Raw genomic sequence first — 60,571 nt, forward strand, 5'->3', positions numbered from 1 at the left:
AGAAACAGAACACTAAGTGGTTCTATCTCCAGCGGCTTCAGTACTTGTGTCTGAAATAATGAGAGAATCATGACATCAGTTTCAACAATTCCACTATCTGCTAATGACAACTAAAAAAATTATCTAGACAACCCAAGCAAAACATCGTGTTCAAACTAATTGTGAGGGCACTGTCAAATAATCAGAAAAATCACAAAACTAAATGGATTCACGATGCCTGCAAAACAACAATGGTCCAAGAGACCTTGACCTTCTCCTTCCAGAGCAGCAATCTCAGAGTCACGTCCTGGACGGACTGGGAGCGGCCCGATAGAATCCTAGAGTAGCAGCAATGTTGCTTCAAGGGGATGGTCCGAGAACATCCCCAAGTCAACGGGTCCAGGAAAGAGGCCGCTCCGGCAAGCTAATCTGGGAGACATGACGCGGGCAGCCATGGGGAAAGGAGAGGCGCCACCGGCAGGCTGAAGGCAGGAGATGCGGCGCTACCTAACAGAAGGTGCGGGGGAGGCGGCTCTGCACAAAGATGAAATCGAGCCGGGGCCAGAAGCACTTGAGCCTATCGATAGGAAGCCATGGGTGAGCCTATGAGGTGGGAGCCGATGCCTATTGTGTAGGTCTGCACGTCGTGTTTCTGTGGGGCTGCAGCGGATGTGTTACATCCGGGCTCTAGTAAATTTTTTTCCCGGAAATATGTTTGGTTTGTGGGGATGGTCTTACATCCCTGCTCTGTCAGACGCTTGTTCAGTAGCAAGGTGGCAGTAGGCACCGTGCATGACAGCGGTAGCCTCACCTACAGCTACCAGAGCTCACCAGCCACGCACACACCGATCAGAGGCACGAGCGTATCCAGGAGGATTTTTGGACGGACGAGGACGACCCTTGTCCGTCCCCCTTTCTGCCGACTGTGCCTGGATTCCTGCGTGTTCATCGTACGTGCTCTTTGCCACGACAATGTTTGGATTCTAGGAGATAAGCCGAGCTAGGCACCGAAAGTGACATGACATGACACGCCCCACAGTGCTGGAGCGGGCCTACCGCCGTGTCTCGCTTCGTTTCTTCCATTCAGACATTTAGACATGGCGCGACTGTGGAGCAGACCGGGTGGACGGATAGGAACCCGATGCAATGGACGGCGGCGAGGGCCGCCGCCGCCAATTTCGGCCCAGTGGATGCGCGGTGCCTCTTGGATGGATGCGGCCGGAGCGGCGGCGGCGCCGCCGACCAGCCTCTGGCTGCAGAGCTGCACCGCACAAAACCAGCGCTTCGCTTTCTGAAACGATGGGTTACATGAACAGGGGCAGGTCGCGCAGGCAGAAACAGGTAGCCTGACAGCTCAGGATCCGTGGTAAGTTGCTCAGGATCGCACCGCCAGGCGATTGTGATCTGCACACAGGTCGCCTGAGTTACCTGGTCTCTGATGGTACATGTGCGGTGAGCTCGAGAGCCAGGACAACTTGCAGCCTGTAGCTGTAGCAGTCAGCATCCATCACGTTCTGTTCTTCCCAGCTCTGCATCGGCATGTTTGTTACCCAGTTACCATCTTACCGTCGTGATCCTGGCATCGCCGTACGTTCAGGACGATCCTGTCCGGCGCGGCGCCGGCTTTGGAGTTTGATCCGGAGATAATCTCGGGAGGATTCGCGCAAGATGAACGGATAAGATTGGGCGATCAAGATGGAGACGCGATGGATGGATTGGTTTCTGCCATGGCTGGCGTCGCGGATTCTCCCCTGCAGATTGAAGAGGACAGCGATCAGAATCCAGAAGTGGCCGGTGGGTGCAGAGGGGCAAGAAAAGAAAAGGATGCCGCTATGTCATCTTTATTAGAGCATCTTCGAAAAGTTTTTTTAAATTTCACTCTTTAAATTATCGTTCAGACAATCTTCTGCATAAAAATTATTTTGTATATATTTTCCCTCTCCAATAACTTTTCTATATTTTTTGTATACTCTAGAAAGCCATTTTCATTATCTATGTTTGGCTAGCGAGATATACGGAATGGAAGATAATTATATTTGGATAACCACTTAGAAAAGTTATTGAAGGGTATTTTTCTATTAAAATCTCTATTCCTAATAGTAAGAAAAGATATAGAGAGTCTCGTGGAGCTGGAGCCGCTCTAAGGTACTTGAGCTAATATAGCAGCTAATATAGCCTTTCTCAGAAGGCATGTGAGTGTGTACTACTATCTATAAAAATAGCATTTATGGGATCCCTGAAGTGGTTTTTACAAGCTCTGAGATCCCGGAAGAACCAGCCATCTCTTCAGTGATCTTATGGCATGCTTAGCCAGTTGTGCAGGATCCATAGCTGTGAACTCAGCATTCGGCCGGGGTTCAAAAGTGAAAACTAGAGCATCATGTTTATAAAAATATGCAATAACTACCCAGGGAAATCTTGAAATTTCATGGTTGCATTACATTCAGTATAATTAAGAACAGACATCAGGAATACTTACAAGATTAGCATCTAGATTTTTCAACTCAACCGGTTCCAGTTACAGTAATTTCATGAAACCACCTTTTTTTTTCTGTTCCAAACTTTATCTATATCCAAGATAAAAATGTTATGTGTCAGATGGAAAAGATAACATAAAGTATACCTTACTGTCACCAGTTGACAATGATATGCAAACCGAAACCATTCGATCAAAATGAAAGGTCCGAGCTTGCCTTATATCTTGTCTCTAGGATAGCTATACGACAAAGCTAAGTTAGGATAGCTATACGACAAAGCTAAGTTAGGATAGCTATAGGACGAAGCTAACACAGAGATGCACTTTATTATGGCACTTCACTCTTATAATACAGCTTCGGGTGAATGATAAGTAAATATACCAGAAAGCTGCATCTAATTTTAAATACTTCACAATTTTTCCATAGAAAAGCACAAAGGAAAAAAAACACAAACAACAAAAGAACCTGCCTCTGTTACTACTGAACAAACTGCTCTTTCATGGGGAACCACACAACTTTTATAGTCAATGAACTTTGAAAAGTAATATAGATAACACATCAGTAAATCACTAATTTTCTGGAATGAAGCCATGAGTAGGTCACTATTGTCGAGCGTAGTATGACTACACACAAAAATAAGCAATAACAACAGCGACAACCATAAATAAATAAATGTTCAAACTAGTATTTTATTGACAACACCTAATTTCAATATCAAACTAAAACTGACAGCTGGCATTTATTTGGTTGAATGTTTAAAAAGGTCCCAATGGTGATATTTTTGTTTAGAATTTCTCTTAGGCCCATGATAAGCAGCTAGAGTGCTCTTGAGTATTTCCTGATCTCATATGAAATTGAGGTGATGGAAACCAGATGTCTGTTTAAAGCTGATCCCGCTGGGATTTTTTTCACACATTCTGAGAGTCTGTTATAGTCATTAAGCAACTGAGCCATTGCTGCTTTTAGAATCGCCATCCCGGACAAGAGGTTACTGCAAGAAGTTACAACTTCATTGTGCATGATCTCTAGAGCACTTCTCCACTTCATGGCAAAGTTCTTCACAACTGGCTCAAGTTCATCAATATTTGCGTGCTCAGTGTAAAATAGCAGGTCTTCAGCTAAAAAGAGAATAAGAATAATCAGTTTTGCATAGCATTCACATTAACCGGGATTTAAGTTTTCTGGAACTTACAAACACGACTCCTCACAAATCGAAGTAAATCGCTGAAATGTTCCATGAGCAAATCATCCTGTACCCCAGAAAAAATGATAAGAAACACATAAAAAGCTTCCGATGAAAAGATTCAATAAATTAATTTCAGTTCAAAAAATGGACCCTAAGAATATTTATCTTGATATAAAACTGAAAATAGGCCAGCGGTCTAGTGGTGGGGAGGCTATTCAACCATTGTCACCTGGGTTTGATTACTGGGCACTTTGGTAAAAGAAAATGAAGAGCTTGAGAGAAACACACATCACTGGTACATCCAAATAATGATTGTACATATTCTATTCTAATCATATCTTAATGTTCACATCCATTTACCATATGGCATGTTGTCAACAAACGTTGATCAGAATAATTAAGATTTAAGAAATGATATTTTAATGTCATGTGTGCATATATTTACTCATTCCCAAAGTTTAATAAATGGGTGACTGTCTGCCTGATTGCATCAGGGGATTATGCAAGTAAATTTCAATAAAGATGGTGACTTAGTTCTGTGTACCAATTATTTTCAAATGATTATTTTTCTTGCTATCCGTAAATATATTGCGTTAACATATAAGAAATACAGTAAAGGGTCAAAATCACTCATTTGCTGTCTGAAACTTATTATTAGTCGCCCGTTGCAGTTTTTCCAGTGGAGACTGGAATTCAACCTAGCATAAAGTTAAAACAAAGCACTAGATCCCACCAGAAACAATCCAAAACCAGCACAACCCACAAGCTAGAACCAGTCTGTTAGTATGATACCATGGCTCAATAATTGTACATAGCCAGATTGATGAACAGTAATATTTTTATTAGCAAACCTTAGACAGGGTATATTAGTTATATACATGGGCCTCTATGGGCCTCTATACACATGGGCTCAATATACTCCAACACCCCCCCCAGTCTGAACTACCAGCGCAGCGGTGTTCAAGACTGGACAAGAAGAGAGTACAGATAGAGTACAAAGGGCAAATACCCCCTCGCAGCCACAACTAGCCACCGGCTACGTTGAGGCTGGATCGAAACTCCGAGAAGGTCGAGGAGGGCAGCCCCTTGGTGAAGATGTCAGCAAACTGGGAGGTAGTCGGGACACGGAGGACCCGAACATCGCCGATTGCGACTCTGTCGCGCACGAAGTGTAGGTCGATCTCCATGTGCTTCATCCGCTGATGCTGGACGGGGTTGGTGGAGAGATACACGGCGCTGACGTTGTCGCAGTAGACGAGCGTGCTCTTGGCGAGCGGGCTGTAGATCTCCGCCAAGAGCTGTCGTAGCAAGGACGCCTCCGCTACGCCGTTAGCGACAGCCCGATACTCCGCCTCGGCACTGGAGCGAGAGACAACCGGCTGCCGCTTGGACGACTAGGAGACCAGGTTGCCGCCCAGAAAGACGGTGTAGCCGGAAGTGGAGCGACGAGTGTCCGGGCAGCCAGCCCAGTCAGCGTTGGTGTAGACCACCAGCTCAACCGCGGGCACCGGGGCCGCGCTCGGCGCAGCAGGGATCACCGGAAACGGTGCCGGCGTGCCGGGGAAACCTGCAGGAAAAGAACAAACAGGTAACGGTGGCTGAACCATCGGGTCAGTCGGAAACAGAGTCTAGCTCAGGGTCAGGAGAAGGTGTAGAGGAGGTAGAGTAGGGAAAATCCGACTCGTCAAAGACTACGTGTCGAGAGATCAGAACGCGGCGAGAGGTGAGGTCAAGGCATCGGTACCCCTTGTGGTCAGGGGACCACCCGAGGAACACACAACGAGTCGAGCGGGGCGCCAGCTTGTGAGAAGCAGTGGCGGAGGTGTTAGGGTAACACGCACACCCGAAGACCCGAAGGTGGTCGTAGCGAGGAGGGGTACCGAAGAGAGCGTGGTGTGGAGTGGGAGCAGGAGAAGCAGTGGACGGGAGACGGTTGAGCAGGTAGGTGGCTGTGTGGAGGCTCTCAGCCCAGAAGCGCGGGGGCAGAGAGGCCTGGATCAGAAGGGTGCGCACGACGTCGTTCGTCGTGCGAATCATCCGCTCAGCCTTGCCGTTCTGAGGAGAGGTATACGGACAAGACATACGCAGCTGAGCACCCCGAGATAGGAAGAAGGACCGGGAGGTGGAGTTATCGAACTTCCGCCCGTTGTCACACTGGACGGCCTTAACTGTTAGGCCGAACTGAGTGGACACCCAGGCAAAGAAGTGGAGGAGGGTGGGGAAGGTCTCAGACTTGGTGCGCAAAGGAAAAGTCCAAGAGTAATGAGAAAAATCATCAACAATGACCAGATAATATTTATAACCAGACATGCTGAGTACAGGAGATGTCCACAGGTCACAGTGAATCAGATCAAAAGCATGCGCAACATGTGAAGAAGAAGAAAACAGAAGTCTAACATGACGACCTAACTGGCACGCATGACAGAGGTGCTCAGCAGGAGCCTTAGTACAAGCAGCATCGGTACTTCGGCTGAGCTGAGCCAAAACGTCGCGGCCGGGGTGACCAAGCCGGCGGTGCCAGGTGGTGGAAGAAGGTGTCACGGCAAAAGCAGCAGACAAAGAAGCCGAAGGCGAGGCAGCGGAAGCAGGAAGCCGAAGGGTGTAAAGGGGCCCCGGGCTGTCACATCGGAGGAGTGGACGCCGGGAAGCCGAATCCTTCGCAGTAAGACCAGAGGAGTCAAATTCGATAGAACAGGAGTTGTCAGCAGTAAAATGGCGAATAGAAAGAAGGTTGTGAACCATTCGAGGAGCAACAAGAACATTAGGAAGACGAGGAGCAGAACCCACGGCGGTGACAGGAAGGCAAGACCCATCACCAACCATGATAGAAGAAGGACAAGAGGGCTGTGGGGGTCGGACACAAGAGAGGATACCGGCATCCGGAGTGGTGTGGAATGAGGCACCCGAGTCGGCGATCCACTCGGTGTTGGCCGGCGGCGTCAGTCCCATGGTGCTAAAGGACTGCGCTAGAGCGGCCTGGTCCCACCCCCCAGGCCAGGTCGGCTGCTGGCTGGGCTGAGCGGGCGGGGTCCAGGACGGCGCGAAGAGTGGAGCAGCACCAGTGAACATGGCCGCCGGCTGAAGCTGAGGACGAAGCCCTCCCCCCCTCCCCCCCCCCCCGCCGGACCCTAGAACGGCCACATCGAGATGCGCCCTGACCATGGGTTGCTGAAGGATGGCCAGGGCGTACCTCCAGGGGCAGGGCGTACCTCCAGGGGCAGAGGCAGGAGCGGGAGCCGGGGTCGGCGCGCCCCGACGGCCCCCACTGGTACCGGTACCCCCAGTAGCAGGGCCACCAGTGCCACCACCACCACCCCGTCGCCGGAGACGTCCACGGCCCCCCCTCCTTCGGTCTGCCCAGCGGGAGCATCACCAAGGAGGGAGGTGGCAGGAGCAGCGGAGGAGGCCGGTGGAGCAGCAACGAGCGCGGCAGGGTTGGGCGAGGAGGATCCGGGCGCGAGACCCCTGGTGATCTCCTCAAGGGCGAGGTCGTCCCGGACCTGCAGGAAGGTGGGAAAGGGCCTCTGGCGGGCGATCCAGCTCTTCAGGTGGTCGTAGGTGCTGCTCAGGCCCCGTAGGACATTGAGCACCAAGACCCGATTGGACACCGGATCCCCGAGGTCGTGAAGAGCATCAGCCATGCTCTTCATCCGCCGGCAGTAATCACCGACGGAGAGGTCCACCTGGACGAAGGTGCGGAAAGTGGCGTCGAGCTGGAGGGCGCAGTACTCGGCGTTGCCAAGGAACTGCCCCTCGAGCGCCACCCAAGCCTGCCGCGCAGTGCCGCCGTGCAGTGCCGCCGTGGGTCCTGTCGAGGTCCTGAAGATCTAGGGAGATGGTCCCGAAGATCCATGACATGGCGACGCTGTCGAGGCGCAGCCACGCCACGTCCCGCGCCTCGATCGGCGAGTCGACGAGGACGTGGTCGTCGAGGGCGTAGCGGCGGAGGGTGAGGAGGACCTGGTCCCGCCAGCGGCCGTAGGAGGAGGACGCGGGGTCGAGGAGGACGGAGACCAGGGCCCTGATGTTCTGGACGCCGGCTGCCTGGAGGTGGAGCTGGGCGACCATGGGGTCGGTCGGGTCGTACCGGGCTCCAGATCCAGCGGGCGGGGCCTGGAAGGAGGAGGAGGCGCCGTGCTCAGGTTCGACGGGCTGGCTGGAGGAGATGCGGAGGTAGCGCTCCGCCTCGGCAACCCGGAGAGCGAGGGCGTCGGCCGTGGCGCGCTCGCGTTCCCAGGTGAGGGCTGCCACACGGACCCGCTCCTAGGCCGCCGAAGCCTCCGACTTGGCGGCGAGGAGGGCCGCGGCGAGAGCGGCGTCGGCCTGCTGCCTACGGAAGGCGGCGGCGGAGAGCGGCGCATCCTCGGGCGCCATCCCGAGGCCAGACCGTGCGACACCGGGCGCTGCATCGACGACGGGCTGCTTGCCCGCAGCGACAGGATCGGCGCCCGCGGCCTGCAGCAGCTGCGCAGCGGCCCGCAGGGTGGCCGGATCGGCGCCCACGGCCTACAGCAGCTGCGCAGCGGCCCGCAGGGCGGCCGGATCGACGGCGGCGCGCTGCTGGGGCCCCGCAGCCCTGGCGCCCGCGCCAGCAGCTGCGGCGGCACCGGCGGCGTCGGGCTGCAGGGGGCCCAGGGCGGCAGGTGGCTGCTGCCGCGGCCCCTGTGCAGGTGGTGGCCCCTGCGGCGCCTGGAGCAAAGGAGCCGCGGCGCCCGCGGCTGGCACCCCCTCGAGGACCAGCGCGGCGGCGGGAAAGCCGGGCGGCGGCGGCGGCCAGGCGCCGGCGGCCCAGGCGCCCAGATCGGCGGGAGCAGAGGAGGGAGAGGAAGAGGAGAGGGGAGGGGAGGAGGAGGAGGGGCCGGCGGAGGCGGCGGGCTGGAGGGTGGAGAGAGGAGAGAGAGCAAACCTAGGCTGATACCATGATGAACAGTAATCTTTTTATTAGCAAACCCTAAACAGGGTATATTAGTTATATACATGGGCCTCTATGGGCCTCTATACACATGGGCTCAATATACTCCAACACAGATACTGAAGACATGAGAGCATTGGTTTACCACAAAAGCCATCATGTTACTTTCTAGTTTGTCTTCAAAATATCTTTGCAGATTTTTGGCTTCATCACCAGCTTCCTGGGAAAAGGAAATTATGTCCAATAAACCTTCGTACAAATTGGAACGAATATAAGATGAAAAATTAAAATTGAGGCATGAACCTTCATGACAGAGATGGCCATGTCATAATTATTCAAAACAAAAAGGTGCTGCAGCTTGGGAGTCGTAAAATTTTGGGCAAGCCTAACAAGTAGACCATCAATAGCTGACCGCAAGCGTTCCAAGTTCATATCAAGCTGCATAAATATGAATCGTTACTATCATATAAGCTGGCAACCTAATTAGAGCATTCACAGAAGCAAGAATGCTTTTGAAAAAGCTTAATGGTGAAAACAATATCATATTTATGAATGAATCTGGGACTGGAATTTCTGAGTCATGCCCCACATTTTTTGAGAATAAAAACAGGCTAGCAGATAAGTGCTGTGGCACAGCGGCCAGACAATGGTTTCCCAATTGTGAAGGCATGTTTTTTTTTTCCTCTGAAACTTTTCAATTTCAATTCAAAATAAATGTCTGATCTTTTCCTAAATTTTTCAATAATCCTTGGATCACAGAAATTTTGGTGGAGCTCCTTTTCTCTTCTTAAAAAAAGAGATTTGTTTTTCTTACAACTGTTATTTTGCTTGATTTTTTGGTGAACTAATTAGCTCTTTGTCATTGCAAAGATGTATAAAATGAGAGTATGCATGTGATCCAGGAGCATCATGTATATGGCACATTGGATGGTATATATACCGACAAACTTCCATCATACAAATCTGATTTTGGGGGTAGCATCAGAGGTACTACAATGCTTATTCTTGAATAAAAGATTTCCATTAGTAGTCCATGAATTTTCTGGAAAACCTGTGTGGTTGCCTTAGCTCAAATCTGATGAGCAGATAGACAATATATTTGCATAACAATGATTAAATGAACAACTTCAGAAGTTAGATATATGTAAGTAGATCATCAAGGGTCATATTAAGCAGCTATATAAAAAAGTACGGTTTTATCAATGTGAGCTCAGAACATATACAGCAGATATTTGCAATATTAAAAAGATAATGGTATTATATAATTCAACAAACCTGACCGTCTCCACATTCAGCATTAAGTTGAACAAGGGATGCTGTGAACTCCACATAGCACCTTACAATATGGTGCGGATGGGTACCATCTATCCATAACGTTTTTGCATCGCACTGATATGAGCTTCTAAGGTACATGTCAAACACTAACTTGAATCGTGGCCAGAGATACATGACAGCCTAAAGCAGATAGGAGAGGGTCACGATCAAGATAAGAAACAGAAAAGGGACAAGAAGTGGAAGTTGAATAGAGTAACTGATTCGTCACTAGTACAAAGTTCTGGCTCATTATGGACCTTATCAAAGTAGTTCTCAAGACAAGGAAGCTGTCTGTTGGACATAACCAACTGAAACAAAAAAAAAAGTGATAAAGCTCATGTTATCTCAATTTTCAAAGTTCAAACGTTTGAAAGTAGTTTAACACAGTGAATGAAAAATTGAAATGTGTTATATTAGAATGGTAACAAATAATTCCCTGAGCAACTAGAATCTGCTGATCAGCAATAACACCTATTTTTTTGTTGATTATAAAAATTGATACATTGTGCTTATACCTTCCTACCTGGTGCTTCCTAGTTATGCAGATCATGAGCATCAGGCACACAGCATCATGACACTTTGGAAGAGTAAGATCCAAATGATGATCAATAACAGCAAAAGGTCCTGAAAATAATCAAGAGGATATGAGGTTTTGTCACAACATTTGAAGCTTTTGCAACACGATGCTTTGGGAACTATCATGATTTTCCCCTCCAAAGATTGCCCTTTCAGGATTTTCCACCCTGAATAATGAAACACATGATTTGACAATCTTGATTTGTGCACTGAGGATTGCCCCTCAAATATTTCAAAGTCAAATTAAAAGAGTGGAAACACACTTGTGCCAAGAACTCAACTACTCCTGCCATGCCCGTGTCGGGTCAGACCTGTAACACAAATTTTAATCACATTTGCTTAATCCAGACACATTCACCCCATTTTCTTATCATGTTTGTGTTTCACTCTATACATGGCCACGACTGGATGGTTATAGTTTGTCCAATCTATTCTTTCAAAAGGTAAAGGATGCATATTAAATGTTAAATATTTCCTGGAGACAGTGGAGAGAAGGCAAATGAATCATAAAACGACAGAAGAATGTACCTTCAAAAACTTGATAGAATAGTGACTCTTCTCCAAAGAATGCTTCAATGAAAAGATACCTGAAAAGTAAAACATGGAAAGTATTAGAAATATTAGCATACTCACTGATGGTACAGTAGTTTAGATAGAATCGATAGATACTCAGAGCTAGCAGTGTCCATCAGAAGCTTCTCAATGCTCCTGAAAATAACTTCATATGGATATTTGTGAGAGTTGACTTGAGGAACCAAGCCAGGTTGATCAATCTCCTGAAAAGTAAGGTAAACGAGATTATAGATAGAACAATCCTTACGAAAGCAGTCTTTGCCGAATGTTGGTGCAAAATTTTGCATTTGAAATCATTGTTGCCATGATGTTGCTCTGAACTCAATAATGTACCTTCAAAATATTTGCACGTTCACCCAATGAAAACATGAAACGGTGATCTCTCAAATGCTCCCTTCCCCTTGTTATAATATCAGTGATACTAGTATAATGTCCACTTAAATCACTGGATGCACCAATATCTAGCTTCAGCCTCTCTAGTGCTTCAACATACACACGAAAGTATGTACTCAGTACCTGTTTGCAAAGAAGAGACGGTAAGAACAAACTAGATTCAAGGTCTCAATGAACATAACTATCCGGCATTACAACTTATCTTGATAGCGACAGGTCACAATGACTATGGGCACCATAAAAGCAGATACACAGCCAAGTTTTTCTTACTAAAAGAGGTGGTGTTCTACCATATTCTGAATTCATAAGCTTTCTACATGAATGAAAAATCCATGGATACCTATAATTTAAGAACCAAATCACCAATAGGTAGCATGTACACTACTGACTGCACAATGATGTATTAGTATGTTTGATGACACTGAGTTTGGATGGCTATGCAAAAGGACAGTCCCATTGAAGTCACAGTTGCCAGTGGGCATCACCATATTAGTAGGTTAGGTAGCAATGTGTTCAGATGTCCAGAGATGATAGTTACAATGTTCCATCGACACCATAGGTGGAAAAAAAGGTGCAAAAGCTGACGTGAAGTAAGTGGAAGGAGGTTGGAGCTTGATGCCAGATAAAAGGAATCATAATTCATACTCTTAAGAGTCTTGGAGACTAGCTGCAATATTTTGAAAGCAATTCTAGCTGCAGTTTTGATGAAGCAAACCAATACCCAAATGTAGAACGTTTTTGTATTGTCAGTGCAATCACCAAATCTAAAAGATAGACCCAAAGGCTCATCCTGCCTCCATCTAGTCAAATCACTTCCAGCCACTGAGGGTCTGAGGCTTATACCTCTCAACACCACCCAACCCCACAAGCATGACACTAGACACATATTGAAAACTTTGTTCAGACTCTATCAATAGTTCATACAGATTTAGTCATGGAAAAACTGACTAGAACATCATACAGATTTACCTTGTTCATTGTATTGACATACGATGCACACAAATCACCATATGTCTCGGAACCATGCTCTTTAAGAAACACAACGAGATACCTGAGAAATGTAAGTAACAATTATCTTATGCAGTAATTGAACAGAAAGTAGTCTGCATTTTATTGCATAGACAACAGCGGCATGACTTTGAAAATAAACAACTAAACGTAGTATGCCATTTCAATTTAATTGCTGTTAATGAAACCATACGACTAACATATATGATGTAGGATATATACTAGATGGTAGATACAATCAAGACAGAAAGAACGGTCTTCCATAGTCTAAATTCGGAATTCACTAGTCACATTGTTCTCACCACCCGCCACCACCCAAATAATAATAATACAATAATTCAGAATAGTTTCTATACTACCTATCTAATTTAGAATTTGAAGCATTGTCGAGCATGAAATTGACTCCAAAAAATGCATTAAATGTTTATAGGAGCAAAAGTGTAATTTTTGTAGGGAAAAGGGGAAGATAAAATGAGCACAGTTATGCGTCAAAATATATATCATCAGCGTAGCAGACATGAGTAAATCGAAGGATGAGAAGAGTATGAATAAGATTCTCCTTTTGACCATGTGCATTAGAAGTTAACACCTTAGGAGATAATTGTTGCTCAGAGAGGGAAAAGAATTAGTTCATCTAAATGAAATTAGTTTTGCACTGCATGTACCTATGTTTCTGAAGCAAATTTTGTTGCAATATCTGTATATTAGTTCCAGGCTTTCTCATAGCAAAGAAAATCTCGATAATGTGGCTGGAAACCTGAAATGGTAAATGCAGGAAAAGATGGGCATGAAACATCACTCCACAGCACATATTAATCTAGATAATTACCATATGTAGAAATTAATAGGAAATAAACATATAGTTTATTAGAACGAGAAATGGTGAAAAGCCCAGATGTGGTAACCTTGGATAGTGCTTTTTGTCGAAGCCTTTCCAGTTCTTGTGTAATATCATTCAAAGCTTTTGATGCATTAATCAGTGGGTTGACTTGAACAAATTTCAACTTTTTGCTCAAAATCTCCAGACTTCTGGCATAACCATCATTTACCTACCAAAATAAACTGGAATAGCAAGTAATATGAACTATACAAAAGAAACCAGAATAGCAAGTCATGGCTGCTAAAACTGTGACAATTTGCAGCGTGGAAGACAAAACAGGAAGTAAACAGTCATAAAGCAAAACGATAGCATGAAATATCTGAGTTTTTTGTAGGACACTTACCTCTCCACTAACAAGAATATCTACTAAACCAGGAGGAGCAATTATCTCTTCAACAAATCCAGCAAGCTTTGTCTCCACCAACTGTACATGTTTAAGCTTTCATGTGAGCACATTTAATGATAAATGATAAAGGCTAAAATGAGTTCCCCATATGCTACAGTATAAAGGTATTCTAAGTGGAAGGGTCAATCAAATTTCTGTAAACAAATCATGTTACTTGTAGGCTAATGTGTGAAAGTACAGTAAATGTTTTATGTATAATTATGATATGCAGGCTTGTCCTAACCTTGCGGTTCTTCAGTTGAACACTTATATCCAAGGATTTCACCTGGAGGCTTCTAATTTCCGAGCTTATTGAACCTATATGGGCCTGCCAAGTGAACCATTAAAACTTTTTTCTTAATACAAAGATACGCAGATCTTCTGAGTGTTTGGCAACAAAATCATTAAAATTAATTTCAGTGTTTTGATTATAATCAAAACCTACTTTGAGCAGAAGCTGCAATAGAACATCTCTTTGCAAATTTAGTAAAATAAAAAATCTTACAAGCAACATTACATTCTGTGAAGTCAATTAGTAATTTGGTTTCCGCTCTTGGTTGGAAAAAATATAGTGGTTTGATTTAAAAAATGTCACAAAAACTTTGACGACCCTGGGTAGGTGATTTCTTATATTCTGGCCCAGAAGTCAATGGAATCATAAGATTAGTGCAATGCTATGAAGGAGATCGGATACAAAAATGTCTCTCCTGTCTGACCATGTAAAGGCCAAGTTATCAGGTTCAGAGAGAGTGAAACCCCAATTTAAGAGAATATGGAAGCTCTGTCAAATATCATAGGCAAACACAACATGGTCGCCACATGATCTTTGAAGAAAAATGAAACACTTATGCATATTTACAGTTACAAATACGCCCATGTTCTGTATATCCACACAGTAATGTACTTCGCCTACCTGGAAGCCACTAAGAAGAGATCCTATTTGTGACAAAATAATGTCACATTCATGAATCTGATCATGCAACAGAGCAAGGTTGTCGTTGTCTTCAATATAATCCTGAGGATATAAAACAAGCAATCTTTAAGACCCAGGTGCTAGATGTAATGTTTCCACATATAATGTAAAATAGCAGAGCACGAGGTCAATATGATTTAGAACATAACATGGCTGGCTATGAAAAAGATACAGAGCTATTTCATATTTCGTACAAAGCTATTGAATGAACTTACCTGTAAATAAGTTACAGTGCAAAGGTCCAGGTTATAAGGTACCAATCAAATACTGTTTTTGATATGAAAAAGGGGAATCAGAATATGCCATTTGAAGCACTGGAACTAGGGATAACAAAGCTCTATGTCTTTGTCCCTAAAGGACAATTGCATAAAACATAAAAACTTGAATGCTTCTGACTTTGACTTCTACAAGGTCCTTGTATATTTGATAGTTCCTTGTATTTAGCAGTTAAACAACATGACACAGTAATCCATTAGGAAGCCAAACGTCCGACAAAAACATCCAAGCTAATTAAGATTCAGAACAACTTTTTTAGCCAAGAACAAATAAAATAATGATGATAGCTAAGAAACAAAACATAGTTTTGTTATGCTCTGCTCGAATAAAAACTGGATAGCATATATTGTTGGTAATGATATGTGGCCTAAGTTTCCTGACGTAATCATTATTTTTTTTATTTGCGGGGAATCTATTTAAAGAAAGGAAAATATATATCCACTGAAGTGGATCCCATTCAAAAAAAGGTAGCAATACCATAAAATAATATGATAGCCATAGCGTCTGAAAAGAGAAAATGTGCTGCAATTTATATTGTAGTTTTAACAATACGTTAACAGTTGCATAGCTAAAGCTTTCAGCAACTCATACTTCTATCAGAGATTCTTCAATATGGCCTAGGTTGCCCTCAACCAATGTCGCCAAGCCACGTTGTTTTTCACCATTCCTTAAAATAGTTATTAGTACCTGGAGACAACAGAGAACACCATATTAGCCTTTTATATGACTGCATATGAGGAAAGAGAACTCAAGCTTCTAAGAATTTGGGTGAGGTATGTTTGGGCTAGGTATAAGCAAAGGGTAGATAGCTCAAGTCCAATTTACTTCAGGTATCAATGTATTATAAGCCAAGTGCAGAGTACTTTATTTCATTCTTTTGGAAATGCCGAACATCATTATGAAGGTGTGAATCTTTGGCATGTAAGTCCAAAATGCATCCTCAGCATGAAAATGGTAAACTAAGTCTAAGAGTACGGATGAATAATTAGTATGACATGATCCAGTATATTAATTGAAAAATGCTAACTCTGCAGTTATCTGACATACATGGAAACAATATCAAACTACATGCAAATCAATAGTTGCATAAAATGAAGGATGAGAAACATCAGTGGCCCGTGACTCACATCATAGTCCTTGTGCTCTTCAAGTTCCTCCTCCAGCTCATCCAGTGATATATCCTCACTGTTAGAATGATCCAGAGATAAGAAGTCCAATGATGTGGTGATATACCATTTGGCGAAATCGCATTTACAATACGATTACTCTGTGAATCTCTAAACCTTTTGCATTTACGGTCACTTTCGCAAATATCCAAAGCAGGTAATGGTGAAGTGATACAAAAATAGAAAAGCAGCAGTACAGTTCCAATTTAATCCTACTGGGATTGGGGTACCTTTCCGAATCCTCATCGAAGCACAAAAAACGACCAAAATGTTCTACAATTCGCTGCTCAGGAGCCCAAGCCATAGGGGTTACTGATATCACACCTGTAGTTCTTCTAAGATACAGCGGAAAATCATCTTAGTGGCAGATTGCACTAGTGGTCTGAAAGGAAAGGCATGGGGATGCAATGTACGCCCAACTGATGTAACCAAACACGTATAGAAATCGCAGGCTAGAAAGTAGTTGAATAAAGGGAAGGGGATACCTCACCACGGCGAGCCTGGGCCCTGGCTGCTGCCTCGATCTCGCTGCCCTCTCTTCTCGCCATCGGGAGGCGAGGGAAATGGGGTGAGCGGGGCGCGATCCGATTCGCGCGCGCGCCCGCGGCCGCGGGAGCGCGTTTTGAACCGATCGCGAAGCCGGCCTTCTATTTTTGGACTTGAGCGGCCTGGTGGCTGGTGCGGATTGCAGGCTTGCAGGTGGGGAAAAAGTTGCACAGTACATGTAGGACCCTAAGTACATGCATCGCTCCTTCACGTAGCGAAGACGCGCGAGACGTGCTAATTAGAGTATTAAATGTAAATTAATTATAAAACTAATTGTATAAATGGAGACTCATTCACAAGATGAATCCATTAAACCTAATTAGACCTAATTAGAGTATAATTTAGCAATATTGTGCTACAGTAAGCATGCGCTAATGATAAATTAATTAAGCTTATTAGATTTATCTCGTAAATTAGTCTCATTTCTGCAATTAATTTTATAATTAGTTTATATTTAATCACTCTAGTTGCATCAAATATCCGATACGACCCGGATTAAAAAATTAATTAATCCCTAAATCCAAATAGCCCCTTCTTATCGTAATGGTTCGCAAGTCTGAATATTGTAATGGTTCGTTTGTGCGTGCACCGTGCAGGCTGGGACGGATCCAACGTGGGATCTGCGGGGCTCCGGCGCCCTTCGCGACAGAGCTATGGGCAGCACGACAGTACCAGCGCTACACTTGCTAACCATCACGCAAGCGTCCCTGATCTCACATTGATTCCGGAATTCAGATGTGCACCAGAGACCACAAGAAGGCAAGGAACCCACTCACAGTGCGCGGGCGCAGCCGTCCATAGCACGGAGAATGGCAGATGCAGTGGAGGGCGTACATACAGATCGCACGCCAGGCATAGCATGTCTGGCGACTTTGCTCTCCACGGCACGTTATTTTCGGCACATTCCCACGGGTTAAGATAGATCTGGTATTCACGTTTAATAAAGCGGGGCCAATCAACAAATCTGCACATAAAAGTTCTCAACGCGCAAATTCTGCTGCGGGGGGGGGGGGGGGGGGGGGGGTGTACATGACCTAACGAACCCCGAGGACACAACTAGAACGACCGCATTGTTCCATAGCAAACAGACTGTAAATTCGTTTGGTTCTTTCATGTCTGTGGGTATAGTCACGGCAACACTGCAGACTTTTGAATGGATCACCAAGAGGTGAACCTGCAAGATAGAAGAATCTGTTATTACTTGCTGGTAGAAACCACAAAATCAGGTGTTAGAGAAAAAGAAACCACAAAAACAGGAATGGATTGAGACGCGAAGAAGAAACGAGGCAATGTGAGTCATTGCACAAGCAAACAAAGGTGTTGCATGTAAGGAAAACAAGAAGAAGATCCAACAGGTTGAAATTGAACCATATGTACACAGAAAGATCTAGCATGTTCCTGAGACAGTTTAGAAACTTCATTAGAGCAAGTGGTTCTTTAAATAATGTCTATTCTAGCAGAAGTATTCCATCACCTGTTCACGTCACTGTCCTACAGAAAATACCACACTTTCTATTTTACAATATCACGTGCCCAACTGCCCAAGAAAATTATGAATTTCACTGCCAAAGACGTGACCTTATAACTAGTGTTAAGGATTATGTGCATAGACCTCTGTTTTCATTAGATATACACTAAAGACATCAAAAAATGACTCAAAAGAGGAAAAATCCTATGGTATGTGATTGACTAGATGTGTGCAAGGTGGTTAAGTGATTATAAAAATGCTGAACAAAGCTACTCCAAGCTAAATGGTTCTGCTGATTGACCTTATTTCTGAATCAACCATCAGGCCATAAAAAAAGGCAAACTAAAAATTAATACAAAATAAACTAGAAGCACCCCAGGATTCAATTAGAAAAACCAGCTATGCATTCCCAAGGAACAATACAGTGGTATGAACGTTTTTGTTGCAATGGACCCATGCATCCAATCAATGTTAATGAATTGACATTTGTTACCAGGGTTGAGGAAGGACACAAAGAAAAGTATGGACAGCTGAGCACTTCAATAACCCATCATCTGTACCTTTAATATATTGTGTAATTAACTAATTATGCAACAAGTAAACCAAAAAGGCTGATCATAGTCGCCATAACTCATAGAATCCATGGGAACCATGTAGGTAGCCAATTGTGAATAAGACCTAAACTGAGAAAGACATCTGCATAAACCATGTCGTGCAAACAAATCACATGCAAAAACTTATATGATTATTCGGTTACCCTTTCTGAGATAAAGGGGGCATTTTCTAATATGCTGGTTTTGTTCGTCCTCCTAGTCTTCCAGATACTAGAAATGATACTCGCATCTTGAAATATTCCAGAAATCATGCTAAGAGATAGAAGGGGAAAACTTGGACGTAGAATCTATCAAAACCCACAGGATGGCTAATAACTACAAAAAGAAGTTAGCTATATAGACATATGATTACCAGAAGAGCATGCCAAAAGTATGAAACAACACTTACTGTTGTAGAGATATTTTGGTCTAGAAGTTAAAGTTAAAATGCAATCATGCTGATGGCAAGCTTATTCGTCCACAAATCATATCTTCCAAAAAGGAAAACTGATCTCTACAGTTATGCTAGATGTACCACCTGAAGTTATTGTGTGTAATCAAAAAGGCTTTTCCTATGAGAAAATAGAGGGCCTTTATAGGAAGAGACACATCACATATCGATGTAACGTAGTTTACACGAGACAGTTGGAAGCATAGGTTGTGTTAAATTCCTGAATTTTCTTCTGCTTCAAATAAAGAATTTATCCCTAATCATGTGATAAACAATGTAAGTGAATATTCAGCAAAACATTAAGACAATGTTCCATTTAATATGTACAATTGTAGGATCAGGATCATAAGCACAAAGAAGTTAACAAGATCACTAAGGCAATTAATGCATTAAGGGTCATACAGTAATACCATCTACTGTTCTACCACTTCGTTTACAATAGGAATCAGGGATTTCTCAAGAAGGGGTTTCAACTGAACCAACAACCTCTACAGGTATAAATTCGCTTTCTCACTGGAAGCATAATCCAAGCATCGAGTTCTCTTTATTTTTTGTGAGAAAAAGAAACTTAATAAGAGTCTGAACAGTGAACAAGCATAGGCCACTGTTTCTGCATGACACTGGAAGGTCACTAGCCACTACATCAAAGGTACACTTCAAAATTGGATATGAATATTCAAATGTACTATTGCTTCTTCACCATTTCCTGCTCTATCCGTGTTTCTAAAGACTTCCATAAGTTTAATGTTATTTTAGGATAGACAAATGTCATAGCATTTTACCACATTTTCACTAAATTTGGGCATTTCCTTCCTTCCACTATGGTTAAGAAGAAAACAGTAGTTCAACTGTAAAAATTTAGAACAAATAAATAGGATTTAGATGCGAGAATAAATAGTACTAAACAGGTTCCACTTTGAAAAACTATAGCCAGTGACAGTAGCAGTGTTTGACTATGCAAATACCTCCAGGTTGATTTGTGCTCAATTCTTGCTGCTGGGCGCGCCTCCATCTTGCGATCCACTGCCCTGAGAGTTGCTACCACTGCCCCCATTGTTCCCTTCCTGCTGTGATGTTTGCCCTCCCAATCCACTGAACGGCCACGGCAGCGACACATTGAACCTCCTCTCAACCACCCTAGCATTCTCCTCCCTCTCCTCCATCCCTTCATCAGCAGCAGTAGAGCTCCCAGACGCAACCGCAGCAATTCCAACAGGCGGCGGCTGCGGATTAGAGGCCTTCCGCCCCTCATAATCTGGATCATCAGTGGGGAGCTCAAAACGACAGATAGGGCACGAGTTGTGAAGCTCCAGCCAGGGCACGATGCAGTCGGCGTGGTAGATGTGCTTGCAGGGCATCTGCTTAGCCACCTCCCCAGGAGAGAAATCATCCTTGCACACCGCACACTCAGCACCCTCCGCCGCGGCAACCATTGCGTGAGTCACGACGACATCGGGGAGAGCGGATAGGGCCGACTTGGCAGCCGGCGGTGTGCCATAGCGGTTAGGGTCGTTCTCGGCGAGCTGCTCGATGAGTTGCTCAAGGCCCGGGCCAACGAAGTAGTCCCCGAAGCTTGCCCCGCCGGCGCGGCCGAGGCCCGGGCCGAGGCTGAGGCTGGCGTCGTCGAGGAGGACCTGGATGTTGGCCCCTCCCTCCATGAGGCTATGGAGGTAATTCTGGAAGAACATGACCGGGTCGAAGGGCTCGGCCTCGTTCTCGGGGGTCGCCGTGCCGGCGGCGGAGCGCACGCCACCGCCGACCCTGCCGGATTGCTCGCCGAGTCCGAGGAAGGTGTTGAGGATGGAGGAGATGTCGTTGGGCTGGGACGGGGAGGTTGCGGCGGAGGAGGACGAGGACGAGAGGGAAGGGGACCCGCCGGAGCCGGCGGCTGGGGCTGGGGCGGTGCTGGCGGCGGGGATCGTGGTGGAGGCGAAGGGGAAGGGGAAGGGGAGCGGGATGAAGGTGGGGGCCGGGACGGTGACCTCCTCGAGGAAGTCGCCGTGGCAGTCGGGGCAGGAGAGCTCCCCGGCGGCGGCGGCGGAGGCCGCGATGAGGACGGTGCGGTTGCATTGGTAGCAGAAGTACTGCTTGCGCGCGGCGGCGGCGAAGTAGGCGGCGGCTGGAGTAGACATGGCGGCGCCCGGCGATCTCGCGGCGGCGGGGATTGGGATTTTTCTTTTTCCTCTCTCTCTCTCTCTCGCTCGCTCGCTCGCTATATGGATGGAATTTAGGTCATCGATTTTCCAGTGCTGTGTTTTGTGGGGAACGATTTCCTCCGGATTTATATTTATTTATTATACGAAGCGTCGGGGCACGGGATCAGGGGAGGACACGGTGCTCGGCGCTCGCGGTATTGCACTTGGGGTAGAACACGGCAGTCGCAGTCTGGACCGAAACCGTCACTATTTTCTATACGATATCTAAACTCTTGTGATCAGAACGTACTGGAACTGTCCTTCTTCGGTGCAACGTAGTAGAACTCGTCAACAAAATAATAGCACCGTATAATTCACGGGAGTGAAAAATTGTATGTTATGACTTATGAACTTGATCCTTTTGAAGAATTGAATGAATTTCCAACAAAAGGCTCTTTTAGCGTTGAGATTGCAGAGTATGATTGTGCATGTTCACACATGCAACTTTACATTTGTGATTCAATGGATTATAATCTTGGGCGGTGTAGCTCTTATGTATATCTTCTTAATCCTTATGTAAGTTAGGGGGTATGCTGTATTTGGTATCCATGCAGCACGTGCACGCCAGATATCTTATTAAAATAATGGTTAAAATAAAAAATTTTATTTGGGAATATAATCCGAACGAGCAAGAGTAATATTTCTTATATAGAGATATCAATTAGTGCTCCTTAGGTGCACCACGGATCCTTTTAGTCCAATTAATTAGATATTCTTTTAAAATACAACACTCTTAGGGGCACTTTACTTTTGCCCTTATTATTGCGCTCTAGTGTTTGTTGGGTGAAAATTGTTGATATGAATAGGAAACTGAAAGGGATGTTGATTTACTCGTGGCACATACATGCACGACACCTTCATACTAGTGAACACACGTCCAAAGATGTATCCGCAAGCTCTACGCGTGTTTATTGATGACGTTGACAATAAAAATACGTTGCAGTGGTGATTGAACATTGATGAGGCTAGTCATCTTTGAAACCCAGCTTCACTAGATTATAAAATGCCCAAGCAAAAATAATAGATACAACTTTGATACTCAATAATCACCATATATGATGTGGGCTGAACATGAAAAACTAGATGGGTGATAGTGGCATGGTACATCCTGAGGTTGCTAGGTTTCTGTATCCAGATGGATGGGTATGTGTAGGTGCACCAATACAAAAGATTGGATGCATAGTAGCATGAATAGGTCCAACAGCATTTGTGGTATAGAGGGTGATGCTAAGGAAAGAGGCGGCATGGTAAAACTTAGAGACGAACCCAAGGAAGGAGGGGAAATAGAAATAGGTTGAGACAAATATATCAAATCTCACCTCTATTTTGGTACTGATAAAATATGACAACTACAACCATAATTTACTGATATTGTCCAATAAAATGAAATACAAGGAAGAGAAGGTGGAGCTTCGACTTCTATCCTTTATCCAGGCAGAAAAAGGAAACCGGAATTATTAAATAAAAAGCTACCCATCTAGTTTTGTGCTATAATGGTATGATTGCGAGGCTCCCATCTAGTTTTGTCTATATACTATATTGTGGGTTTTATTGATTGACGATAAATAAATTAAGGGACTATAAATACATATGATAGGTTTACGAAAAAGTGAATGGCCATTGGCAATAACTATATATAGCTAGTAGTTATGGTGCACATAATAGGTTAGTAAATATTACATGTTAGTAGTTGCAGCCTTGAGTTCATACCAGGATAGCACACATGAAGTTTTGTTTCTACTTTGCACTTTGTAAGGCTACGAGATTATGATTGTACACACGATCTAAGTTCGATCATCAAAACTTTTGGTTCCTAGCGAAAACTCCAACCTTGCTTTCATATTCAGTTAATAGAAAATGCTCCTATTAACCGTTCCTCTAGGTGACCGTATCAGAGGGATCATTGTGGAGATAAATGATTGAGAGGAGTGAGGGAGCCCGTTTGGATATAGAAGACTTTATTTTCAAACACTGTGATCCTTCGTGTGCACAAGTTGGGGGCCATATATAGGTTAATATATCACGTTTAATGAAAAATGTTTGTGATACCAAAAAATATTATCATCCCAAAATAATAATAGAAAATATCAATGCCAGGTGGCGCAAGTGTGTTTGAAATGTGTCAGAAAAGGGAAACAAAATAATTTAGTTAGGAAGTCGTCAATTGAAAAGAAAAAAATCGTGTCTGCAGAAGGGGAAAAAATAACAAAATGTTTAGCAAGTCATCTATTTGAATAGAATAAACAAAAAATGAAACAAAATGGTTAGCAAATCCATTTGAAAAGATAAAAAAATTTAAAAATTGGCGCAAGTGTGTTTGAAATGTGTCAGAAAAGGGAAACAAAATAATTTAGTTAGGAAGTCGTCAATTGAAAAGAAAAAAATCGTGTCTGCAGAAGGGGAAAAAATAACAAAATGTTTAGCAAGTCATCTATTTGAATAGAATAAACAAAAAATGAAACAAAATGGTTAGCAAATCCATTTGAAAAGATAAAAAAATTTAAAAATTGCCCCCATGCAGGATCGAACTACAGACCTTCAGTTTACAAGACTGACGCTCTACCACTGAGCTATAGGGGCAATCGCTGTTTTAAATTTTATTTATTGCTATCGAGCTAGTGCTGTGGGCTACTGCCTACTACCCTACATTCTACAATTGCCCGCCGCCCGCGGTTCCTTCGTCACTCCTCCCTCCGCCGCCTCTCCTCCCTGGCACCGCCGTGACAAGCCTAACTAGCAAGGCGCGAGCCATGGCGACCCCGGGACGGATCGAACTGGACAAGCTGAGCGTGGAGCAGCTCAAGGGGCTCAAGGAGCAGACGGATCTGGAGGTCAACCTCCTCCAGGACAGCCTCAACAAGATCCGCACAGCCGCCACCCGCCTCGAGAGCGCCTCTGCCGCGCTGCAGGACCTATCCCTCCGCCCCCACGGTGCGTATCCACTCCTCCAATCGCCGTTCCTTCCCCGCGTCGCGCGCTCCGTTTCCCCGTCCTTCCAGCGTCGATTGGTGGCTAACCCTTTCTTCCGGTGGTGGGTGTGCAGGGAAGAAGATGCTTGTGCCGCTCACGGCGTCGCTCTACGTGCCCGGCTCGCTCGACGACGCCGAGAAGGTCCTCGTCGACGTCGGCACTGGTTACTTCATCGAGGTAACCTCGCTTGTTGCAATTGTCGGGCGGACCAGTTCAGCTGCAAGCATGTGCTTTACTTTAGTATAAAGTTTGTTATCTAGATCAGTATACAGATTTGAACCACTAAAGCTTCTTCGATTGTACCAAAAGCATTTAGTTTCAACACGGGTGGGGTGGCATTCTGATATCCTCATATCCACGATGGCTGATTATTTGGCATCACATCGTCATGTTGAACCTGAATGTTGATAATTGCGTAAGGAAAAGGTCAGTTGCTGTGTAGCGCAATACTGTTTCTCTCAGCCTTTCTGATGGGGAATCTACAACTACTAGCCTTGTAGGTCCAGTGATGTCTCATGATTCAGTTTTTGCCTTTCTAGTGGAAGAATGGTTCAATTTGCTCCAGAGTAATTGTACAATGCATGCTTGTAGGTCATTTTATTTTAAACCTATTTCAACCAAGTGAAGTTATGCATTACCCTAGTTAAACAGTATGTGTACTCAAATGCTCCATTTGTTTGCTGTGCAGAAAACCATGGCTCAAGGGAAAGAATACTGTGAAAGGAAAATTAATTTATTGAAGTCAAATTTTGATGAACTGGTTGAGGTATGTAGTACTTGCTTGATTGCTCTGCTCTTGTATACATTGCTATTTCTTCCTACCTGGAGGAGCAAATGCTTTGTTTTGTGTTTACTGCATGGGTTACTCATTATTGATAAACAGTACTAATTGTATTGACATCCACAAGACTAATTTGGACGAATAATTCTAGTTTCTTTTCTATAAAATAATTTTGACATGAGATTCGGAGGAAATTTTTTATTCTTAAAAGTTCTAGCTACCTCGCGTACATCCTATATATCCTCTGATTTTTTGCTGTGACTTTTCTGGACATACCCATAGTATGCTAGGTTATCTAAGAACTAGTATTTTCACCAAGCTTGATAGCTAGTTGGAATTTCAGTGCCTAACACAACTGGTCATTCTATTTCATTGTGTAATTTATATTGTATAAGCAATTATCATCCCTCCAATGTGTCCTTATTTTACTGTCGAAAATTGCCAATGCTTTTGAATCATTTTTATATGTTAACATTATGTTGTTATGTACTTTAGTACCTAGTTAGGTCAATTATGAAGCATACTGCATGAAATGTATTCAACCATGGTTCAGAGTTGTATATAAACTTGAAGTCGGTACAAATTGATGTCGAAGGCTTTTCTGCTACTCAGCCACAATTTTAGGCAATGCCATCCTGTGCATTTTGAACTCAACTAGTTCCTGGCAGTATGGTTCTTGTGTCTTGCTAAGAGAACTTTTGACAAGAGATAAACAGGCTATAAACTGGATTGTTTTCTGAAACAGTAGCTGGATGAGTTATCTTCTTTTTGTACGGTCATCTTTTTGTCTTATGGACACACAAATACATTTTACTCAACTGCTAGATCCCCATTCGCTCAACTTATCATCTGTCCTTGAGACAGGATTGCACCAAAAAGCTCAGTATGGTGCGTGTGTGATATAATTTGAGTTAATGAGGCATTGCTTATAGCTGATATTAAGAAGTTGGACATACTTTTGGTGTAGGTGACTACGAAAAAGAAAGCCATAGCAGATGAGATGGGTCTCCTGCTACAAGCCAAGCTGAGGCAAGCATCGCCTGGCCCAAGTTCATGAGAGCTCCGGATGCATGTCTTGTCTCCGCCTTGTTGGATGAATGGATGGTTTAGGTTGTAGCATTAGGGAAGCACAGGGAAACGATAGCTACTTTTGTCATGTGTGCAAGGCTACGGGCCACAGAAAATTTGCTGAACCAACGGGCCACATCAAACATCATCAAGTTATTTTGAAGTTGGTCCTGAACAAGAGTCGAGTAATTTTGAAGTTAGCGTTGAACTTGCTGTGTAGATTGTATTTTTTTGGTCACACACTGAAGCCAATGCTTATGGTCATCAGTGTTATGTTTCTCGCACCTCAATGGTTAATTTGGTTTTTGTTGTTGTCCATCGAACCTTCATGGGTTTGGCTGACAGGAGGCTGGTGTGCAAATAATCTGTGGTTCTACGAAATTTACTTAATGTCTGAGATGATTTTAAATAGTGAAGCTGTGCACAAGAGAGTGCTCCTCTTCGTGTTTTGCTCTCTGATGCAAGAAAGCAGTACAGTCCAGCCGCGCCAAAGAAAGCTGCAGGTTTTCTTTGCTTTCTTTTTTTTTTAAACGGCAACATCAAACACGTCGACTAGTCACTCAACATTCAGCCAAAGGTCATCCATGTGATCAAATAAAAACTGAACTGAGAAAACATGTAATGTCAAAATCACAGCAGGAAACTAGCCCTCGGAGACAACACGATCCATTTCTAACAGCCCTTTCCAATATCAGCGAACGTGCCCAGGTACAATTCATATCTAAACACAGCCTTCCTATGCTTACAACACTAAGCCGGCTTCTCTCACAGATCAAAAAGGAGCCCTGAAGCGGGTTTCTCGCACTTCCAGAAATCTTCAATGGAAGTGGAGAACCGAAGGTGCAACAGGATAACTGTCATCTGGTTAGGAAATGAGCAATTGAGCATGCAGTTATCTAGGCCTCCCACCTCTGAACGAAGAGTCAAGCGGAGCACATATACATATACTGGTGATCTTCTCCTGCAGGCTCTCATCTGCGGCCAGTAAGTAGGGAGTGAATTGAACTGCCAGCAGCTGCCCGTTTCTTTGACTGAAATTCCATAGTTATCACGAGGTTAAAGTATGCACACGACAAGCTTATGGAGTACGCACAAGGTAGAGGCATGCACCTTTGCGTTGTTGAAGAGGTCCTCTGCAATGGCTTCCATTTGTTTCCGCTGCTTCTCCTCACGCATGAAATCAGTCATTGTGCCCCCATCATAGTCAGATTCTCTGCAGAAAGAAAAAAAAAGCTAATCAGAGTTTCATGCCTAATAACCTTCAAAATTCAATGGAAGTCTTTCTGGCTCTTGCCTGTATGGATCTCGTGCAAATAGAACAAGGTCCTTGAAGCTGTTTCCGGACACTGTTTCCCTCTGAAGTAAAAGGTCAGAGGCCCAGAAGTAAACATGGCCACATTAAGTTGTTTACGCCAAAAAGGACTACATGAGAAAATGTTACATTTGCATGATATATACCTTTCTAAAGCGTTTGAAGTTAACACCTCCAACTTCAGTTGATGCAGCACCAGCTGATCGAGGGGGTTTTTTGACAACCAGATCCTGACTAAATATTACATCACAAGCCCCATCCCTTCTGATGTCCAAATTCTCATCCTTCGGCACCTTGCTTATAACACGAACATCCTCATCTCTAGCTTTGGATCTATATACTGCTGTTTTCTCTATGACCTTAACATCTAGCTTTGAAGCTTCAACTTTCAGTTGGTCATTTGGTTGAATAACATTAGCCTTTGTTCCACTGACAGCTACAGCAACTTCATTGGTTATATTTGTGATTTCCTTTTCATCATCAGAGATATTCTCAAAGCGATTTTGAGACTTGTTAGCAGCACCAGTAGGATTAGAAGTTGCAGTCTCCATTTCAACATCAGAATCCTCCACAATAGTTTCATCCGTTGAATTCGAGGATGTAACAATGACTGTCAGAAACAGAATTAAGAGAACATTTGAATTTATAATCTTGATATGATGCAGGGAAAGGCATCAAAGATGCTAGTGTGAAGGTAAAGAAAAAGAGAATAGCAGTGAGTGGATTTGTTCTATTAATACTTACAAGCAGGTGGTTCAATAGCAGTTGCTTCCAAGCGGCCAGACAATATAGCAGCAAATAGCTTAACATCACTGATCTTTGACAACGGAAATAGCCCACGTATCTTACTGAACTCTAAAGGATATCTTGCAGGAACCACAAGAATTTGTTGATCAGTATCTCCAGCTACTGAGTCCTGTCAATGATAAGGTAGAAATTGGTTGTGGCACCAAAAGCAATGTAGCAATCAACTAGAATAACTCATGCAAAATTCTGCTGGCATAGACCAGCAGGGAAAACTTTAGTTTTTGCTACAAGCCTGCTGGAGAAAACAGATTACACATCTCATATTTTCTAAAGACAACAATCATAACATGGTTTCACCAGCACTTACCTGGCTGTTTGCACAAAATTCGTCAATGTGGAGATATTTTGCTCCAGTTGCTTCCAGTAATCCATGGAGTTTCTCACCAAATTGATACTGCACTTGAATAGAATTAGCCAACAATAAAGTGCCTAAGATATTTTTTTCTTTCAACAGAAAAAGAACCGGACAGCACCTTATCGGATGGCCCTAGGATAAAAGCATAGCCTGCTAGACAATTCTGAATGAGGTTGATCTCCACCATCTTGATTACTGTCCCATCAAGAGTCAAGTTTGGAATGTATCTGGATCAAGTTCCAACAATAACACTTGGTCTATGATCATAGAGCAAGCATAAACATGATACAAGGATACACACAAACTATATTATCAAGTGTCGGAGGGTTGCCCACAACTTACTGTGTACAAGAAGGGATTTCTGTGTGTATGTTCTTTTCAGCCATTGCCTGAACAGATAAAAAATAGTACAAAACTAAGCTTGAGATATGCAATATAAGAATGGTTTATATGGCACAAGTTAACTAGGTGTTCAATCTTCAACAATCAAAACCCATGATCTCTTCAGGATCATCTGTATGATCATGATTCTTTTTGTCGTGCAACCAGCTAGTTCACATAAGTCCATCCACATGGAAAATAACAATTAACTGATCTTCTTTTAGGAAAAAAAACTGGAGCTGGAGCATATAGGAAGTATGGCCATAGGAGAAAGCAAGTACCTTAAACCACTCTCCCAACACAATCTGCTTCTTTCCCATAACTGCATCGAGGAGCTTGGGTGTCAATGAACATGATTCGTCAGCAAGAACATGTGTACATTCATCACTCCACTTACGAGTAGCGTATGCACCTTACAAAAAGAAAAATGGTGGTCATCATTAGTGTGCAAGATAACCATGTGTCAGCGACTGTAGCAATATTCATGAAGTAAAAATTATATGCTTGATAATGAACCAACAGTGCTTCTATTACAGAATGGAAGTGTTGATTACCACTAACCAATAGATGTCATGACTGCATGCAATGATGGATCTATTCGCGCTGACTTCCTGCCATGAAAAAAGGCCACTATGGGGACAAATGACAACCTGTCAGGAAGATAAAAAAATGGAAATTAGTACAACTGATGCATTCAACTTTCACAGCAAAGGATCACAAGGATACATATGAGTTAACCAAAATGCCTAAGACAACACCATGTATTGATAAGGTGTTCTTATGGATAACAACATATTATAACCAAAAAATGTGTAAGAAGTGAAGGGATTTGAAGATGTATAGCACATTTTGACTTGAGCTCACCTGAAGGTTGCATTCCCAGTTCCAAAAGTCACAATATCCCCATCAGTAAGCATTACATCTTCATCTTTATGTAGACGACTGCCCTGGGTTCCATGTACTTTGTTGACAAATGTGCCATACTTCGATCGGTCGACTACACGAACATAGGATGGACTCGCAGGTGCACCAGAATGCGGATCCCAGGCAACCATCTTTTCAATTGCAATCTCCGCATGGACACGGGATATAGATGTGTCAGCTTGAACAATGACATCACAATCTGTAGTGAAAAGTTACCAACAACATCAATCTATGGTTGAGATCTCTATACTGTTCTGTTTACTAGGTAAGGCATGAATTGAAGATAAGATACACTGTCATAAAACCATAAAACAAGGATGCTTGTTCTTCACCATTGCTTATTCAATAAGTAGCAAACATAAATTCATAAACCTCTTCCTAGTTCACATTGCCATTTTAATACGAGGAGCCAAAACACCATGCCTAATCTCCGTTTAGTTTTTTTTTCTGATGGTCTAATCTCTGTTTAGTGAAACGCGACACACCAATCGCAAACAGGAACTAGCACATCGCCACACCAACGAACTGCAAGAAACCGCATAAGAAACGCAAAGGGGGTGAGGTCCAAGGGGGCACCTTTGCGGCCGACCTTGTACGTCCCGGCAGCGAAGATGTAATGCTTCTGCGTCCCTGCGAAACGCAACAACAAACATTCACCAAGTCATCGATCGACCCAAACTCACAAAAAAAAAAAACACCGCGAAATCGGCAGGCGATAGGTATTTCGACAGGAGAGGCGGCGCACCGCGCACTGTGTCGACGGGGGTCAGCGCCCAGACCATCCCTTCCTCCCGCTTCCTCCACCGGACACTCCCCCCAACTCCTTCTCGGGGATTCCTTCCAGGCCCGCCGCGGGAAGCGGGGGAGGCAGGCGGCTGGCGCTCGTCGGTGCTTCCGACGCCGCGGCGGCCGTCGGAGCAACGCCTTGGGCGGAACTGTGTCGCCTAAACGCTGTATCGGCTGCAGCGAATACGGAAAGTTTGGATGCAACTTATTGTGTTCCCCGTTGGCTCAAGTGAAGGCCCAACTGCCCAACAGGGCCCGGGCCATATTGATTTTCGGGCCCAGCTAAGTTAGCAGAGGCCCAAAGTGATAATTTCCTTTCTTTCAGTTTAGCTCGCCCTTTTCTGATCCATTTTCGTAGGCTCCACTAAAGTGGATTCGAAATTCTACCTTGGGGAAAACTCCCTGCAAATTTTCTCAAAAGAAAAAAAAAACTCCTCGCCAATTCATTTTTCCCGGCTGCTCGAGTTCACCCTTGCTGGCATGGTTACAGGAGGAAGATCTCCGCGCTGAAGACAGTGATGCCCATTTGATGGAGTGATTTGAACCCATTCCCAATTGGCATCACGATGAATGGGAAATAGATCGGTTCAGTGCATCGGTGGAGCAACACTAGCAGTTGGGAATTGGAATGAGGCATATAACTTGCTTTAATATTTGCGGTTCAGCTTAGCACCGACGTGTTAATGGTAAGTCAGAAGTCGCCCAAGAAAATCGTCAAGAAGAACCAACTTTTCCATGAACAAAATGGGGCATACTTTCCTAGTTTCCCATTAGCAAAAGCAAACCATTTACAACAAAAGACTCTCCCCGAGTCTCGATCGATGAAGCTGACTTGATTAGTTGATTCCCCTTCCATCGCCCTGGCTTTCCATCTCCCCTGCCATCTTTATCCGCCCCTGCATGATTTGGATTCGGTCAGTGAATCCAAGCGGCGAGCAAGCCCCGCTTGATGGCGCGGATCCTCTCGAGGCAGCGCTCGGCGCGCTCGATGGCCAACTCCGCCCTGTCCTTCGTCCCTCCCGGCGGCGTGCCCGTCCGCCGCCTCCGCTTCCCCTCCTCCCGCTCCCGCACGGCGCCTCCGGCCGGCGGCTTCCTCTTCCGGGTCGAGGACTCTGCAAAAATGTTCAAGCAGGACCTCGCGTGGTGAGCGAGGGTGCAAGCGACCGCGACTGCTCGATCGGGCAATGACACGGGACAGGAGGCGGGGCGTGGCATGTGGACGGAGGCAGCTGGAGGACGGACCTTGGGTGCAGATGAGGCCCTCGGGGAAAGGAGCAGGCTGGGACGAGGCGGGAGCGGTGCCGTCGTCGTCGGTGGCGGCGGCGGCGCGCAACGAGGCGAGCGAAGGGAACGCGGCCGCGTCCAGGCCGGGGTCGGCGACGAGGCGCTCCAGCTCGGCCTTGAGCGGGCCGAAGCGGCCCGGGTGCGCCGCCTCCAGCTTGGCCAGCTCCTCGCCCGCCACCTCCGCCACCCACGCCCAGCCCGCCGACGCCATCGCCGCGCGCCCACCGGAGCAGAGAGGACGGCCGGCCGGGAGGCGCAGCGGCAGCAGCTTTAAAGACGGAGGAGGCTGGCTGGGGACGCCGCGCGCGCGCAGCCACCGCGAGCCCACCCACCCACACCCACGGGCGGCGCACAGATGGATTGATGTGATCTCGACTGCCGCAGAGCGGTGAGATTGATTTGATTTGACAACGGCTCGACCTGGCCCTGCCCGCGGCCGGGCTGCGCGCGGCTGCTTCTGCCTGCCGCTGCAGCACGGCGCGGCTTGTGTGGACGTTGGAAATCGCGCGGGTCATGTCGGGCGCCGCGCCGGCCCGCCCGCACGGGCACGGGGTGCAGTGCGGTGCGCACCCCTCTTCGGGCCTTGGTTCCCGCGGCTTTTCGAGTCCCTGGTCTGTGCGCCCCGTTGGTTCTTTCGGGGACCTTGCTCGGGTGGGGTGCTGTCCTAGCTTCTGCGCCGGCACCAGTGGACTCCTCGAACGAGCAGTTCGGGTAGGCAGCTATCTAGGGCAGCCACACGACGAATGCTCTTCCGGTCAGCGCGATGGGCCGGTCAAGGGTCACCTCCGCCGTTGGCATTGTCGGGCACCCTGCGCTCAACGAGCAGCACATACTACTCCTGTCATTACATGTATTATTCGCGATTGTTGGAGTCCGTTTGCTAAGGCTGCGGCTCTTTTTAAAAACGGCTCCGACTTATCCGGTGAAACTAAAGTTATTTTAAAAAATATTTGGCAAAATAAGTTCATCTAGATGTTAAAATACATAAAAATATAAAATAACCATAATACCTTTATTCTTTTATTTTTCATTCTTCTTATTTATTTTCCTTCCTTCTCTTCTCTCTCCACCTTATTCTTTCTTCTACCACGGTCGTTCACCTCCCTCGAACCGCATCCTCCCAACCTCCCATACTCGTCGCCGTCCTCCATCTGCCCGCCACGATCGTGCTGCTCCGGGCCCGTTGCAAGCCGCATCCGCACCTGCCTCTGCGACCACCCCCGTCGCGAGCTGCCTCCACGTCGGTCTTGGGCCGCGCCTGCCTCCACGCCCGCCACCCGCTACCTTGGCGCCTGCCTCTGCAACAACCTCCACCACCTTGACGTCCGCCTTCGGCTTCGGTGCGACGGTGCCCGGCGCCCTCTATCTGCCTCCCTCCAAAGAGACCCTAGTGTTGGGGCCGGGGTGTACCGCCACACCGCCACCGTTTCACCGGGTCCTGCACGGGGCGGCGGAAGAACCCGGTGCCGCACCGGTGGCGCGGGTCTGCGGCCGGGAGCAGGTGGCGGCACACGAAAAGACGCGGATGAAATGCAAATTTGACCGGGCGGGGCTGGTGATTGGACTTGGACGTGACGAGGCGGCAGGGCTGCCGAACGGCAGGGGGCGCTGCAGCGCCGGGAATCGCTGCTGCTACGCGACCTGTTTTCCTTCCTTGGCCTCCAAGTCTTGGGCGCGTTGCTTCCGTAGGAGAGAACGACAGATCGATCGGCACGGCGGTCGTACCGGGCAATGCAATCTTGTTCGTCACGTTGTTGATGTGCAAGATGCAGCCTCTGCAGACTGAGTTGCTTTTCTAGACTCGTTTGGTATCACCAAGCCAATGAAGAACATGCATCAGGTTGGGCCACTTGCCACGAACCACATAACGCCATGGACTAGCTAGTTTGAATAATATGCAGATGCAGTTCAACGGATAAGGGACAGCTACAACATTGTAGGTGGGGAAGAGCAGAAATATTTCGCAACAGCGAAGCACTTCTCGTTTCCATCTCAAGCGACTTTTGTATCGAGGAAAATACCAAAAGTTAAAAGTGATTATCATACAAGTTCGCATTCCCCCGGGTTCTAAGCACGGAAGAGGAAAGTACCATCGAACCAAGGTGCACCGAGCCTTGCTGGATGACGCGGAAGGGGGAAATCATCTCGAACGTGCAAACAAGAGATTCAAGGATCGCTCATGTTCAGATCGATGTGCAAGATTCTATATGAACATGGACCATATATGTGATGCAGAAGTGCCTCGGACAATTACAGCGAAGAGTCCAGTGAGTCCATTAACTGAAATATGCCTCCCAGCGATATTCATCTGTGTATTTCTTCACCATTGTTACTTCTGGAATTGAATGGAGTAGGAACCTGTGTTTGGATCTTTGACAGCTTTGAAATTGTCAACACTCATTCCGAAGCGCCCCAGCACAGAATTCCCCAGATCTTTCAACTTTCCTGCATCAGATAACATGGGTCCTTTAGTAGCATTAAGGAAACTGATGCACTGATGGAAACATGTACGCTACTTGATCACTATGCACAACAGCACACGAGATTATCAATACAATATGAGCAAATCCTGATGACGGTAGGACACTAAGCAATCATTTGGTTCAGTGGAAGTTGTATGAGCAATAAAAAGCTTTGGCATGTTCCTTCCACATACTACATCCTAATGATTTCATCCCAGACTGTTCTGGAAAGTAGACACTGATTAGATTTGTATGAACTGCTGAAACTACCAAGCATAACAAGATAAAACATTTTAAATAAAAGATGCCTACAACTTTCCGCAATTAGATGCCAATAATCCTATTTTGAAATACTACCTCCACCCAAATTACAATTCGTTTTGGCTTTTCTAAATACATATATTTTGCTATCCACCTAGATGTACACTATGTCTAGATACATAGCAAAAACTATGTATCTAATAAAGCCAAAACGAATTGTAATTTGGGACGGACGGAATACTTGAGAAAAAAGGCAGCATTTTACCAATCATTTCTTCCTTCATCTTTTCCCTTTTCTCAGCTGCCAGGGGCTCAAGCCGGAGCAGTGACCTTGTGGCTTGTTGATTTGAAGGATCCAATTCAATAACCTTTTTCATATCTGTGAACAGTAATAAATTGACAGCAATCAGAACCAGAAGTGATGCATGTTTATGTGAAAATAAACGATGCGAAATAGACATAATAAAACATATTATGGTGGTGGTTGTTTGGGGGTTTTGGGGGGTGGGGCGGGGTGGGGTATAACCAGCAATAGCTTCATCATAGTGCTCAAGCTTTTCGTGCGCTTCTGCTCTCCGGAGCAAGGCTTTCATGTACGATGGATTGAGCTCAAGTGCTTTTGTGCATTCTTTAATCGTCTCGTCATGTTTTCCCTAACAACACAAGTTAGTAACACAAAAGTCAGCTAGGGATAAGCTTGTGACGAGATAAAAATTGAATTTATTCAACAGATGTGCTGATCCAAGTAAATAAATAAAAGATTAAGGTCAAGAGCACAAAACATTTGAAAAATTACACTAATTAAGCACAACATTTTAGAAACATAGGAGCAACATCGAATATAAACTTAACTACTAAACACCAGGTACACATGCTCTACTCTAGCAGGTCCAGACAGCATATGTTCTAAAAGTGTTTCTTAGCAAATTTACACAGGAGTGCAAGGAAAAGTCCGCTGTAGGTTAAAAAGAGTTAAAACGAAGAGCTAATGGGATAAGTAGTGGTAGTAGAGCTAGAGCACCATATTCATGAAAAATACATAGCTACAGTGACAGTACTGGACTTTCACAACAGTATTAAGCCACAAAATAATATGAATATTTTTCTACGTACATCAAAGTTATGGTCCAATCAGAAAAACATCTCACCAATTTCAAGAAGCATACAGCACGATTTGAATAGCACGCGGAGCGTATATCCTCGGCAGATTCCAGCTCAGCAGCAATTTGCAAAGCAATTTCATATTGAGATAATGCTTCCTCATATTGTCCAGCACCAAAAAGCTTGTTTCCTTCTGCTTTTGCATCATTTGCTTGGTTTCTAGCTTTCTAAGCAAGTGCAAAGATTAATCATGTATCAGAGTGCAATAAGTATCTCCAGCATAACTAATGCTAGTAACTTGCAGAATATAATCAGATCCAACCAGTAGGATCATAAATGCTGCAACATGATAATGAATCAACTCGCTATTTATCCATGTGCAGGAAGTTACTGCTAGCCTAATAATATTCTGAAACACCACATTTGGTTTTAGTCACTCCCACCTACTTTTGCATATGCGGGACACAAGATTTGAGTTATTGTTATGTGCAAATGTATAGTTATGTAAACGTAGCATGGCAAGCAAAGTTCCGAGGACAAGTTGTACATAGTGCCAGACACATCAGTTTTTGCATCACAAACAAGCATATGCATAACCAAACAACAAATCAGATAGTTAGCCTTTATCGCCTTCAGTTTGTACTTGTAACCAAACAAACAACCAATCAGTATCTCCTATAAAAGCTATGGTACAAGTGTGTAACCAAAACACGAAACAAACCTACAGACCACTTGCATTCTGAGAACTGAACATGACAATAGGTTCAACCATTGTAATAGCATATATGAATGAAGGCAGTAACGTATACCTTCCTGGCAAGGAAATCAAAAGGACATACCAAAATAGATAATTAGGGGTACCGTCAATGTAAGACATGAAGATCATAGCTATCCAGACACTGGGAACTAAAGATAGCACCATCTTCCAGTTGTTGACAACAAATGGGGGCAGCAATTGAGGGATAAATCCGATACCCGTGTTTCAAAAAAATCTACAGTACCCAACCTGACTACCAATGGACAAATCCGCTACTCCGCACGTCAACGCACGAATCAGGCAATCGGTTAAACTAGAACGACAATTTCAAGCAGCTAGCAACTGAATTCAAGATTTGAGCGCAGCGCTTTGCAAACGGAAGAGGGGAAAGCTAAGATTGGGGCGGGGGGGGGGGGGGGGCGCTACCTCCCGCAGCTGCTCGTCGGTGAGCGCGTCCTCGAAGGCCTCCTCCTCCTCCTCCTCTTGCTCCGCCCTCGGCGCCTCCCCGCCGGCCGCGGCCCCCGCCTGCTCCCCGAGCGCCGGCGGCGACGAGGCCCGCGCCGCCTCCCCGGCGGCCGCCGGCTCCTCGGGAACCGGCGGGGAGGGGCGCGCCGCCTTCTCGGGCTCCCGCTCCGGCTCCAGCTCGATCAGCACCATCTCTTCCCCTCGACGCGACGGTGGATTCAAACTCTCTCTCGAGGAGTCGTTCCGAAGGCGTGCGCCGCGGAGAAGGACCCGATCGATCGAATCGCGTCGGCGTGGGGCTGCGGGGTTTATGCGCTTTTGGGATTCTGCCCTCCTTTTTTTTTCCTTTTTTTGCTTTTAGGTGATGCGCTTCTGGAACTTTGGTGTAGGATGGAAGTTTGGAGGCTTCTGGAGGTGGGACAAGATAACCCCGATGGCGCTGACATGTGGGATACACGAGACAGTACCATCTCCTTTGTTTGTTAATGGCCTTTGCACGATTGCATACGGTGGACTTGGCTGACAAGAACCAGTGAGCTTTTTAGACGGTTATTTTGGTCTTCATGTAAATGAGATTTGAAAAACCAATATACATGTAACTAGCAGGGATTTACAATACTTAGGTGATGTGAGTTCGTGACTTTTGAACTTTTCTTCCAGTCATATGAGCATCCAAATTGCCAGAAGTTAATCAGAATTAGGAGGGCAGGCTCATCAATTCATCTAAAAACAACACTATGACAAGTCACTCTTACTATGACCCTGTTTGGCACAGCTGAAACTTGTTCAGAAGCCAGCTGGTGGCTAGCTGGCCAGAGAAGCAGCTTATTAAAGAAGCAGCTGGTCACAGAAGTTAAATGTTTGGCAGACTGCTTATTGAATAGGCTGAAATCCTGGCAGAAGTGAGAAATGACTGTTTACTGAATACATATATTTCTTATGTTCATATATATATATATATATACATATATTTATTTATTTTTACAACAGAATAACAATAGAATTATTAACAACACAAATATATCAACACAAATATACACAAATTTACAACACAAATATACACAAATATCAACACAAATTTACAACACAAATATACAGAGGGGGCCGGCGCGGGGAGCGGCGCAGGGGGCCAGCGCAGGGGAGTGGCGCAAGGGGCGGCGCGGGGGCCGGCGGTGCAGGGGAGCGGCGCCGGGGCCGCTGGCGCGGGGGGGGGGGGGGGCGGCGCGGGGCCGGCGCGGGGGAGCGGCGCGGGGCCGGCGCGGGGGAGCGGCGCGGGGGGCGGCGCGGGGCCGGCGCGGGGGAGCGGCGCGGGGGGCGGCGCGGGGCCGGCGCGGGGGAGCGGCGCAGGGGCCGGCGCAAGGGCCGGCTATAAGGATCGATGGACCAAGAGGGAGGGTGAATTGGGACTTTTTTAATTTCTCAAACAAAGTAAAGCAACCTTAACCTATGCAATGCTTGTAAGGCACCAATTCACCAACCGGATAACTAAGCTACCTACACAAGCTAAGAAAGATAAAAAGAGAAGTAAAGCCTAGTAAGGTAGAGTAAAGTAATGATCTCTAAGACAAGCATATGAATAAATTGCATGAAAGAAAATGCTTGAATAAAGAGAGTGGACAAGAGACGACCGGATTTTTTTTCCGTGGTATCGATATGTTGGCACACACCCCTAATCCATGTTGTGACACTCACAAAGAGTCTTGTCACCTCCCAAGTCACCGAGACGAGGGCGCTCACTAAGAGTCTCCGTTCACCATCCCGGCGTGGTGGAGATCAAGCCACGTACAATCTTCTTCTCCGGGCTCCCACAATCCTTGGCAAGCTCCACGAGAAACACCTCGATCACCAAGATCGCCTAGGTGATGCCAATCACCAAGAGTAACAAGCTAAGGCCTTCATTTGAGTAAGAACCGATCACCAAGAACGGATGCACACAAGCTTCTCTCTACTCAAGTCCTTAATCTTGCTTCTTGATTGATTGAATGAACAAGTATGTGAAATGATGAAGCTCAAGGTGGCTCTTGACTATAGTATGAGTGTTTGGATATTGCCTGGTGTCAAGAGTAGCAAAATGACCCATTGGAGGGGTATATATAGGCAGCTCATACGAATAGAGCCGTTGGAGAAAAGCTGCCAGAAAACTGCGTAGCGCCGGTTAATCCGACGTACCTCCAATAGTCATCGTCGGTTTAACCGATGAATGTAAACTGCCCCTTCTGAAAACTAGCCGTTACAACTTGGGCAGATTAACCGACGTATCATCGGTTTAACCGGTGAGTGTAGTTGTCCACTGATCAACTGAAAAACCAAGTCTCTGGACAACTGCACCAACGTTAACTCAAACCTGTCGTCGGTTTAACCGGTGAGTACAACTTTTGAAATCCTTGGAGAAACCAACTCTGGACTAATGCACCGACGTTAAATTCAAACACGTCGGTTTAACCGGTGTATTGACTTGTCCAGACTCTGCTGACTTCGTTTAACCGACGTATAGAAAATTGAGATTGTCGGTTAAACCGGTGTTAAAGATTTTTTCTGATTTTGCCTTTTCTGATTTGAGTCTCGAATGAAATCCAAATATTCTTGAGATATGAGTTGAGAACCACTTTTTTGAACTTCTAGAAACCTGAGTGACCATCGTGTGCATCCATTTTCAAATGACCATGTCCATACTCAAGTTACTTAGCCTTAACCCCTCTTAATAGTGCGATCACTACAAAACTATAAAACCTATACTAACCTAAGTGTCCTTCTCAACCTTATGACACTTAGGACTAGAAAGATCCTTAGTCTTGACATATAATTGAGTTGAATGCCGAGATCGCTTTTTTTGAATAACGAAAATTAGGGGCCTCTTTTGACATATGACCAAATGAGCGATAATGATCTATTAAGCTGCACAAATTCATTAGTCATAATAATGATTATCATTAATCACCGAAACATACCTTGAGGGCTTAGATGCTTACACCGGCGCGGGGGAGCGGCGCGGGGGCGGCGTGGGGGAGCGGCGCAGGGGCCGCCGGCGCGGGGCGCGGCGCGGGGGCCGGCGCGGGGGAGCGGCACAGGGGCCGGCGCGGGCGGCGGCGCGGGGGAGCGGCGCGGGGGGGGGCGCAGGGGGGGTGGACCGCATAAGCTGCAGAAGCTGGTCCGCGCCCGCTGCTCGTTAACGCGCGTTTCTGAACGAGGTTCGCAAGTGAAAGTACGCCTAGAGGGGGGTGAATAGGCGATGGTTGCTTAAAACCTGCACACAAGAACTCAGTCCGAGACTGCCTGGCGGACCGTCCGCTGGGACTGTCCGTTGGGCACTTCCAATGTCTGCTAGGCAGTCTTGGGTATGAAATGTAACCGTTCGAAAACTAAAACTTGTATACAAAATCTATTTGAATAGAAATGCTCTAATACAATTTAGGAACACTAAATGCGGAAGCAATCTAGCACAAGATAGGTATACAAGTAGATCGGGCAAGAATACTACACGGAGGTACAAAAAGCAAGTATAACAAATGCGCAAGTGATGAAGTGAAGTAATCAAACACAAGAGACACAAGATTTTTCACCTGAGGTTCGAATCCACTCAAGGATTCTACATCCCCGTTGAGGAGTCCACAAAGGACCGGGTTCCTCTCAACCCTTTCCTCTCTCAAGCAACCACAAAGGTCAAACTTGAGCTTTTCACTAGCAATAAGGGTAATACAGACTTCTCAATCCAACCACACCACGAGTTGATTGTTCTTGAGCACCTCTAACCGTCTAAGAGCCAAGCTCCAAGAGTAATAGATGTGGAAAGCGATGGAGAGAGCCAAGAGATGCCCAAGAGAGGTGAATTTCTTGGGGAAAGCTTGAATCTTGCTCAAACCCAACCCTAGACCAAGGATTTGGAGTGGAGAAGCTAGGGTTTCACTTTGGGGAGCTTTGGAGTGCTTAGAATGTGCTTGAGGCTCAGCTTATGCAGTTGGGCTGGAGAGATTTCCCGTTGGGGTCGAAGGGGTATATATAGAGCCTCACTAAAAACTAGCCGTTAGGCTGTTTTTAGTGTCCTGGCGGACTGTCCGCCAGGACCACTTGGGTTTGCATTTTTCTGTTCAAGGCATGGGTTCCGGATTCGGTTTATTTGTGTTCTACCACACATTTTCCACATCCCCCTTGATAGTACGGTATATCTAGACTCAAGAAAATATAAAACAAAGAATTATCTTCGCTTGAACCACATTTCTTGAACCGGTACCGTTCTCCAATTTTAACGAATCATCGGAATTGATTCTTCTTCTTTTCTCCTTTTTGGTTTCTTTGACCCCTGTTCATTATTCTCAATTGAAACATTAGATACACATTTAGGTTGTTATAAATCACCAAAATAGGTCATTAGACCTAGATGCACTTTCAGCAAGCGCTGGCGGGGGAAGCGCTTCAAGAAGCGGAGCGTTTGGCTGGGGAGCGGCTTAAATTTGTTCAGAAGCTGAGGGGCGGGGTGTCCCAAACAGGCCCTATGTTCCGTTTCCACTTCTGCGTGCACAGGCGTCTCCTCCTCGGACTCCAATTTATCTACCATTTTACCACCAATTCACCACTATCCACACATCCATGGCCATGGTATATGGCTCCGTTCAACCACCTAGCCCTCCTCGTGATCATCATCCTTTTACTCATTTCACAATTTAAACTATCTGAAACGTTGGTTGTTCTCACCCGAGCACTTGCAACAATTCTCTTTCCTTTCACTTGAGCAATCATTTCTTTTGCACGCTTTGTGAAATTCTTCGCAATCAAGTGGGAACACCGTGCTCTTTAGGATTCAACTGCCGTAGTTGCTTATCTGGTAAGCTCTTTAGGACTTCAGTATCATAGTGTCTATTTGTTGCTATCGTTAATATTTTTTCTAAACATGGCTAATATAAATTAGGTTGCTTGGTTTGAATATTAAGGAAAAGATATGAGAAGCATAAGATTTCATTCCAAACCGGTCGGAGGTCTTGTACTCATCAAGCATTGTCCTTGCCATTTCGATGAGTGTGCGATTCTTCCTCTCCGCCACTCCATTTTGTTGAGGAGCATAGGGAGCGGAGAACTCATGCTTGATTCCTTCTTCATCCAAGTAGTCATCTATTTGAGTGTTCTTGAACTCACTCCCGTTGTCGCTTCTAATCTTCTTGATTCTTAAGTTGAACTCGTTTTGAGCTCTTCTCAAGAACTTCTTGAGAACTCCTTGTGTTTCACTCTTATCATGCAAAAAGAATACCCAAGTGAAGCGTATATAATCATCAACAATAACTAAGCCATATTTGTTACCACCGATGCTTATGTAGGCGATGGGCCCAAACAAGTCCATATGAAGTAGCTCCAATAGACTACTTGTCATCATGATGTTTTTGGCGGGATGGCTTGATCCAACTTGCTTTCCCGCTTGACACGCTCCACAAGGTTTATCTTTCTCAAATACAATATTTGTTAGTTCTAGGACATGACCACCTTTTTAGAAGCTTGTGAAGATTTCTCATACCAACATGGGCTAGGCGGCGATGCCACAACCAACCCATGTTGGACTTTGCAATTAAGCATGTATCAAGTTGAGCTTTATCTTTAGTGAAGTCCACTATATAAAGCTTTCCCTTTAATACACCCTTAAATGCAACCGAGCCATCACTTCTCCTATAGACGGTCACTCCTTCATCGGTAAACATACAATTGTAACCCATGTTACAAAGTTGCGACACGGATAGCAAGTTGTAATCTAGGGTTTCAACAAGAAAAACTTTTGAAATGAAGTGCTCGGAAGATATATCAATGTTACCGAACCGAAACCCAATACTCTTCCTTAGCTAATATAAATTAGGTTGTTTGGTTTGAATATTAAGGAAAAGACATGAGAAGCATAAGATTTCATTCCAAACCGACTAATTTTTTACCATTCAGTCCAATAAATTTTGGCCTTAAACACACTATCGGTACATACACACACGGGTACCTTCTGCTAGTGTGTCCAACCCAAGGGACGCGAGGTTATCCATAACCTCACGCTATGGCTTTGAGTGACGGGGCGTACGGCCCGGGCCTGACAGCTGGGGGCACGGTCCCCGGACCTCTCCCCACGCTCTAGCAAGACCGGCGCCTGTACGAGCCCACAAGGACAAGGTGCTCAGGAGCGGCCACCACGGGCCCGAACCACCGCGGGGTGGTCCGGTGCCGCCACGTGTGGAAGCCGGACCCCCAGGGGGCCTCAGCACCTGTGCCGCCTCGGGGGCCCGGACCTCCCTTCCCTCCGGGGAAGAGGTCCGATGCCGCCACGTGCCCCTGAGGAGGCGGCTGCTAAGCCAACTCTGCCACGTGTCCGGTGGCAGCCAGTCTTCTGCGAGACGCCAGCCCAACTACCGCATTAAATGCGGGTAGGTGGGGTGTGCGTGCCCGGGTCAAGGCGTGGGCTGTCCACTGACACGTCGGCCAGGTGTGCTGACACCACGGTAAGCCCGCCTGTTACCGAGACGGCGCATCACATCACCGCGCTGCGGGCGTGGGCAGGTGGCATATAGTCACATTACAGCGCCGCGCGCGTGAGCAATAGGTAATTATAGTCTACTGCAGAAGGACTGCAGCGTGGACTGCCACAGTGTGTGCGGAAGCTACAGCGCGGCAGGTCAAGATCGCCCCTTTGCCTGTCAGCAGGATTTGACCCAACAATGACAGTACGTTTTCCACTGTGCATGTCACTGGCAGCAGGCTCTGCGTAGGCGAAACGGCATAGGACCAAATCCAGATGAAGGATACGCACGGGAGTCAGAAGGAAAGGTTTCCGAACCTGTAGCACTTCAGGCCCCAACCTGTACATTATTTGATATACCGCCGGGTCCACCTATCGGGGCCTCGCTCAGTGTACGCGCTCCCCTTGGACCTATAAAAGGGAGAGCGCGCACGTTAGAACACATGAAGCTTAGGCTTAGGCACACCCGCACAAGCTTTCTCAAGGCCATGAAGCTCAAGCTTTTTGGCCCCAGGCTCTAAGTCCTCGCAAGCAATACAACACACAAGTGGACGTAGGGTTTTACGCTCCGGCGCCATGAACCACTCTAAATCCTTGTGTGTTCCCCATGTTCATTGGCCTTTTGATCTTGCGTTCCTTGACTTCCCCAAACTGATCCTAAACTAGGATTAGACGGGTGCATTCCGCCACCCGGCTGGAGAAATCCTCCGACACACGCTTTAAAAAGTAGTATGGAGACACACACTTTGAAACATAGTATGGAGAATCTTTCGAGCCGTTATCATTCACTTCAAGGACAAGTCATTGACTTTCTCTAATCTCTAGTAGGAACAGATTTGGGCTCCATGAATTAATTTCATGTAAGATATTACCATGCAAAAGATTCATGCTAATATCAGTTCTTTGAAAGACAATGGTAAACCAACAAAAAATAGCATGCCTGATGGATAACTTATTTTGTAATTTTTCCAATTGATGTGGTTGCCTCCAGCGGTAAACATTGGTAATAAGAATTAGCTGCGGCGAAAAATGAAAAGGATTTAAAATAGTATGTAGTACCCGACAGAATTAAGTATTGCATTATTTAAACAAAACTAACTTTTTTCATATTTTGTCTTGCATTTTTATCTTTTCATATCAGATAAGGCAAATACAAGTATTATACAATTTGTCTTGCATAGTTTGTAACAATCAGGCAAAAGCAGCAAGTCAATAATAATTTTATACAGTCTTCTAACATGACTGAAGTTTCTCTTAAATAGCTGACTACTTGTGCTTCGAACAGCCGGGGAACTTGAATGAATATTATATGGACTCACTAATGAAACAGACGGACATTGAGTTCCATGTATGATTCCATCTTGCCTATATACGATACAGATTCTTTGATACTTTTTGGAAAAGGAAAACCACATTAGCCATTAAGAATTAGCCTCTGTGGATCATCTGGAGTAATTTTTAACTAACTAAAAATTAGCCACTCGATCCAAACAGATCCAAAAGCCCACGTGATTTCTCGAACACGGATCCCTGTTATTTACGCTGCACTTGCCATGTTTATGCGACTCCATTTATCAGGAAAGGAAATCGACACGCCGTATAGAAAGGCTAGTTCCAGCTCGGAAGCGAATCCCACTCGGCGTCGCAACGGCTAGTTCCCTGGGGCCGATCCCACCGATCCCAGCCGTCCGATCCGCTCCTTCCAGACCGCTGCGATACGAACCCTACCCGACCGTTGGAGCCGCTTGCCGACCCGCCGCGCCGCCCCTGCCTGACAACGCCCACACGCTCGATATATCTGCTCCTCCCCTCCTCTTTCCCTCGATCAAGAAATTTACCAGTACCACCACGCGACGCCATTGATTGAACAGGGAGAGGCAAGGGAGGAGAAAGGGGAAGGGAGTAACAGGCGCGCGCTTATTCTTGCCGGATCCGCGGTGACTGCGCTCGCCGGCGGGGAAGAGGGGACGCGGGCTGCGAGCCCTCCGGTCTTTCTTCAGCTCCGCGCTCTCCGGGAGCTCCGGCCAGGGCGAGGAGGAGGAAGAGATGGCCACGCGCAACCGCAACCGCAACGCCGCCGCCGCTCCGCCGCTTCACCATCACAACCGAGGTGAGCCCATGGATCTCCTGAGTTCTTGGTTGCTCCCTCCATGGTTTCTTGCTGAAGGTCAGATTTTGGGTGATCTCGGGAACGATTAGCCTCTCTAGCAAGTTCTTTCACTCGACTTATGAAAAAGATTGGGTGGCTGCCTCCCTTGTTTCTTGCTGAAGGTTAGATTTTGGGTGATCTCGGGAACGATTAGCCTATCTAGCAGGTTCTTTCATTCGATTCATGAAAAAGATTGGGTGACTCCCTCCCTGGTTTCTTGCTGAAGGTTAGATTTTGGGTGATCTCGGGAACGATTAGTCTTTCTAGCAAGTTCTTTCACTCGATTCGTGGGTGATCTATGTTTTTGTCTCTGTTCGACTGCCTGATTTTGGAAGAAAGATTCTTTTTTTTCTACCTGTTAGTTGTTACGATGAATTTCTCATCTCGTGTCTCCTGTGCAATCGTCAGGTGGTGTTCCCGCTATGGGAAAGCAGAAGGACGTCGCGGCAGGCCGAACTGACGCCATGAACCGCCGAGCCCCCCTGGGCGACATCGGCAACTTCGTCAGCGTCCGTGCGGCCGAAGGGTACGAACAAAACCATGCGCTTTTTTATCTGGAGGCAACTGTTTGCTTGCCCGTTCTTCTTCTGAGAACAACCTCGTTCTTGGTTGCAGGAAGCCGCAGCCGAAGGAGCAGGTCAACCGCCGCCCCATCACGAGGAGCTTCGCTGCTCAACTAGTGAAGAACGCGCAGCAGGCACAGGCGAATGCCGCCGCAATCAAGGTACACGGACCAATCACGCTCCATTCTCTTATGGTTCTTCCTTCAGGAGCGATATGGAATTTGAAGCATTCAATTCCATCTGTTTCTAACTGTGGAACGCTTGCTTGCAGCAGAATGTGGCAATCCCACCAGCGAGGCCTGCGCCGAGGCTGGAGAGGAAGGCTCCTTCCAAGCCGCCGCCTCCTGAGCATGTCATGGAGATCAGCTCCGACTCTGACCAGAGCAAGCCGCAGTCCGAGAGCAGCGCCAGCTCCGTCCGCTCGAGGAAGAAGGTCATCAACACCCTTACATCTGTTCTCTCGGCTCGCTCAAAGGTGCGTGATCTGTCAAAGACCTCCTTGCTCTGGTAAATGGTAATCCCAGTTCCAGAACAAGCATGAGGGATTAGTCTGATTGTTGTCCTTCTGAATGTCAGGCTGCCTGTGGAATCACTGATAAGCCTCGAGAAGTGATTGAAGACATCGACAAGTTGGATGCCAACAATCAGCTCGCGGTCGTGGAATATATTGAGGATATCTACACCTTCTACAAGACTGCCGAGGTAACTGCCGAGATATCTGCTATGTAAATTACGTGATCTGCTAGCAACAGTCTCTGAAAGTATTTCTTCCTGGTTTCTTGCAGCATGAGTGCCGGCCATGTGACTACATTGCAGCCCAGGTGGAGGTCAACCCAAAGATGAGGGCCATCCTGGCCGATTGGATAATTGAAGTACACCACAAGTTTGAACTGATGCCCGAGACTCTCTACTTGACTATGTACATCATCGACCAATACCTCTCGCTGCAACCAGTCCTGCGAAGGGAGCTGCAACTTGTGGGCGTTTCAGCCATGCTGATCGCCTGCAAATACGAGGAGATTTGGGCCCCCGAGGTACACAGAAAGCTTCCATCACCTATCCTGTTCAGTGCTTCCTTTTCAAGTTTTTGTTATAATTGTTTGTGTGCTTCACAGGTGAATGAGTTCATCCTGATATCAGATAGTGCATACAGTCGGGAGCAGATTCTTTCAATGGAGAAGGGAATACTAAATAGGCTTGAGTGGAACTTAACTGTTCCTACATCATACATGTTCCTCGTTCGCTTCATCAAGGCGGCGTGTTCGGGTATCAAAACTGACAAAGAGGTAAAGGTTCAAATTTGTCTCCTTGGGTTGTTGCAGTCATTCAGAGTTGCATCAATATTATTCTTGTGATCTAAAATCTCTATGTTTGAATGCAGATGGAGAACATGGTCTTCTTCTTCGCGGAGTTATCGTTGATGCAATATGGTTTGGTGACGCACCGTCCTTCAATGGTTGCTGCCTCTGCTGTCTATGCGGCAAGGCTCACCCTCAAGAGGGCTCCACTTTGGACTGACACGCTCAAGCACCACACAGGCTTCAGAGAGTCAGAGCTAATGTAAGACCCCATTGCCAATCGCCATCTCTTCCTAAATCATGTAACAGTGTAAGTTGGACTAGACATACTGACCTTTGCTGTGATGGTTTCAGGGAATGCACAAAAATGCTCGTGAGCGCACATGTGACTGCACCGGAGAGCAAGTTGAGGGTTGTCTACAAGAAGTATTCCAGCGAGCAGTATGGAGGGGTCGCACTACGTCCACCGGCAAAGGAGATATGCAAATAAGATAGGTTTTATGCTTGTTTGGAGTCCAGAAAGTTTGAACACAGTTTCAAAAAAAAGAAAGTTTGAACACTTGAGATAGTCGTTTGTTTGCTGGGCTGTTCTCAGGGAGGAGTCAGGAATGTTATATGACTTGTATTGGCAATTAGGATTCAGATGTTCTGCTACTATCTTATGGGTACACCTTGGTGTATATTCCTGTCGTCAGAATTTATCAATAGCAAGTTATTCATAAATATGAATGATGATTGGAATGTTTACTGATTGGAAATTCGTTTTGCTTAGTGTCATCTGAATCAAGCATGAACGTGTTGCAGATCAGAATTTCTTTTTGCTTGGTCTAAATCAAGCATAAATACCTGTTTTGTCGTTTGGCTGGTGTAAAGCACCTAAGCAATAGCAATCATGAGCTACACTGATGATGATTATTATATATGATCCTCACAAGTACTCGCCTGTGCAAATTTCGAACATGAGTAATGAGTACACATTTCAGTTTCAGTACCAATCAACTGCACTTCCCTCCCATGATACAGCTTACGAAAGAACTGATATTACCACACGAAGATCCCCTCTCTTCAATTGCTCTGTGAGAAGCTCCTTTCAGTGAATTTGCTCCTCTCCTCATTTCCTTGCTGTCTGATGCATTCACACTCATCAGATTCTTGACAGCCAGCACAATCTCCATTTCCTCTGTTCCAATGAGCCCGTCAGATCGCATCTTCTCCTTGAGACTGAACCCAATCTTCCACACATCAAAGATATGACGGCTATCGGTTGGTTGATCCATTGGCAGTTGGCACCCAGCAAAGACGGAGGTCATGCCGCAGTGTATCAAGAATGAAGAATCCCCCCAATGACACAGCACCTTCAGCTGGTTGCACCACGGCACGTGTATGCCATTGCTGTCACCGTTCGCCTCGGAGTGCTCCCACAAGAACTTCACATCGCTTGCAGCTGGGAGGGTGACACCGAGAGGAAGCTGCCCTATACATACAGAACCGAACCTGCAGGCTGCGTGCGAGTCCAACCATGTGATCTTCCTTTGGCCATGGTCGGCTGTTCTTGAAGTGTTTTCATATAGGGGATGCATGGACCAATCGGGTACATAAAGGGGAGAGAACTCGTTGAATGAGCTGAACAAGCACAAGTTGAGCTGCTTTGACAGTACTGCGAATTCTCGGTCGGCCCGGTTCTCTCTCTTGAGAAAGGATGTTCGTGCCCGCGATTCGTCAAGATGAAGATACATCGCTGTTATCGCAGCCTCGCAGACAATTGTCTCGAGTGTAGGCAGTTTCTTGTGCCGAGCAGACCGAGCCACTGCGCGCGGCCAGCAGCCGGCACAGGCACAGCAGGCACAGCACGGCGTGGCTGGTGACTGCCAAGGCCATCTCGTGGGAAATGATTGCTGTTTGTGACCACTCCAAGCCCAGAGCCCTGGCTTGGGCCATGGTTTAGCTGGTGACCTGGATATAGGACCAAGCCAGTGTCCCAAATCGTACCATATATATAAGCACAGCAAAGGCTCAAAATAAAGATAACACCAAAATCGCAGGCTGAAGAAACAGAACACAACGGCAAAACCCTGCTAGGTTCCAGAGCCTTACCAATAGACCACATATTCAGCTTTAACGATCAATCAGATTACAATCTTATTTGATTGTCAACAAAATTAAGCAACACTCAACAAGTAAACAACCATTGAGTTATGCGTTACATGTCTGAGAGTTGGCATTTCCCCAACATGGCAGACCCGAACCTGCACAACAATACCCGGTACAAATGGCTTAGTAACGGTACTTGGTGGAGTAGTCTTTTGGAGCAATCACCAGACCGCGGCCCTTCCGGGCACCCCTGTACACAGTCTCCACAATGTCGATGAACTCCTGCTTGTCCTTCAAGGCCCAGTTGATCTTGTTGTTGTTTCCTGTCCCGAGATCAATCATGATGTGCTTGTTCCGGAAGAAGAACATCACGGTCGACGGATCATACAGCTCGTACATCGTGTTGAAGTCAGGAACCTCCGTGATGTCAACGAGGTAGATAACTGCAAAGTTCTTTATAGTCTCTGCAACTGCGGCCAGCACTTCATCCATCTAAACATAAATAAGATAAAAGGAGTCAGAATAATTCTGGATAAGAAAAATAATAATATTGAATACAAAAGAGTCATAGCAGCACATGGCAGTGCCAAATTGTTGCAGAACCAAAGCACGAGACAGTCAAAGTGTAACCAAAGCATTAAAAGATAAGGTCAAGTACATCACCTAATAACTTCTGATGACTCCAAATATGTGGAAGATAGTATCAAATCTATCGTTTTGCTATTTTCTGAAAAGCAAACACCCTAAACTTCCCACTTCTGTTTCGAATTCAAACTGACCAGATATATATCCTATAAAGGGCGTATCCAGTGCAAAAGCTCCCACACAAGGTGGGGTCTTGGTAAGGTGTCCCAGATATATCCTATGACAGTAGGAAAGCTTGATACAGCAATACTGTCGTAAGATGGTAGAGCAGTAATAACTAACAAGTAGCAATAGTTTGTTCTCGTATTTAAATCAGCTTAGTAGAAGTGCTACCCCAAGGTCCCAGTACATCATCTAGTAACCGCCAAAACTTCCTCAAACTTTGAGGCTCTGAATCAGCAAAATCACTGCAATTCACAATTTTCTTTGGCATCAGTAAGCAGCTTATATATCCTATAAAATCTCCCTGTCTAATCTATCTGCAATTCTGCACCATTGCCATACTTCTATAAATTCACGATCAAAGTAGTTCCACACTCAACATCACACACCCTGTCTATGTCTGATTGGCGATGGCTCCAGAAGGCAAAAGAAGAAACTAACACAAACTGCAAAAGGCAACCACACAGCAGAATTTTAGGGACCAAAGGTGCATGGACAAAGTACCAACTAAATTCATTTTTTTCCAAGCAATTTGTCAAGAACATCAAATTTTAAGATGAAGTCCAATGTCAGTTTACCAAACTCCCAACATAACACACAATATTTATTTCGTTTTAAGAGAAGAGATTGAGAGGAAGTAAACCCCTCCCTCTTCTGTTCCAACTTTTAGAGTTTAGACTAACACAACTATCCCCTAATATTAGAAAAGCTGAAGATAGCAACAATTTAAATTTCATTAATGGAAACAATTTTAGCATATTTTGTTAAGCTAAGAAATATTGCTGCCCCGAGATCTTCCATCATCTATTTTCCCCTTCTGTACTATAATATCAACGAATCCTTAATCGACTTTGCTAAACAGGAGAAGGCACACGTTGGACGGAAGCTAAATCGCGAAATTGGGGCAGATGCAGACATGCGGTACTCAAATGTATCAGTATAAGCAGCCCCCAACAACAACCAAAAAAAAAAAAAGAGCCGACGATTCACCCCCAAGCAAATCCCCTGGCAGGAATAGCAACTAGACGCGAGCCAATTTCACAGATCAAGCGTCGGTAGGAAGCTAGGGTTAGGCCGCCGAGGAGCCGTTTCATTACCTGCATGCACGTCTCGTCCCAGTCGTGGCCGAAGCGGATGATGACGAGGCGCTCCTCCTCGGCGAGGATGGCCTGGTCCACCGCCCACCCGGAGTGCAGGTGCGGCAGCAGGTACGACATCTCCGCGCTGCCCCGGTTCGGCGAGACGGCGGAGAGGACCTGGAGCTCGGGGAAAGACGCGGTGTGGCCGTGTGGGGTGGGAGCCGTTGGATTCCTTGGTTGGAATATCAAAACCGGGTGGGGCTCTAGAGGCTCCAGGATGGAACCGACTCGAAGTCGGCTAAAAAGTAGCAGAATAACCTGCAATTGCATTGAACATATCTCTTGTCAGAATCTTAGAAACTTTGGTTGTCAGAATTTTTGTTATTGTGCAGACTTACTTGCAGGTCAGTGTACTAATTGTCTTGCTATGGTCTCAACATGCGCTAGCTGTATACTTGTTTGTTCAGATTCCTTTCCTTCTTGCTGATGTATGCAAGTGTTGCAGCTCTGGAACTGCTCCACCGCACTGCATCTCTTGTTCGCGGGCTAATGAAGGCCATCACTGTTGGCACAGACGAGCTCAGAGTGACACCCTCGTCTCATTGCCCTACTCTTTGCCGGCTGCGATCTGATCATCTGAATACAAGAGCGGATACGCCATGCATGCTTTGCTTGAGCAATGTGAGCGGAGAATCCGTGTCAGCTGCACCTCATTTTGCTTGTGAGCAAGTGTGTTTGCTCAGACTGATATTTATTCAGTACCAGTTGTTCATGTTTTCTGTGCTGACCCCTTCCTAACCGAACAAGAAACGGAGGCCAGGATTAGGATGGAATGAATTGGTTCCCTCTCTAGATTAAATCCATGCCAACCGAACGAGCCAAGCACGACGACGAGCCCACGAGCGAACCTGATATGGGCTCGAGAGCCTGATTTGGACGTCTATGGAAAGGAAAGTCAGTTTGGGCTATGACGGCCACACGGGAAATGGCTTCAGATGACAAGGGCCTTAGATAGAGTACATTGAGCCCAGATGATGGCCCATCTTCAGGGTCAAGGTGTGGGCAACGAATTATTCTGTCCGTCCCGAGGATGCGGCTGCCCGCGCTGCCCTACTCCGACTGGGGCACAGAAACCGAGCTGAGAGAGTCGGATGGTGACAGGTACTCCGCCACCTCCATAAATACAGGCTGATCATCGCCAAAACGACAAACAAAAATTGAGGGAGTACCTGCCCACAATACTACCTCTTTATTAAGAGTCACTTTTCTTTTCTTAAAAAAAATTACTAGGCTAAGAGGATTATGCGATTGATTAAACTCTCTTGTTAAATGCTTGCTATCCTTTGTTGCAGGATATTATTGTCAAAAGATACATACCGAATAATCCATCCACCACTAGGTACTGGAATATGCGAGTGCTCAGAGCTCCTTCTAGGAAGGTCGATCTGAAAAGGGAGTTTATTGTGCATTAATTGGCGATGAAGGCCAGCTTCGGGTTTGGATCCTTGACGAATCGTGCAGCCGAATGGAGTGGGTGCTAAAGCATGACAGCGGTTGAGGGCTTGCAGCTGCACAACCAAGCCTAAACTATTTTGCACAGCAAGTTAACGGACCCTGGATCTTGCAAAAACGCTAACCGTCGCGAAGGCGACGCCATCGAAGCACCAATTGAGCAGGAGTCCGAATGGAACTCCTCGGATGACGAGGATGTTCTCAACAACCAAGATAGATGGGTTGAAAACTACCAGTATAAACGTTTTCACATCCTTGGGTTCCATCCTTACAAAGAAATTATCTTCTTGCATATATCAGAGGATTGGCTTATCACCTAAACACCTCGAAACTGGAAAGCTTGGGTAATATATGCCCAAAACATTACTATAATAGGGCCACACATCGCTTTATGCAATCGTGTTTTCCAGTGCAATGGGAGGGTTCCCAAGCAGTTGTAGTTCCTAGGTATAATGAGATAGAAACACCGCTTAGCCCGAGGCTCTATTTTGTTTTCTTATATCACATTTGATTTATAAAGAGGAATAACTTCATTAAGGGGTGGACGGGCCGAGCCAGAAAGACCTCCCACCAGGGCTGACCAATGGATGAAGTGTTAGACTAACTAAAATTAGACTTGAATGCTACTATTTCTAAGTCTAAATACTACAGAGCTGCAGCATTCCCAGCACGGGCCCTAGCTCCGCCCCTAACTTTATTGGAACTATCGCAAATTTTCTTTTTTGTATTTTGTCCTTTCTTGTTTTTTCTCTTTTTTTTGCGGAAGGAGAAAGCTTTATTCATAAATTAAGGGAGTTCATTACACATTTACACACCAGAGTTATAACACACTCCGGTAGGGAGGAAAAGGAAACACGCATCTCTGCAATGCCTCAACCATCTCCATGCTGACAGCAGGGATTGTCCCTGGCCGTCCCTGATGATGACTCCTACAGCAGCCACTCCTGTGTGAGTAATGAAAGCTCCATCCACATTAATCTTGAGCGCCAGCAGCCGCTAGGAATGTGCACCCGGTCCGGCCTCATGCATGCATCCCTCGTCCTGACCATCTTCTGCTTCCCACGATCATCACCGGCTGGTGCCTGTTGTCCGATTTGAGACAGTAGTGATTCGATATATTTGGTGAGAGAAAGCACTGATCCCATGATGGACACCTGTTCGCCTGCTTGCAAGACCCCGTTCCTAACAATCCAACATCTCCAGAGTCCAGATTAGCATAAGAAAATTTGATATAGTTTCAGCACCATACCTGTCCAATAGAATGAGAAGCCACTATGGCCCTGTATCAGTGTTCGTCTAAACGGCCGTCTAAATGGAAATTAAACGGTAAATGAAGGGAATCTGTCTTGTTTAGTCCATAAACGGTCGGCTAAACGGTGAACCGTCAAAACAGCCTAAACGGGCTATACGGGACGGTCTGAAACGGGTCTGGACGGCTTAAACGGGCTGTTTAGGCATTAGAATATGCATAAACTTGATTGAATTTTTACATGCATAAATATATATATATTTGATTTGTAACATGCATAAATAAATATTTTATTAGAATATTTGATTGTTTTACCTACACAAATATGTGATCTTAGTTGAGTATTGGATTTTTAATGCATGAATATGTATATTTTAGCGATACAGTACAAAACCGTTTAGACTGTTTAACTCCGTTTAGACACCATCTAAACCGTTTAAATGGTAAATAAAGGTGACCGACTGTTTACTGTTTAGCGTCTATTATTTATGCATCAATTCATTCTCCCCAGGCAACAGCACACGGCGCCTCAACTCCTGCCGCGGAGCTTAATTTCGCATGTGTGGGCAATCAACACAGCTGCATGGAAGCAATCCTCCGATGGACGACCACACATATCACAACTGCTATTTTGCTCAAAGTGTCTGTAGAACTCGTTTGCCTTCGTCGGTAAACCGTTCCTGATGACCTTCCATGCAAACACTCGCACTTTGGATGGAACACGTTCACTCCGGACTTTCTTCCACAGGGCCCTCTCACCATCAGGACTATGGCTGGTACCTGCAATATCCATCGTGCCTTCATCTCTCAAAACCAGCCTGTACGCACTTCTGACTGAGAATTGACCAGTCTTTTCAAAGTTCCAAGCAAGCCAATCGTCTGATTTCTTACAATGAAAATCCAAGTTTGTTTGACCTGAGTGAGGACGCTGGATCGGAACCCCGGTGCCCTAGGCGCTGGTGCCACGTATCGATTGAGGAGGTGGTGCTGAGGGTGAGTTGTGGTAGAGGGTAGAGTGCGCCGGAGCTTTCACATTGAGCATTACTATTTGAGTTGGTAAATCCTTAATGGAAAAACTGAACGGGTTTATTCAATAGAGATGTTGTTATCACGAGTGAATTGGTGAATTATTGAGATCAAATTCTCAACAATAGAAGGTGAAATCAAAACATTGTTAAGACGTAGTGAGGAGAGAGCTGTGGGAATATTGGTGGCGTTGTGTGCATGAAAGGCCGTCAGGCACCGTTTCTGGTGATGACAGACGTGGGGAAGAAAAAGGCTTTGGAGGTGGGAGAGGTACCAGACATGTTGGACACATGCTTAGGGTATCGGTAGTGTTGGAAATAAGGATGTCTTTAGGTTCTTAGAGTCGACCTCATACATAGCAAAGGAGGTCTCAAGTCTAAGACCGAGGACCGACCTCAAGTCTAAGGGTGTGTTCGTTTCCTCCCCTCTAAAGTTTAGACCCGTCACATCAAAAAGAATCTTGCTATTTAGAAGTATTAAATAAAATCTGTTTATAAAACTTTTGCACAGATGGGTGCTAATTCGCGAGACAAATTTAATGAGCCTAATTAATCTATAATTTGCTACAGTGATGCTACAGTATCATCCGCTAATCATGGACTAATATACCTTATTAGATTCGTCTCGCAAATTAGCCCTGGGGTTCTGCAATTAGTTTTGTAATTAGACTTTATTTAATACTTTTAAATGATAAGATTTTCTTTGATGTGTCACCTCTAAACTTTAGGTTCTAAGAAACGAACACACCCTAAGACCCGATCTTAAAGAAATAAAAAAATCGCAAGGAAAGAGAGGGAGGGAGTCAACGCACACGAGAACAACCAAATCGAAGTACCTGGAGCCGCTCCACCGCTAGAGACGGTAAGGTTCCATGAACTTCGCTCGCCGGCGAGGTAGGCACCAGAACGGCCTGCAAGTCGCACGGGCGGACGGCGGGTAGGCGTGCGGCCCTGCGTGGCGCACTATGGCTGGGGGGATGTTCGGCTGGGGGCTCGCGGGCATGGAGAAATGAAGCGCAAGCAGATGGGATCGAGAAGTTTTTACAGGATTTTTTTTTCTGGTGGAGCCCACCTCTAAAGGCCGGCCTCGGCCTCAAACACAAGGGCAAGCGACCATATGCTGGGTGGGGGCCACCTTGAGGGGGGCGGTCGGATACACTTCAAATGCTATTAGGCTATTCACAATGGGAGTTTTATGAGGTGTTTCATAGCATTAATTAGCCTGTCACATCAGCAATTTGGATGACATGGCATATCATTTAAGAAGTAAGAGTTTCATGGAGTTTCATGAGGATGAAACTATGTTAACCTATTTTCAAGAACTTGGAAACCGTGTGAAACCTCCATTGAGAGTGTTTTGTTTCATCTTCACACAATTGAGTAAATCCTATTTGTTATTTATTTGCAGCATTTAAGTAGTATGTTGGCATATGAAATAGTGAGATGAAATTCTTTATTGAGAGAGGGTGTTTCATCCTTCTACAAAGTTGACGTGGCATTCTTGGAAACATGGACATGAAACCCCCATTGTGATTAGCCTTACGGCATTCCCAACCCTCTATATAGGATGGTGTCTATGATATTAATTATATTCCCAACCCTTAGAATATTAATGAGAGAGAAGCGAGAGGGGAAGAGAAAATAATAATGGGATGAGTTATTTTGAAGGCATATATATTTATCATGGTTGATCGTATGACACATGGGCCCCACTTCTCCATGTTATCTAGACTTAATTCTTGCGTGGCTTCTTGAGGAGAGCACCAAGTTTTAAGCTTTAATTATTTAGAGATATGGTTTCTAGAAGGAGAGACTGAAAACAAAAGTACGTTTCACGTGAAAACAATCTACGAGAGCTAGTTCATATGCTTGTGTTATCACGAATTGATCCAAGTTCGTTGGTCTAGGAAGCTGGACTACCTGTCAATGACCATGTGAATTCACGAGAGAGACGTAATGCTAATCATGCTCACGCTGGTTCTTAGAGATAATAGTATATTCAGCTTGGAGATAGAATCCTGGACGACTTCTTGTTTGCTTGCAGATAGAGTCCGGTTGTTAAACACGTATATATTTTGTACAAGCTGATCTTGATTAAGAGATAAAGCTACGCACGCTGGAAACAGAATCCAATTAGGTGCTGTTTGGTTCGGTGGAAAATGGACGTTAACCATTTACACCGTAATTTGTTTCCGTTAGGATTTGTTTGGTTCCAATGCGGTGTAATCACGTACCCTGGCAACAGATTGCAGCCCATACAAATTCGATTATTCCTGGGAACGAGGGGTATCGGATCCTGTTACGGGTCTTTCCAATGCGATTCAGTCTCCCGCATCGGATTATGCCGCATTTGGACATGGCGGCGGCGCTCACCTCTGCTCGGCGCCGGCGGACGATTCTCTCACGTTAACACACATGGCGGCAGCGCTCGGCTCCCTTACGTGCCTGCTCACGATTCTCTCCGGTCAACGAACGGCAGCGGTGCTCGTCTTCTGTAATCGCTTCTCGTTCGCACGGCTGCCGTGAAGCTGCGCCGCCGCCGGCAGCGCCCACGCGCCGCGCCCTAGCCGTGTTATCGCCGCCGCCGGCAGCAGCGGCCGCGCGCCGCTCACTGCCATATCCCTGTTTGCTTCTCTCCTGTGCCATCCTGAGATGAATAGATTGGACAACTGCAGTCTGCAGTTCGTTTCTTCTCTCGGCTGCAGTCTATTTCCATTACGGAGCTGAACCAAACAATGTCTGCATTCGTTTAATTTGTATATCCATTACCAGTGCTTTCAGATACCATTTACGTTACCCCTAAAATTTCCCAACCAAACACCACCTTAGTTTAAACAGACTCCTACAGGCGGCAGCTCTATTTCAACAAATAGGTGCAGGGTCCGGCTGATTCATTAATCAAGCTGGCCCACATGTCATGGACCATATGGATTCCAACGAACTGTATACCGTTTATGCCGGCCAGTTTGATTGGTTTAGATACCGGAGATAGGATCATGTGCTGTTTAGAGATAAAGCTAATTCTGTTCAGTTTAAACAGGCTTGGATTTTGCTTGGCGGAGGGTCCAGGGCTGACCTCTTCTGCCTTATATAAGGCCATCGTGACCCCGGGCTGGAGGGTACGCACGCTCCACCACAGACGTACGTCCAGACGCCGCCGCACGCTGCACCAGGAGGCTACGCCGTCGACGAGAAGACCTGCACATCCAGAGCCTGCGCGTTCAGAAGCCGCACGTCCAGAAGCAACACCGCCGCCGTCGACGCCGTGCTAGCTCTGTACATCATTCAAGACTCGATTTCAACACGAAGTCCAGTACACTGGACACACTATTAAATTAGCATTGGGAAAAGATAGTATCTTTATGGTAGATGGAAAAAGACATGACAGGTGGAGAGAGAATAAATTTATTAGAGCCTCACATTAAAATAGTGCAATTTATAAAGGAAGTGTCTTACTTACACGGCAACATAGCCATCATCTATGAATACTATAGGTTAAAATTGCCATTAGAGATGGTGGTGGATACTATAGGTTAAAATTGCCATTAGAGGCGGTGGTGTCCATGAATCAGTTGGCGTGGCACTCGGTGGCATTTGTTGGTTGGTGCCGGCCGTGGAGAGCGCGGTGGTCCCGGTTTGAAGCTGAAATTTGCACAGAAGGATCAGGCAGGGTAAGCAAGTATTGGACCATCATGGCGTTTTGCGGCTAGAATGGTGGCCGGGGGCCTTGCACGACGACTCTGACGCGGAAGTTTATGGGTCAGGTCTGCAGAAGCCCAGTCCACGAGTTAGGGTTTATTTGATAGGGCTTCAGCTATGGTTGAAATAGCTCCGGCTGTGACTTCTTTGATGGAGCAATTTTTTAGCTCTAGATTATCTGATTCGCAAAACGTTTAGTAAAACGGCTTTTCCAATAACTTAAAATGATGAAATGTCCATACGACCCTTATATTTTCTATTGTTTTTCTTTTCTTCCTATTTCTTTTCTTTCCTTTTCTTCCCATTCTCTTTCCTCCTTATCCATTCGGCTGGCCATCAGTCCATCCCGGCAGCCAGCCACCACGCTCGGCATCCCATGCAAACAGCTGCCGCCCGCCGTAGCTTGGCCTCCCGCGCAGACAGTCGCCGCCTGGTGCGGCTCAGCCTCCCACGCAGCCAGCGGCCGCTCGGGCTCCCGCCGCCATGACCGCGCGAGCGGGCAGAGTGCACAAAGAGGCTGTGCAAAGAGGCGGAGCGCGGGGGTAGAGATGGAAGACGAGGCGAAGCTGCGGGAGCCAGTTTTTTTTGCTCCCCCTCGGTCTTCCGGCTTCTCTCAACGGGAAATTCGGGGCTTCCTCGGTGAAACTTTTTGCTTTCATCTTGTTTGGTAGAGCTCCAGCAGAAGCTGCTGAGGAAGGTGAAGCTAAAGCTCTGCCAAAAAAAAACCCCTTATATCCGGATGCCCATCATGGAAGATCGGAGGTCGAGCCTATTGCTGATCGCCACCACGACCGCACTTGGAGTCGTACACTTGCTGCTACGTTGATGTAACATGTGCATGTTATTGTGTGAACCTATGCATCATCCTTGAAAATAGAAAAAAATAATTTTTTATATTCTCTTACAATTTTAGTTATGATACATATAATTTTTTTTCAAGTCAAACCTTTTAAACTTTGATCATGCATAGTAAAAAGTATAAAAATTAATAATATAAAAATAATATTAGTTTATTCACAATGAGACCAACTATCATAATATGTGACTTTTTCTATTTAAAAGTAATTATTTTTGAAGATGTTATTTGTCAAATATGAAAATATTTGACTTTTACCAAGTCTAAAATTTACTATATTCTAGGACGGAGGTAATATTAATAACTATATATTTATATGATCTTTAATAACACTTAAAAAGTTGTGTTGATACATATATTAGAGGTGAGGTAATTGTAAGATAGAGTGTTGAAAAAGATGGAAAGAAGGGATAGAAGTATTATCAGGATTTTTGTAAAATCCCACGTGAAATTATAACACGATGAGCTATTTGTAAACTTCTTATTTATTGTATACATTATATATTGTGCTTTTCTATGGGTATTATTTAGATGTAATATATTTAAAGTTATAAAATTATTTTCTCATAATGAACTAAGAAAATTAAATAAGCTTAACTGAAGATAATTATATTCCCTTCATTTCAAAATATAAGGCTTTCAGTTTTTATTCTAAGTTAAGCTTTCCTAACTTTGACAAGTCTGTAGAAAAATGCTCCGACAC

The 60,571-nt window shown here is 45.6% G+C and overlaps 9 protein-coding genes and 1 non-coding gene across 15 annotated transcripts; 2 read left to right on the forward strand and 8 right to left on the reverse strand.

Annotated features, from left to right (window-relative positions):
• Positions 1-3,061: 3,061 nt before the first annotated feature.
• On the reverse strand, positions 3,062-16,871 carry LOC112878251 (vacuolar protein sorting-associated protein 52 A-like). 3 transcript variants are annotated; one of them, XM_025942695.1, is made up of 20 exons: positions 16,584-16,870; positions 16,329-16,430; positions 16,060-16,117; positions 15,524-15,619; positions 14,597-14,698; positions 13,928-14,011; positions 13,642-13,722; positions 13,324-13,467; positions 13,084-13,175; positions 12,380-12,461; positions 11,351-11,533; positions 11,114-11,220; positions 10,973-11,031; positions 10,392-10,492; positions 10,126-10,176; positions 9,830-10,009; positions 8,858-8,992; positions 8,700-8,774; positions 3,649-3,706; positions 3,062-3,574 (listed from the first exon to the last, which is right to left on the reverse strand). In XM_025942695.1, exons 1-20 carry the CDS (start codon positions 16,838-16,840, stop codon positions 3,273-3,275), a joined length of 2,349 nt encoding a protein of 782 aa, XP_025798480.1. In that variant the 5' UTR covers positions 16,841-16,870; the 3' UTR covers positions 3,062-3,272. The 3 variants fall into 3 exon arrangements, with proteins under 3 accessions (XP_025798480.1, XP_025798479.1, XP_025798481.1); XM_025942694.1 differs by having other exon boundaries at positions 16,329-16,433; XM_025942696.1 differs by lacking the exon at positions 16,329-16,430 and having other exon boundaries at positions 16,584-16,871.
• An 846-nt stretch (positions 16,872-17,717) lies between these two features.
• On the reverse strand, positions 17,718-21,405 carry LOC112877448 (E3 ubiquitin-protein ligase RING1-like). Its single transcript, XM_025941760.1, has 2 exons — positions 20,122-21,405; positions 17,718-17,818 (listed from the first exon to the last, which is right to left on the reverse strand). The coding sequence occupies exon 1, from the start codon at positions 21,286-21,288 to the stop codon at positions 20,140-20,142; it is 1,149 nt and encodes a 382-aa protein (XP_025797545.1). The 5' UTR covers positions 21,289-21,405; the 3' UTR covers positions 17,718-17,818; positions 20,122-20,139.
• Positions 21,406-23,859: 2,454 nt separating this feature from the next.
• On the reverse strand, positions 23,860-23,931 carry TRNAT-UGU. Its single transcript has one exon. It is a non-coding gene; the product is annotated as a tRNA-Thr (tRNA).
• Positions 23,932-23,988: 57 nt separating this feature from the next.
• LOC112873535 (probable prefoldin subunit 5) lies at positions 23,989-26,488 on the forward strand. Its single transcript, XM_025936522.1, has 4 exons — positions 23,989-24,282; positions 24,395-24,498; positions 25,010-25,087; positions 26,070-26,488. Exons 1-4 carry the CDS (start codon positions 24,102-24,104, stop codon positions 26,157-26,159), a joined length of 453 nt encoding a protein of 150 aa, XP_025792307.1. The 5' UTR covers positions 23,989-24,101; the 3' UTR covers positions 26,160-26,488.
• A 269-nt stretch (positions 26,489-26,757) lies between these two features.
• LOC112872555 (nijmegen breakage syndrome 1 protein) lies at positions 26,758-30,903 on the reverse strand. 2 transcript variants are annotated; one of them, XM_025935587.1, is made up of 13 exons: positions 30,695-30,903; positions 30,526-30,579; positions 29,890-30,148; positions 29,587-29,675; positions 29,307-29,437; positions 28,987-29,033; positions 28,763-28,871; positions 28,597-28,683; positions 28,227-28,398; positions 27,629-28,092; positions 27,465-27,526; positions 27,281-27,383; positions 26,758-27,201 (listed from the first exon to the last, which is right to left on the reverse strand). In XM_025935587.1, exons 1-13 carry the CDS (start codon positions 30,729-30,731, stop codon positions 27,142-27,144), a joined length of 1,674 nt encoding a protein of 557 aa, XP_025791372.1. In that variant the 5' UTR covers positions 30,732-30,903; the 3' UTR covers positions 26,758-27,141. The 2 variants fall into 2 exon arrangements, with proteins under 2 accessions (XP_025791372.1, XP_025791373.1); XM_025935588.1 differs by lacking the exon at positions 30,695-30,903 and having other exon boundaries at positions 29,890-30,080; positions 30,526-30,573.
• A 583-nt stretch (positions 30,904-31,486) lies between these two features.
• On the reverse strand, positions 31,487-32,803 carry LOC112877469. 2 transcript variants are annotated; one of them, XM_025941781.1, is made up of 3 exons: positions 32,396-32,803; positions 31,978-32,355; positions 31,528-31,847 (listed from the first exon to the last, which is right to left on the reverse strand). In XM_025941781.1, exons 1-3 carry the CDS (start codon positions 32,532-32,534, stop codon positions 31,651-31,653), a joined length of 714 nt encoding a protein of 237 aa, XP_025797566.1. In that variant the 5' UTR covers positions 32,535-32,803; the 3' UTR covers positions 31,528-31,650. The 2 variants fall into 2 exon arrangements, with proteins under 2 accessions (XP_025797565.1, XP_025797566.1); XM_025941780.1 differs by having other exon boundaries at positions 31,487-32,355.
• A 1,173-nt stretch (positions 32,804-33,976) lies between these two features.
• On the reverse strand, positions 33,977-37,439 carry LOC112878294 (tetratricopeptide repeat protein 1). The gene is made up of 5 exons (XM_025942742.1): positions 37,027-37,439; positions 35,891-36,070; positions 35,269-35,395; positions 35,008-35,121; positions 33,977-34,464 (listed from the first exon to the last, which is right to left on the reverse strand). The coding sequence occupies exons 1-5, from the start codon at positions 37,255-37,257 to the stop codon at positions 34,349-34,351; spliced, it is 768 nt and encodes a 255-aa protein (XP_025798527.1). The 5' UTR covers positions 37,258-37,439; the 3' UTR covers positions 33,977-34,348.
• A 7,918-nt stretch (positions 37,440-45,357) lies between these two features.
• LOC112876263 (cyclin-B1-1-like) lies at positions 45,358-48,297 on the forward strand. Of its 2 annotated transcripts, none has more exons than XM_025940332.1 (9): positions 45,358-45,650; positions 46,098-46,215; positions 46,305-46,413; positions 46,527-46,727; positions 46,829-46,954; positions 47,038-47,286; positions 47,368-47,538; positions 47,634-47,812; positions 47,905-48,297. In XM_025940332.1, the coding sequence occupies exons 1-9, from the start codon at positions 45,587-45,589 to the stop codon at positions 48,038-48,040; spliced, it is 1,353 nt and encodes a 450-aa protein (XP_025796117.1). In that variant the 5' UTR covers positions 45,358-45,586; the 3' UTR covers positions 48,041-48,297. The 2 variants fall into 2 exon arrangements, with proteins under 2 accessions (XP_025796117.1, XP_025796116.1); XM_025940331.1 differs by having other exon boundaries at positions 45,359-45,650; positions 46,524-46,727.
• A 181-nt stretch (positions 48,298-48,478) lies between these two features.
• Positions 48,479-49,428, reverse strand: LOC112872818 (UDP-glycosyltransferase 87A2-like). The gene is made up of 3 exons (XM_025935858.1): positions 49,311-49,428; positions 48,596-49,024; positions 48,479-48,492 (listed from the first exon to the last, which is right to left on the reverse strand). The coding sequence occupies exons 1-3, from the start codon at positions 49,426-49,428 to the stop codon at positions 48,479-48,481; spliced, it is 561 nt and encodes a 186-aa protein (XP_025791643.1).
• Positions 49,429-49,588: 160 nt separating this feature from the next.
• LOC112873529 (thioredoxin-like protein YLS8) lies at positions 49,589-51,764 on the reverse strand. Its single transcript, XM_025936509.1, has 2 exons — positions 51,546-51,764; positions 49,589-50,133 (listed from the first exon to the last, which is right to left on the reverse strand). Exons 1-2 carry the CDS (start codon positions 51,663-51,665, stop codon positions 49,825-49,827), a joined length of 429 nt encoding a protein of 142 aa, XP_025792294.1. The 5' UTR covers positions 51,666-51,764; the 3' UTR covers positions 49,589-49,824.
• Between the last annotated feature and the right edge of the window lie 8,807 nt (positions 51,765-60,571).

The sequence above is a fragment of the Panicum hallii genome, chromosome 9 (assembly GCF_002211085.1).
Source record: "Panicum hallii strain FIL2 chromosome 9, PHallii_v3.1, whole genome shotgun sequence".
Classification (NCBI taxonomy): domain Eukaryota; kingdom Viridiplantae; phylum Streptophyta; class Magnoliopsida; order Poales; family Poaceae; genus Panicum; species Panicum hallii.

Coding starts and splice junctions, on each gene's coding strand:
- LOC112878251 (XM_025942694.1), bottom strand. CDS start 16,840: ATGTACTTAGGGTCCTACATGTACTGTGCAACTTTTTCCCCACCTGCA. Junction 10,010..10,125: donor TTGAGAACTACTTTGATAAG/GTCCATAATGAG, acceptor TATCTGCTTTAG/GCTGTCATGTATCTCTGGCC. Junction 3,707..8,699: donor GTAACATGATGGCTTTTGTG/GTAAACCAATGC, acceptor TCTGGGGTACAG/GATGATTTGCTCATGGAACA.
- LOC112877448 (XM_025941760.1), bottom strand. CDS start 21,288: ATGTCTACTCCAGCCGCCGCCTACTTCGCCGCCGCCGCGCGCAAGCAG.
- LOC112873535 (XM_025936522.1), top strand. CDS start 24,102: ATGGCGACCCCGGGACGGATCGAACTGGACAAGCTGAGCGTGGAGCAG. Junction 24,283..24,394: donor CCTATCCCTCCGCCCCCACG/GTGCGTATCCAC, acceptor GTGGGTGTGCAG/GGAAGAAGATGCTTGTGCCG. Junction 25,088..26,069: donor ATTTTGATGAACTGGTTGAG/GTATGTAGTACT, acceptor CTTTTGGTGTAG/GTGACTACGAAAAAGAAAGC.
- LOC112872555 (XM_025935587.1), bottom strand. CDS start 30,731: ATGGTCTGGGCGCTGACCCCCGTCGACACAGTGCGCG. Junction 28,684..28,762: donor TCCTAGGGCCATCCGATAAG/GTGCTGTCCGGT, acceptor ATTCAAGTGCAG/TATCAATTTGGTGAGAAACT. Junction 28,093..28,226: donor TGCTATTGAACCACCTGCTT/GTAAGTATTAAT, acceptor TGTTTCTGACAG/TCATTGTTACATCCTCGAAT.
- LOC112877469 (XM_025941780.1), bottom strand. CDS start 32,534: ATGACCCGCGCGATTTCCAACGTCCACACAAGCCGCGCCGTGCTGCAG. Junction 32,356..32,395: donor AATCTCACCGCTCTGCGGCA/GTCGAGATCACA, acceptor CCGCCCGTGGGT/GTGGGTGGGTGGGCTCGCGG.
- LOC112878294 (XM_025942742.1), bottom strand. CDS start 37,257: ATGGTGCTGATCGAGCTGGAGCCGGAGCGGGAGCCCGAGAAGGCGGCG. Junction 35,396..35,890: donor CTGTATGCTTCTTGAAATTG/GTGAGATGTTTT, acceptor TTGTGTTGTTAG/GGAAAACATGACGAGACGAT. Junction 35,122..35,268: donor CTATGATGAAGCTATTGCTG/GTTATACCCCAC, acceptor TACTGTTCACAG/ATATGAAAAAGGTTATTGAA.
- LOC112876263 (XM_025940331.1), top strand. CDS start 45,587: ATGGCCACGCGCAACCGCAACCGCAACGCCGCCGCCGCTCCGCCGCTT. Junction 46,414..46,523: donor CGAATGCCGCCGCAATCAAG/GTACACGGACCA, acceptor GCTTGCTTGCAG/CAGAATGTGGCAATCCCACC. Junction 46,728..46,828: donor TTCTCTCGGCTCGCTCAAAG/GTGCGTGATCTG, acceptor TCTGAATGTCAG/GCTGCCTGTGGAATCACTGA.
- LOC112872818 (XM_025935858.1), bottom strand. CDS start 49,428: ATGGCCTTGGCAGTCACCAGCCACGCCGTGCTGTGCCTGCTGTGCCTG. Junction 49,025..49,310: donor TGCCTACACTCGAGACAATT/GTCTGCGAGGCT, acceptor CTGTATGTATAG/GGCAGCTTCCTCTCGGTGTC.
- LOC112873529 (XM_025936509.1), bottom strand. CDS start 51,665: ATGTCGTACCTGCTGCCGCACCTGCACTCCGGGTGGGCGGTGGACCAG. Junction 50,134..51,545: donor GGGACGAGACGTGCATGCAG/GTAATGAAACGG, acceptor ATTTATGTTTAG/ATGGATGAAGTGCTGGCCGC.